The following is a 60,948-nucleotide window of genomic DNA, read 5'->3' on the forward strand; positions in this document are numbered from 1 at the left end:
ACAGCATTATGTCATGATGTACAGTTGATGGGATGATCTGATTGGACAAAAAGAAAATTGTGAATTGAACAAATAGCAAACTTACAATTCATAGAAAAAAATGTAGGAAATACAATGTACTACATTACTTGGTGACAGAGCATACCTTTGATATATATATATATATATTTGAAATAAGTAATATTAACAATTTGAAATAAAGAGAATTTAAAGTTTTCTAGGAATATTAGTAGTGCATCATATCTTAATTCCATGATTATCTTGGATAGTTATATCATTGATTAAGAATAGAAAATTGGAATAATGGAAATTTCTAGTTTCAGTGAATATCAATCATTGTCAATACTAAAAGTGCATCATCATGATCATACATCATCTGATTCACCTTGGATAATTATTCATTGCTATGGTTGGCTACATGTACCACCAGGGAGTGTTAAACCTCCTTTACTTTCCATGAGGGTCTGTCACGGTCCATCACTATTGGTTAGTGTCATATGCATGATGATGGAAGTTTTTACCAACCTAGACAAGCTTTACAGCCCTGGCATGGTTGTTGGTTAGAGTCAAATGACAGCTTGCTGTATAGTTATAATAGTCTGAATGTATCTACATGTATTTTAATAATCTTCTAAATTACTGTTCATTCTGAAACTGGCATTTTATAATAGTAGTCAAACATAATAAACAATACATGTACTTCAAAGTATCATTTTATTTTGTCTCGCCTTACACAAAAGTCATGAAAGTTGGTTGTATACAAGAAATTTGTATTACAGTCTTGGGGTGATGATGTAAGCTATTTTATAGAGCTTTACATTTTTAAAGTTAAAAGAGCTGGATGTTTCTTGTCTTGTATTCAGATGCTAGTAGCTAATATGTTATGATGTTTCACTTTGCCATTATATGTACATTGCACCTGACCCCATTTTCATGGTTCATTGACTGCATGTGAAATATACTGTTACTTAATCAGTGAAATGCTCTCTTATAATGTATATTTTTTATATGTAATTGGATACATTTTATTGTATACGAGTATCTTGAAAGATCTACTTGTCTATCAGGTTGGGTTGACCTGACCTTGACTTTATTTCATGGATAATTTAAGTGATCAAGGTTATTTCAGTTTAATACAATGTTAAGGTTAGGTTTGTTTCTCAGTTTATACTTCCTAATAAAATTGACACTGGAAATGGGGAATGTGCCAAAAAGACAACAACCCGACTACTGAGCAGACAATAGCCCATCGGCGGATCCAGGGGGGGGGGGGGTTCCGGGGGTGCGCACCCCCCCTTTATTTTTGCCGATCAATGCATTTGTATCGGGACATATGTTTTGCACCCCCCCCCCTATGCCCTGGGTGCCCTGGGTTAGCACCCCCCCCCTTCGAAAATTCCTGCATCCGCCCCTGTAGCCGATGGTCATCAATGTTTCTCATAAGCTATAAGCTACATTGTACATGTATCGGATCACTACTTTTAGTATAATTATGGAATAAATGTAAGGTGTACATGTTTGACATTTTTGAATGGCTGATTTCATCTGACAATGACACCATTTTCATGGTTTTTATGTTTAGTCTTTTTCTCTGTTTCTATGGTTACTATAAACGTTTAACCATAAATTTGGGGTATGGAAGAACTGTAAATTCAGAAATTCATGAAATTATCTGTCATATATCTGTCTGGCATGGTTATTTTGACTGGACTTCATTTTAATGGATTATTGATAATGTAAAGTTTATGTGATACTTATAGACTAGTAAAATCTTCTTATTACAGAATTTCAATAAAAAGATCATGAATAAGGCCACATTTAAAAGAATGTCTGTTTCCCATCCCAGGGGGCTTATTTTTGACCTGGGTGTGGGGAGAGGAAACAAACAATTTTTATTTTGGCCTAAGGAGATATGGTGAGAAGACTATCAACCATTTAAACCATGTAGACCAAGTGATTTACCTGTTAGTCACTATATAATAGGTCACTGCACACCCTTCAACAATGACCAAAAACTAAAACTTTATAATGAGCACCCTATAAAAGGTTCAGCCTGTAATGAGGCATCTGACACAGTTAATGTAAAATATTCAGACGAGAAACCCAACAGTGATGACAATTTGATTTATTATACCATACCCTCCCCCCCCCCCTTTTGAAGTTAAATGTATAATCCCTAAGTGTACTGATATGAATAGTATTTTACTGGAAATGTTTCGGAAAATAGATATTGATGCTAACGTAAATATTTTATCCAATAAAAAGACATGAAATAAGTCGGTGAACCAAAAAGTTCAAATCTAATTGAAAATTAAAGTGCCCATGAACTCACTGATCATGCACGAGTGATTCTATTCATAAAAAGTGTTCGTGTAACAACTAAGAAGAGTTTGTGTATCATCGAAAAAGAGTCCGTGTAACACCCGTTAATGTACTGTTTTTCTATAGCTCTGCACTGAAAGGGGGAGCAAAGTCGTTCAAAGGTCACTGTACGGCCTTTAACAATGAGCAAAATCCATACAGTATAGTTAGATATTTTAAAAAAACTCTGAAATGACAAATGTAAAATACACTCCAAAACCGCACGTCAAACTTTGAACAACAGAAAAATCTGATTCATTGGACATTCGTTACAATTTGACACGACCTCATGAATTGAGTCATGAATTATTATTAGTTATTAGTTTCCTGTCTATTCTGTCATTTATTGCATTTGATTTTTAATTTGTCCTCATTTAACACATATTTGTGTTTAAGTGTAAATACAAAAATTGAAAAAAGTATTTTGCATTAAATGTGCAATGAAGCCATGGATTCGTAATCTTCAAAAAATCGTTCTGAAACGGTTGATAAAATGTGGAATGTCTGATTATAAATATAACGATTATGTCCACTGCGCGGTTATAAAATGGGCTATATTTGGACATTTTGAGAAACAATAGTATGTTTGTCTATGATAGAAATTTGGGGGGCAAAACGACTTTTTTAATCAGTTGGATTTTCAATTTTGATTTAAAAAAAATTGTTTGATTTTCTTCTTTTCTTTAAAAATCTTATCAAGATTCTTTAGTTTGAACATATTTTATTGTTAAAAAATGACAAATGGATTAGACATGTTAGACAGAAGTTTTTAACTTAGTAACGTTTTCTCCAATACATATATCAATATAAATATGAATGATGATTACATATGTCTGACTTTTATTAACCAATTAATTTTTTTTAAGCATAAAGATCTCAAATTAAATTTTCCCAAAAAAAATACATTTCCCGAAAAAACAATCCATACATAATAAAATTGAGAATGGAAATGGGGAATGTGCCAAAGAGACAACAACCTGACCATAGAAAAAAAAACAACAGCAGGTCACCAACAGGTCTTCAATGTAGCGAAAAATTCCCGCACCCGGAGGCGTCCTTCAGCTGGCCCCTAAACAAATATATGCTAGTTCAGTGATAATGAACGCCATACTAATTTCCAAATTGTACACAAGAAACTAAAATTAAAATAATACAAGACTAACAAATGCCAGAGGCTCCTGACTTGGAACAGGCGCAAAAATGCGGCGGGGTTAAACATGTTTGTGAGATCTCTGTATTGACGTTTTGTCCTTTTCGGCGTTTTTGTGACTTTCCAACCTATATCTTCTGATTCTCATGTTATGTTTTTGGCGTGCGTCTTCTGTGGAAAAAAAAAGTGGTCAATAGCTTACCTCAAGATGTTGGTCATATTCAACTTTATTCTAGTACGGCATACGTTTTACCTCAGCGAACTCTCTGTCTTGGTGATGTATCAATCATTTGCTTCAGGTCGATCCATTTCGCATCTCGTCATGAATATGCGTGATATATTTGCCACTGGACATTAAGAGATCAATCAATTTATCAGTTTCATTTAGTTTCATATATATCTGGTAAAATTGTCATAAAAGCAAAAACGGACGGTATCTGTTCCTTCTTTTAACGCAATTTAACAAATAATTATTTAATATCGATATCCATCGTTTCAACTTACTAGTAATTTTGTCCTTACTGCAATAAACACAAGACTTATGCGTCAAAACTATTTTAGACATGGTAGCAAACACTGCAGCAAAACGCATCAGGATATTTTCATTCGTCAGAATATATTGCAAAAATAGTTTTGCTCTATCTCCACGTGATACACATGTATATGTTCTGCTTTATATATACACATGTTAGTCAGCAAATCTGGAACGTCATTCTTCCCTTTCAGTGTGTTTTCTATGATTTTTGTGTCAATTTCATCTTCGATGTTCTGGAAATAGGTAAGCAGTGTCGTTTTATAACATTCTGTAAAAATATAGATAAATTCAAAAGTCATATTTGCAACATACTTACTGAAAGGTAATACAGTCCTTAAACATAAATTCAAAATATAATACGACTATTATCTATATTTCATATTGATAAAATTTCAGTTGAGAAATATCTTGGTATGGAAATAATGCAAGGCAATCGACTTTTTAGTGTAAAAAAAATAAATTCCTATGTTATATGGGTGGGAAGTGCTTTATTAATTTAAAGATGTACTAAGGTGAGGTTTTGGAATTTGTTTTAGATTTTCGGACTCCTTGATGTTTTCCTACGATGCAGGGTAAATTATTTTTGCCCCAAAAGACCCTTTGTTTCATGCAAGATTTCAATAGCTCATAAGTGGTCATTCACCCAAAATTTAAGCCGATTCTTGATTTTTTTTTTTCGATTATAGACCCAAATAATACCAATGCAAATATAAGGTAAAAGTCTGAGTGCGTCTTTTCCCGACATTCTTTAAAACTCAAATATCTCGAAAAGGAGCTCCATAAGCTATCAATATTTTTAGCTTATTTTGTTTATTAACTCTCTTTTGACTTAAAGTATCAATTTTAAATCCTTGATTTTTTAAATTTCACCTAAGTACACTATTGACATCCTTAACGAATCGAATCAAATAAACGTACAAAGTAGTAATAGAAGAACACTTAATACAAACCTATGCATGTCCACTGTTCAATATGATCGACAAATGCTTAAAGTGAATCTATTTCCCTTGCTTTCTTCAAAGTTTGCTTTAATTTGTTCTCTTCAGAGCAGCCCAGCAGATATATCAAGTATTCCTTAATTAGATTTTCATCTGTCGTCTCAGATAATTTTCAAACGGTGCATTGGTCTATCATTGCATTTTCTACCAACAAGTTAATTATAACTTCGACTTTTAAGTCGCCAATCAAATTGGCTTTGCATATTTTAATAGCAAGGTTGAAGTCCAGATTCTTTGCTGTAACACGATAAACAAAAATAGGGGGAATGTATCAAATGCAAATAATACTGCTATTTTGGTAGTTTCTTTATATTTTAATGTCATAAGCTCAGATTACAATTGTTATAGCAGGTATTAAAATAAAATGGTAATGATGTCTCCTTAATTCAACCTAAAGTCAATTATGTGAACCATAACACAACTGCGTTCTTACTCATTTATATCGGGCAGATCCAAAACAAACAAATATCTAAACATGCAGACTTTTATTGATTATTCTTTAACGGACACCTCTGTATAATGTTATGGTGTTAGCTTTAGGGTGTACGGTTTAACAATATATGGTTTATGTTGTGATGGCATATGGTGTATGGTACATTGGGCACAGTGTATGATTTAGTTTGTTTCAGAAAAGATGTATTGAGTTTTGAGCAGACGCCCTTCTAGCGTACCCGATTTTAACTGTGTCTGTGATATGAAGATTGATGAATTAAATCACTTTGATTTTTTGGCTTTGTCAAGTGCTTGTTCGGATATTATATTATGTAATTTTGTATATACTAATTTTTTTTTTTTTTCTCAGTAAGGTTAGAAAATTTCGCATAATAGATAACTGCAATTAAAAAATGCTGTTGATTTATCCTTTACTATTGGCAAAAAATTATCAATCATTTGAACTTTTATCTTGAATATTTGCCCAGGTTTAAGTGTCTTCTTTACATCAGGCATGGATGTCAGACTTTGCAAAAATGTCCTATATTTCTCTTCTTGGTCATCCTTGTCCAGTATTTTGCATGTTAATTTTGAACCTGATAGTAACATAAACTCAACACAACCGGGTCTGGTGCCAGTGATTCTATGGTCATCATTTTGTCATTGGTTATTTAAATCAGCTGCAGATTGCTGTCATAAAGCGATTTGAGTCTGGTTATCTGTATCTAACTTGAGAGTTCTTCCGAATACAGAAATATCGCTCTCTTTAGAAATAGAAATGTGCACGTTCGTAAAAACGTTATTATTGTACATGTTGTTTGATCCTTTGTTATAATTTTATTGGGATTTTTTAAATTAAAAATAAATGACTTTTTTATAGAATTGAATAAAAGCATGCAACTTGAATTTCAGTGCATGTCTATTTTTCTTAGAAATAATCTGTATTAGGCAAAGTTGATCTTAGATGCATTTGAGTATTTTTTTTATATCCGTATTGTTTTTTGGTTTTCAAAGGTACTAGGATTATAATTTTGTAAGCTAGACGCGCGTTTCGTCTGCATAAGACTCACCAGTGACGCTCATATCAAAATATTGATAAAGCCAAACAAGTACAAAGTTAAAGAGCATTGAGGATCCAGAATTCCAAAAAATTGTGCCAAATACGGGTAAGGTAATCTATGCCTGGGATAAGAAAATCCTTAGTTTTCGAAAAATTCAAAGTTTGGTAAACAGGAAATTTATAAAAATTACCACATTATAGATATTCATGTCAACACTGAAACTCTTCAAACATTTATCGTTTTTATACACACTTGGTATTTTCGTAGGGGTTGTGGATGTCATTTTTAATGTAAATCAAGTCCAAAAAAATATTCCTGCACGTATTACGTGATAATAAGAAAAACAGAAAGTCGTTTACATCAGCACTGATAAAAATTGATTCCCTGTAACATGTGTAAATCATGTAAATATCAACGAATATTCTACTAAGAGTATTATTCCCAGCGGACGCACATTCATGATATGCAATTTTAAGAAAAAAATATATGAGTTTCAAATTATTAGCGTTAGATAAACTCTAATCAAAATATTTGGTAATTTAATATAAGTTGAAATAACATATCATGTGTCCTTTTAATTCTACATATTTTAACATTGTTGCTTACAATGAATTTATTGAACAAAAAGGTTCCAAGTGGTAAAGTTCAAATTATTCCTTTTAAAGTTTCAAAAAAGTTTCATTATGTTGGTTGACTGTTGTGGAAAATCATTGTCGTGGACAATCATGCAATATTCTATGTAGCGTTTTGTGAACTGTGTCGTCGTGTGACATTATAACGGTTAAAAGACAACCATCACTTACTTATTACGATGAACAAATGCCAATGCAAACTATGAACACAAACACAGTAAACATATTTATGTTCTATATAATAAGCACTAGGGATATTTTATGGGGTTATATACTTGAATGAGTCATCCCTCCTCCTTATCTCCTTGACCGAACTTACAAACATATGGATATCGTAAAACAATGTCTGCGTTTGCTTCATTATTTTGATTACGTGTTTACCTTGCATTCCGACTTGAAGTTGTTTCTTTATACTTTGCATCCCTGTCAATATCCTTTGATGTCCAAATTTGTTCAGTATATAACAGAACTTACAAGTCCAACTATCATCGCGTCTACTTTGCAATGTAGCTAAAAAAAATTCGGACTTGTTCGAGCCTGGAGTTTGCGTTTTCCATTTCGTCATATTCATCGAGATCAATTAAATGCCTATCAAAAAAATAGCCCAAAATAGTCGTGACCTCAAGTTCTTGTTCTACAAGACGCTGACTATATGTTCTATTGAAATCATCCACCATCAACTCTCTGTATTTAGGTAAATCCGGAATATGTTTGAATTCTATTAAAATATATTTCGATGGAATATTTTGTTAAGCAATGTTATTATTTGAAAATTAATTTAATAAAAAAAGAACGTGAATTGTCATTAACAGCTTTTTTGACAGTTTAGTAATGCTATTTTGCTTTTAGCCTGATTTCTTTTATAAATAACAAACAGTGGATTTTCAAATGACGATTATACCATTGTTCGGAAAAATTATCAACGCAGAACTGTTCATATTTATAAGTAGATATTTCCCTGTAATATAAGCTGTGATAATAATGATTGCGTGTTATTCTTGAGGATTAAGACGAACAACAAAAATACAATTATTCTTTAAACCTTTCGTCATATTAATATTTAGATTTCGCTAGTGTTTCTGAACAGATGGATTCACAGTGAGATTTGGACTTCTTAGATTAAATAGTGTTTTATCATGTCTTTTCTTATATTTATATTTTACTGTATTTGTATTTGATTGGGCGTGTGTTTTGTTGTACTGTAACTTCAAACATCTTTTTTGTTTGAGTCTTTGACAGATGTGTTTGTATGCTTTCGAATTATTTGGCCATTTAGGTTTGAGTGTGTGACGTCTGTTTTCAACTTTTGTTGGCTCCTGGCTCCTATTCATTGTCAAGTTAACTTGTCTATTTGGGTAACTCAAATTATTTTGCAGTTTTTTCAACTAAAATAATCGTATTATCAAACCATGTAAATCGTTTTCAGTGATGAAGTTATTTTCAATAAAATATATCATAAACGATTCAAGTTCACTTCCATTCCTGCGTAAAACATATCTTAAAACTACATTAATTTTTCTTCTGGGATCGTCAATCATGCCAACGCATAGTGTTTCTTCAATGTTAAGGAACTGATATAGGTATAATTGCATTTTATGAACTCTGTTCTCTAATCTTCTCATCAACGAGGTAAAGTTTGTTCTTAGACTGTAAGCCAAATTCGAATCTACAAAAAAATAGCTCTGTTTCATATATAAGGGTCTTTCCTTGATATTGTCACACACTAACTGCTATTGCTTAAATCTTTGTCGAACATAATTATTTTAAATTGTGCAATTGTTAAATACCCATTTCTCGACAGTCGAATACCTTTCGTTCCCGCGTCTGTCACGAACTGAACAAAGAAATTACACGACGGGTGCCCTTTACGGTGCAGGAATTGCTTACCCTTCCGGAGCACCTGATTTCACTCCCGGTTTTTAGTGGAGTTCGTGTTGTTCCTTATTTTGTATTTATAACTGCTGATGTAAATGTCCCTTGGTTTTGTGAGTCTTTGTTTACTCCTTGGTTTTGATTGTTATTGTCTAACATCTATCAACTTATACGTCACGTTTGTGCATGAATACAATATACAGACGTCCATAACAGAAGAGTGATTGTGACACATACAAACTGTTCATATCGACACTAGCGATCCTAATTTTTTACGGTCGACCGATACGATTTTTTATGTCTCTACTTACTAGATGCATGAATTATTCGGTCTTAAAACTTTAGATAGAAAGAAAGATAGTCATATGATGTGTTAAAAGAGAGGCAAATTATACCAAACTCACAAATAAACTGTCAAAAAAAGACAAACAACAGTACACAAAACAGAGTGATCTCTGGTGCTCCGGAAATGCAATTAGATTTTGCCTTACATGCTGCACCCGTCTTGTTGCTCAAGTTAGTACAAACCCGTTGATACGTTTAATTAAGTAGATCAAATTTGGGGAAAAGGGATTGAAGATACGACAATATGAACTTATCCATTTCATCTGTGAAACGGATATTCAATAATGCCTTAGGTCAACCATTCATCATTTGTTCATGACAGCGTCTGTAAAATTACGAAAGGACGATTTCGCATCGCCGCTTGGACTTCTTGGTTGATTAGCTTTCTTGTGCGTAGCAAGCAAGGAAAGAATAATAGGACATACAAACCCCGGAAACAGATGCTCAGTATGCAGTTGAACATAGATTAATTTATAATGGAATGATGTTAGGGATTTTGAGAGATCGCACTTAAAACTAGAAAATCAATTTATCGCCGTTATGTATGCCCATTCTTAACATTTAACTATATTTTTCTGTGAATATATGGATATGAATATCGCACATGAATAGATTACGAAAGTAGTTTCGGAAACATGGTTTATCGAAATGTAAACTTAGAGAAAAATTCTAATTGACCAATCCAATTCAAGTATTTATCGATATGCAAATCGGAATTTTTTTTATTGAAATTTAAATATTTCTTTTTTGATGAATGCCATGAAATCTTTGTGTTTGACGCAAAGTGTCATCGAACGAAGATTAAATCCAACCTTCCGGAATATCGTTTCAGGTGTCGATCATGACACAATACGTAAAAGAGGGTCAAAAGATACCAAATGGACAGTCAAACTCATAAATCGAAAATAAACTGACAACGCCATGGCTAAAAATGAAAAAAAACAAACAGACAAACAATAGTGCACATGACACAACATAGAAAACTAAAGAATAAACAACACGAACCCCACCAAAAACTAGGGGTGATCTCAGGTGCTCCGGAAGGGTAAGCAGATCCTGCTCCACATGTGGAACCCGTCGTGTTGCGTATGTGATAATAAGTCCGGTAAATAGTCTAATTCGGTAGGTCACATTCATGAAAGGGAAGGGGATTGTAGTTACGACGTAAGGAACATATCCGATATCCTTTGTGAAACAGTTCTTCCATAACGGTCAACCAACTCGTGATGACGTCCGTAAAATTAACGAAGGGACGATTTCAATTTCACCATTTGGAACTTTTGGTTTAATAGCTTCCTTGTGAGCAGTATTGATGATATTTGGCGAGAAGTCATACAATTTTCCTGATGTCGAACCTGATGTCAAAATAAATCCCTATGACGTGTGTATCTGTATGAACTGTGCCATTAGACAGCACTACCACGTGTTAACTCCATATGAATTTGTTCTCTTCACAATATACTTACATGTATATTCAACGCACAAAAACTAATTCAAACCCATACAATTTGTATACCGAGCAAACAAAATAATAATAAAAATAAAATATTATATTAGGAGTACAAAATATACATTGAGCTCATAAAATATTGATATGGGTTAATGTCATATGTACCAAAGATTAGAATACTGCCATAGATCTGGAACCCACCATATATTTGAGTTCTACAGATATATTGAGTGCACCAAATAGTACGTTATCACAAGAAATGTATATTGCGTCTGCAAAGAATCCTAACTGGGCTTCGTCAAAAATTGTCTACCTTGTTTATAAAGATACTTTCATCTTTCATGAAACATTAGTGAACTAGTGAATTAAAACCATATCAATCAACAAAGGGAGTGAAAAACAACGGTCATATTTGTTAACTTGGTATAAACATTTTACGAAATTTTTAAAATAAAAAGTGAATAAACCTTGTGTTATAGCTAGCTTAACCTCTTAAGGTGTTACAACTAGTGAAAGGGGACTGAATATTAACCTTTGTATTAAAACATATTAAATAGTAGAATAACTTATTATTAGATTGTATAGTATATTGAGCATACCAAATATACATTAAGTGGTACATTATCGCACGATATGTATTTTGTGTCTGCATAGATCCCTAACAGGGCTTCTTAAAAATCAGTTTACCTTGTATATAACATATCTTACAGAGTGAGAATATGAAATCTTATCAGTCAAAGGAACGAGTGAAAACAACTATTATTTTCTTAACATGGTACAAACATCTTCCTAAAAAAATAAGGACACACTGTGTTTGCTTCAAAACGTTTCTGCATTTCAACATATAGACGAAATAACACGACATATAAAAGGACGATTAAAAAGTAAACAAAAACAAGTAAACATACACCTAACAAATAAGTCTGATCTATGATACGACGTAGGTGCCTATATAACATAGACGTTCGAGGTGTTAATAAAAGAGAGGCGAAAAATATGAGAAGGAAATATATAAGTTGAAAATAAACTGACAATACCATGGCAACAAAAAAGACAGACAAACATTAGTATACAAAACAAAACACAACACCGAAAACTAATGACTTAGCCTACCCAAAAATGATCTCAGAAAAAAATGAAGAGAGTGACAAAATAGCTTTTAATAGAACAACATACACAGATGGCCAAAGAACACTATTATTTCGTAATGCTTTTCTTGAATACCAAAAATTAAACAAAAAGCGCACCTGCTCCATCTTAAAATATTTCTACGGTGTCATGATGTTAAAAACATATTGTATAACTTAAAACATCAAGATAGCATAAAAGCAATTCCAAACCTTCCAAAATTCAATCATTCTTTTTGTAACTTAGAAATATTTAAAGGTGGTTCAAAATAGAATAAAATAAAACAAACAAGAATAAAATGTTGATATATATAGAGTTTTAAATGTAAAATTTAAACAATACTTAAACATGTTAAAGTATAAAACTTCATGATAAAAAAAATACAAGGAGATTGTTGAATGATTTTTATTAAGATTTATAAGTAATAATTAATATGAATTGCAACATTCTAATTCAGTAAACAATTGCAATAAATGTAAGATGACACATGTATGTGCGTGTTTAAATGTGTTGAATGGTCAATCATTACCTGTGCAATATGGTTATTGAACATTGACCCTGTTTTGACTGAATTATTTTTTAGGACAAATCATGAAACTTTCTTGAACTTTATTATAAAACAATGGAAATATTAGCAAAACTCACCTTTACGGTAACCTATAGTTCTTTTACCACATGGTTTTTTTTTATATATAACTTAAAATCCTTCTGCTCTCAAGATCATTACACGTGGTATCTTTTAATCATTTTGATCATCTCACCGACTTTAATATGAATTTCGTCGACTTAAAATGTTATTGAGCCTATATATAACGTCGAAGATAACGTTCGAATTTATCATCGTTTAAACTAAACAAGGAAGCACACTTATTTAAAATGACCTTGTTTCTTTACATTCAAACAGCTAAGGTAAGTGGGGTTAATAAACAAGGTTTTCAGGAAAATGGCCATTGTTGTATAATATATCGTTTTTGTTGTATGTTACATTTTAGTGTTGTGTTTCCGTTGTGTCGTAGTTCTCCTCTTATATTTGATGTGGTTCCCCTTATTTTTTTATTTTTTTTCTCTCAATCTATTTATAAATTATTAACAGTGGTATACTACTGTTGCCTTTATTTGTGTGACATGTATCGATAAACGTAGATGTCACAAAGATTTCGCCATATTTTTCACAGTTGAATAACTTGAAATAAGGTAATAAAATAGTATGTTTTTGCCTCTCAAAGTGTGTTCATGACATACCAATCAACTTCTGTCAGTAATCATTATATTTATGAGATTTTAAGGTCAAAATAAAAAGTATATCAGTTTTGCATTGTCAGTCATAAACATCAAAATGAACGAAATGCATAGCGAATACACAGATATTAATACATACAGTAAAATTTTAATTTTACTTTGAAACAGGTTTTTCTGAATATCAATAACTGCAAACAGATATAGAGAAGCATACTTATATAGAACTGGTATAGTTAGATAATGTTGTGGTGCATTTTTAAATTCGGTGGTTGGCATTGTCTGCAAATGAGCATGATGCCAACTTTTAGCTACAAAAGGAAAAAATATGTTTTAGGCAAATACATACATCTTCATGTAGATCGGCATCTGTTTCAAAAATGAATTGCGTCCCAAGAACTACATTGACAATTTTTTGCAAATATAACACAAATATTTGACAGCATTTCTTTGATAAAAAAAAGTAAAATCACAAAAATACTGAGCTCCGAGGAAAATTCAAAATGGAAAGTCCCAAATCAAATGATAAAACACATCTATGTTTGAACTGAGGTCTCCAAAAAGCTAGTTCTATTACTAACTCTGCTAAAATAATTTGCCATATCAAATATGAAATCAACATCTGTATGATCTTAATATCGATTCCAATGTAAATAAAATGCACATCTGTACATACTAGTAATTGAACAACATAATCAAATGTTTTTTTCCCTTATTCTACACGAATAAAGATATATATTCCTAAAAGAACAAAAAAATACATCGAAGCTTCATGTCCTATACAAATGCATTTCGTATATTTGTAAATATATTATATTATTCGATAAAAAGATTTTTTCCTGAACTTTCTTTCCGGAACATATGGTGTTGATTTGACGCAATGAGGATATCGAAGAAAATCAAGTTCATTTAAATATCCGTAAAAATACAAGATATCTGTCTGGTTTTCACATAGTGTGACTGCTATCCTTGGTCCTATAAACGAGATTGAAAAAAAAACTATGAGTAAACTTGCTGTATATATATATATCTTAGTGTTAATATATTATAGATACCAAAACAACAACTTTAACAAAAGATACATATAAAAAATAACCATCAAATATTTGAATTTTTTCTAAGATTTTATTTTACCATAAGTGTTTACAACGTACAATAAAATTGAGTATGAAAAGGGGGAATGTCTCAAAGAGACACCCGCCTCAAGGGCAGAAAACAGTTGAATGCCACCAATGTGTGTTCAACACAGCAAAAACAATCATACACCCGGAGGCGGGACTCAGTCGGTCACTAAAAAAATGTGTATATGTAATATTGGTTTGTTGTATGAGTATTTTTTCGTTTTAATTATAATGAGTTTTATATTGGATTATGAACTACAGATGCATTCTGATTGAGTATTAACATGTTTAAAGTCTATGTAAATACACGAGTTTTCCAGGGATTGAAATATTAAATATCAAATTGTATACGTTCAAGACCATATGAGTCGGTTGAATACAATGTTCTTCTTCTGTTGCAACGTGGTCACCTTGAGTGCACGTGATTTAATTTTCGATTTAAAGCTACCACATATATCATGTACGGATAACTGTTGTGTTTCAGACGTTTAAAATCATGGACATGAAATTTAAACCAATACCACTGAATGAAAAGATACATTCATCATGACCTTAAATGTTGTTTTCTTAAGTACTCTGATGAATCATAGAAAAACTTAACTATACAGTACATACCTCTTATTTGAATTCACTATCCATATATATATTTGGCTTATCTTTTAAACCAAGAGATTCGTAGACTGCCCTTGAACTGCAAAGTGTGTATATATTTATATAGGAACAACATTTTTTCCAAGTTAAAATATTTTGATTTATAAAAAGATAATTCAATGTTCAACTTGAAAGAATATAATTTTTGTATAAACTCATCATAGATACCAGAATTGATTTTTGTATTTTCGCCCGACTCGTGTTTCGTCTACAAAAGGGAACTTGACTACACTATTGCGTTTACATCACAACGAATGTAAATGACAATTAAAAAAAACGGCAAAATTGATCTGAGATATTAAAACAAAATTTGTTGTACATTGCATTCAATCTGAAAACAAAAAATAACATGGACACGTGACCTCTATTGATTTTTTTTTTCAAAACATACTTACGCATCTGTTGTATCTTTTGGTTGATCTGAAATGTAGGTAAAATATTTGTTATAAACATACCCTGTGTTTTGATAATGGTCTTTATATAATAAATATGTATCTCAAGGTGTGTATAAAAAAAACAGTGAAAATCTATTTAAGAATCTGATGTTTTTTAAAAGAGGGACGATAGATACCAAAGGGACAGTCACTGACACGGTTTAGAAAATGAAAATTAGCGGGGTTTTACATCTCATCAATGAGAAAACAATGTTTTACCTTCAGAAAATAATATTGATATATATTCTTATTGATACAATCAGAAAAATACAAACTGAGAAAAAAATTCAAGGATTGAAAATGAATATCTTGAATATAGAGGGAAACAAGGAAAACACAAAAACCTTTAAAGTCGAAATAGCTTCAGTAGAGAATAACTATAACTATTGAATTATTATCATACATTTCATGTCGTCCATAGTCTAACTTTACACGAGTATTTATTTTTTTAAAAACAAATGTTATGAAGTTAAATTGGATTCTCCCATAATTACACCTTATATTAGAATGGCATATTTTGATTGTTTAGTAGCCATTGTATTTTTCGCATATTCTAACATTTTTACCCAATTTCAAACGAATTTGCTTGTTTTTTTACCATTTCTGGTGAATATGCCTCAAATTCCCCTCCATTCCGTGGTATTTACAATTTTGAGAATTGCTTTTTTAGCCTCTTCCCGCAAAAATGATGATGGAATGACAATGACGTTTACACATACTAGTAAAAACCACGACAAAAGACAGCGCTTACGTTTAAAAGTACATGTATTATTTCTGTGGTACTATGAGATTGTCTTATAAGTATTCTCAAAAGTATGCAAAGTCAAGTCTATGGATAACAGCTTACTAGTTTTAAATACAAAAAAACGCCTTCACATGTACACAGAGCTTCAATCAAAATGATCTATTCGGTGTAATTTAAATACAGATATATCATGTTAAGTAAATAAACTCATAGATACCAGGACTAAATTTAGTATATACGTTCGAATCCAAAAAAGTTAAAAAGGCCAAATAAAGTACGAAGTTGAAGAACATTGAGAACCAAAATTCCTAAAAGTTTTGCCAAATACAGCTAAGGTAATCTATGCCTGAGGTAGAAAAGCCTTAGTATTTCAAAAAATTCAAAAATTTGTAAACAGTAAATTTATAAATATAACCAGTTCAATGATAATTCATGTCAGCACAAAAAGTGCTGACTACTGGGCTTGTGATACCCTCGGGGAAATAAATCTCCACCAGCGGTGGCATCGACCCGGTGGTTGTAAATAAACTCATCATAGATACCACGACTAAATTTAGTATATACGCCAGACGCGCGTTTCGTCTACAAAAAGACTCATCAGTGACGTTCGAATCCAAAAAAGTTAAAAAAAAGGCCAAATAAAGTACGAAGTTGAAGAGCATTGAGAACCAAAATTCCTAAAAGTTTTGCCAAATACAGCTAAGGTAATCTATGCCTAAGATAGAAAAGCCTTAGCACTTCAAAAAATTCAAAAAATTGTAAACAGTAAATTTATAAATATAACCAGTTCAATGACAATTCATGTCAGCACAAAAAGGGCTGACTACTGGGCTTGTGATACCCTCGGGGAAATAAATCTCCACCAGCAGTGGCATCGACCCAGTGGTTGTAAATAAACTCATCATAGATAACAGAACTAAATTTAGTATATACGCCAGACGCGCGTTTCGTCTACAAAAGACTCGTCAGTGATGCTCGAATCCAAAAAAGTTAAAAAGGCCAAATAAAGTACGAAGTTGAAGAGCATTGAGAACCAAAATTTCTAAAAGTTTTGCCAAATACAGCTAAGGTAATCTATGCCTGAGGTAGAATAGCCTTAGTATTTCAAAAAATTCGAAAATTTGTAAACAGTAAATTTATAAATATAACCATATCAATGACAATTACATATGTATGAACACAACAAACAGACACAATAGGTAAAAATGTCAAAAATAGGGTTAAAGCAGTCAACATTGTGTTATCATCTTCATTACTCTAAAAAAAAAATGTAGCAAAGAAGCACAAAAAGGCATACATCATATTAAACAAACTCATTCATTGCTTTTTTTATATAATTATACGATTTTATTTCTCTATGTAAAATTCACCCATAAATGATTGAAATATTTTACGTACAAGGAACGAATCATTACCCTGACATACTCATGGTTAGATTAACATTAACTATGACATAAAATCGCGCGTTTAACTTTTACGTCACACAGGTAGATATAGAATAATTTTGTCGTTCAAAGTATGAACAGAATATAGTCTGTTGTTCTTTTAGGCATGTCCTCTGCATAAACTACACACATTAAAACACTATTACCAATATTGTAACAATATTACCTGTCTTAATCCTTGTAGAATCTGAAACTACGTCATATATCTGGGTGTCAGAACGATGCTGTGAGGAAACTGTTTTATTTCTTAAAAGAAATGATTTCATTTAATCAGAACTATTATCATACATTACGTACGTACATGGACAATTATCAACAAACTTCCCCGTCGAGAAATGAATTTTCTAAATGCGTATATGATAACATTTATTCGTTCAGTGTATTTTCACTTGTGTTATTACGTCTTTTGATTGAGTTCAGCCATGTCAATTGATATTTTATAGTTTGTCTTTCTATGTTATGATGTTACTTTATTGTTTCAGATAAGGGTGGAGATTTGGTATCATTAACACGTTTCAACCCGCTGCAATTGCTTGCACCTGTCATAAGGCCGGAATCTGTTGTTCAGTAATTGTCGTTTGTTGATGTGGTTCATAAGAGTTTCTCATTTTTCGTTTTTATATAGATAAGACCGTTGGTTTTCCAGTTGGGATGGTTTTACATTAGTAATGATTGGGGCCCTCTATAGCTTGGTGTTGGGTACATGTATGAGCCAAGACTCCATGTTGACGATCGTACCTTTACCTATAATGGTTTACTTTTATAAATTGGGACTTTGATAGAGAGTTGGCACTCATACCACATCTTCTTTTTCTTTTTTTTTTAATGAAATTTTATATTCAATTATAATTAATTTCACTCCATCAATTTTCCTCTTGAAATAGAAGTTACTTGATGGAAAAAAACTAGAACTTATCAAAGAGCCAATTCATAACACGAAAGAGAACGAAAAATACTAATAACAAAACAATAAAATTACGTCAAGAGCATACAATCCTTCCCATCTAATATCAACTATTTAATCCAAGAATTCTATAAAATCGAATCTGAAATTCCCTTTTTATAACATAGATTTTTGAACATTTTATATTGTTTTATCCTAAATGAGTAAAGTTACGTAAATACATTGGCATCGATGGAACAAGCAGCACAGAACACACAAAAAACAACAATGTGATGCTTTAGTGTATCCACTTTATTTTGTTTTGGAGAGGTGCAATCAAATGTTCACATTCATGTGGGAAAAAATGAAATATATGGAAATGCTGTTCTGCCTAAATGCGATCGTTGTCCTTTAACAGAACTTTATTTAAGAATTCATGACCAATAAGAAGAATTTTAGTTTAAACAAATCTTATTTACTCAAAGTAAAATAGATTGGAGACAAGTAAACCATACTTATGAAATCCGCTCCGAATAACAATAAATTTCAATACAATGTTAATATGAGCATGCAATAATTCAAAATGTACAATACTTTACGAGTCTATCAATAGAAAAAGATGTAACAGTAATAACGTAAAAATGGGTAATAAGATGATGATGACGTGGATGTACCGCAAAAACACTTTTTCTACATAACAAGAAATCTCTCAGAATATGAGCAACACGACGGATACCACATGTGGAGCAAGGTCTGCTTTCTCTTCGGGAGCACCTGAGATCACCCACAGTTTTGTATGGGGTTCATGTTGATTAGTCTAAAGTTTTCTATGTTGGGTCTTGGATACTATCATTTGTCTGTTTGTCTTTTTATTTTTTAGCCATGGCGTTGTCAGTTTATTTTAGATTTATGAGTTTGGTATATTTCGCCCTTCATTTAGTAGTAGGCAGACCATGAGAAAAAAATCTGTAAAGTCGATATCAATAATAAGATATGACGAGTAATGCTATGATGAGAAAAAGATTGCAAACTCTTATATCTATTAGCTGTATCTATCTTAAACATTTCGAACATTTTGTTAATAAAAAAAAGGAAATTCAATGTAAGCTGTTATATCTCAGTTATGCGATTCTTAGTTTTCTAGAGTGAGGCGAAATAAACCAAAGTGACATTGAAACTCGTAAGTTGATAAGAAATTGACAACCACATGGCTAAATAACTAAAGACAAACAGATAAACAGTAGTGCATCAAAGATAACATAGGAAACTACAAATTAAACTACATGGGGTTGAGGCTAGTGTCAAATGGTACTCGTCAATATCGAAGTTGAAGCAAAAAAAAATAACTATATTTACATTCATCAGGAACGCTTGCAGCCAAACATTTGAAAGCTAACGATATATAAAACGGAAACAGACGAAGATATGAAAAAATACCTAAAATATTATTTTTTTATTCTTATTAATTCAATGTACTAGTAAACATGTATTTACCATTTACCTTTTAGTCTTGATGATTGATTTTCGTTTGAACCAAAACAAACCTGAAATATTTTTCAAAATTAAAATGGTCTTCAAATGTGTGAATATACTCGTATGAATTCTTTCTCTCTTTCACCTTACTTATAGTTACACTAACGACATAATAGATCTTTTGTAGACGAAAATCAAAGTACACAACTATAAACCTGGTATCAAATTGTTAACACCAAAGTTACATTTATATCTCACGGATGAATTGTAAATACTTGTATATTCTTTGCAATCACTATGTAGAAACAATATAATGATTTATCATATATCGAGTTAAAAACGTTTAATTTTAATTGTTTAGTACGAGAGAGATAATTACTGAAAAGGTATTGTTAACCCCGGCTTCGCCTCAGGTGACAATGTTTTCTCGGGGTGAACAAATCTGCTCTATTACCCTCTCAACTTTTTATTATTTTATATAATGATCATTGTCCACCATTTCCCTCTGAAAATGCTTGTACCATAGTTATATTGCTTGATATAGTCTAGTGATTAGTTTTGTCAAATTTATGGACTTCCCACTTTTTGATTTTAACTTGAAGCTCGGTATATTTGGTAATATCTTTTTTTTTTATGATACAGCTATTGAATAAAGAGATGACACTCTATTAGCTTTTTTTACCTTATAAGACTAGTCTGGTGATATCAGAAGTATACATTGGAAATAAACAGATACTTTCTGTTACTTAATAAAAACTTTTATGTGACTTAAATCAAAATGTCTTTATCATGAATTGAAACGGTGTTTTGTCGTTACAACTTTGCCATGATTAATTTAAAGTTTTTTTGTTTGTCATCAGGAAAGCAAAGAGATTAGAAAACATAAACAACCAAACTGTTTGTGCTGATATATCTATCGTCAGTGAACAAAACAGTAGACGAACATAGCATACTTCTATTATAAAACAATAATGATATTTACCGACTATGAGCCAAGCTACAATGGTAAGGATAGTGGAAGATGTTCCCAAAGCCACAATTGGAATCGCTGCGGACTGGATAGCATTTGGTGTATTTTCTACAAATCATAAGTCAAAACGTCTTAAATAAATCAATTAAAGAAATGCAATTCTACCATTTAAACAGAATGATTTTTTACGTCCTGTGTATCAAGGATAAACCGAGATCAAATTTTTCTTTCTTTTTTTGTAAGATAAACCACGCTTCTAGGGTAATGAACGTATCAGGAATCTTTGATCTAATCGTTCTTTTAGTAATGTACTCTATAAATGTAACTATCGGTAAATGTACAATACCATAACAAAACAAATCCGAGATTAATTTCTTTGTATTCTTGTTGAGTGAATCTGGTTTAAAAGAAACATGTTTTATTTTTACAAAATAGCAGTTGAATGGAATATGTACTGATGTATTAAATGGATTGGCTGTACGTGTTCTTTCATGAAATTAGCTGTCGCTACAACTGATATACTCAAAACGTGAGACTAGTAAACACCGTCTCCGTCGTATTATGATATTACGATTGAATCTAATTTTGAAGGATGATTAAGAATTTTAAAATGTAAAAATGAAATCAAGGATGTCAGCGGTTTCTTTACATTACACGAATTAACTGTGCAAAGATTTTAAAATTACATGCTGTACAATATTTTTTTAATACAAGGCCCAATAACTTTTACCTTTACTAGTAGTCTGTACTGTGATAGCTATTGATGGCAGACTTTTGTTGAAACTGTTAACCGCTGAAATCCTAACATCATAATAAGTTGACGTTTGTAAACCAGCCAAAATGTATAGTAGTTCTTGGTTGCCTGTTTCCTTTGTAATCATTTCTTTGTAAATCCAGGTTGATGCAATGGACAGTTTATATTCTATATAATACATTATATGCAATTCTTTATCATCCACATGGTTCCACTGTATTGTGAAGCTTGTTTCTCCAACAGACACGACAGTAATATTTGTAGGGGTTTGTGGAATATCTAAATACAAAAAAAAATAACTATCTAATAACCTACAAATATTTCGAAAAATTTATCAAGTACACAAAGTTTATTTGGTTCAATGTCTAAATTAGTTATAAATTTTGACCAATTATATCAGAAAGTTTATTTGGACATTTGTTATTGCCTGATCTTATTATAATATGCATGTCAGGCCTAACTGGACACGTATCGTTTTCAAGCTTATCTTTTAGTAAAACTTACGTCCTATTTCTAGAAGCAGATTATGCTCAACTAAGTTTCCTATGCCATTTGACAACAGCAGTTTGTAAACAGCTGCATCTTCAAATCTCAACTCATTGATAAGCAAAGTCAGTCTGTACCCATCAAGTTGTACCTCTTTACCATGGAAAACGTCATAAACTATCATCATGTTTTCAGTCATACTGTATTTAGCTGACTGCTTCAGAAGGTTTGTGTTTTTATACCATCTGATTGCGGTATATTTGGGTTCACTATATACATAAAGATTGACATAAATACTTCTTCCGAAAATCCCATTTATTTTCTGGACATTGCCATTTGCGAACACTGGCTGCGCTTTAAATTGAAAAAAAGAAAATTCTGATTAACAACGTTTAACACATTACAAGTATTCATTTCGATTTTTTGCGGATTTCTTTTAAAATTGTACTTTTATCATATCATGTCATCTTCGAGTATCATAATTGAACGCTATACAATTGACATGTCGTTCTAAATACATCAATTGTATAAAGGGTGTTTTCGGTCTATACATTTATTGTACATGTTGGCCTTTGTGACCGAAATCAGTGTGTTTAAGTTATTGATCATGACAGGCTTATAGAGCAAGTGCATTTATTGCACACAATTTCAATTAAAACGATTTTATTCGTTGGGGGTAACTAAAAAAAATGATTTTAAGTTATATAATACAGAAGATATAAAAACAAAAGTTATTGCCTGAATCAACACTATTTCAACTAGGAACGTTCCCGGATTTCTACATTCTTTTTTTAAATCAAACAAAATATTGGCTTACCATTTATTTTAACAAATCCATTTCCTGATTGTTTTTCTTGTCCATTTGTGCCCACAATTCCATTTCCAACTGCACAAGTATACATACCACTATCCTGGTAGGCTAGTTTTGTTGAAATTTCAGGAAGTGATAAAATTCCACTTTGGCTAATTGTGAGCTCTCGAATCATAACATCATAAAACGACATATGGTGACACTTGAAATATGTGTATTCACTAGGGTTGCCTTGGATACTGCAATGTACATTCCTGACCTTATCTGTTTGCAGGAACGTTTTATTTTCTACACTTGCTATCGGTGCATCTAAATACAAATGATTTTTTAAATTGTATTACTAAAACCAAATTTGATTATATTACTTTGACAGAATGATCGAAGCATGTTACGGATTCGGCTATACTTTTTGGACCTTTTGGATTATAGCTTTTCATCTTTTATATAAGCTTTGGATTTCAAATATTTTGGCCACGAGCATCAGTGAAGAGACATGATTTGTCGAAATGTACATCTGGTGCAGGAAAGTTGGTACCGTTAATGTTATTACTACCACTGGGTCGATGCCTCTGCTGGTGGACTGTTAGTCCCTAAGGGTATCACCAGCCCAGTAGACAGTACTTCGGTACTGGCATGAAGATACGGATATTTTGTGTTATTGTTTCTGTTTATGTGAAAAAATGTTTACTATTACGAATATTTTTGATCAGACGATCGTTGTTTGAAGTTGAATTTCATAGCAATAACTTGTTATACTCTTTATAAAAATAAATGGTATACTAAATCCATTATATATATAGTAACCAACAATTATGTTGTACTTTGAGTAGGGATATTACTGAATTTGAATCTACTTACATTTAATATTGAGTAGTGTGTTCGATGATACATTAGTGCTTATTATATTACTGGCTTTACATGTTATCATTTGTCTGTTATAGGTTCTATCAACATTGTAGTTTAACGTAGATATTACTGTAAACGTTTCTGTGGACAAATTAAAGGTCTTCGTTTCTGAAGAGTTAATTGTTACATCCATATAAGTCTGTCCTATAAACCACGTAAAATTAGCTGCAGGTCTGCTACCATGAGAAATACACGAAACGTTAAGTGGCAAGGTCTCTTCTGTACCAAGAAATTTCTGTGTGAATATTGGAGAAAGCGGCTTTACTGAAAATATACGCATTTCATATGTTTTACCTCCCGAATAAGTAATGTTTTTGTGATCCAGAAATGGTTTCATGTTTGTTCAAAATAAATATGCATTAAGTTATAAAGTTTAAATTCAAGTGAGTTTATAGGATGTTACACGAGAAGGTATGTCCGAGTTGTAATGTCAAACTTACAGTATAGTGTCAAACTTGTATAACATGATTGTTTCTCATTTATAAGTTATAACATATATCAGAATTTAAATGCGTCAATTGTTGAAAGCTATATCCTAATGTCAAGGCATTGTTAACCTAATTATTTTATTTAGATGCTGACTCTGTTGTACGTTCACTGTACCAACGCATCATGTTAATATATATACCACATGTTTCAGAATTATGGAATTGTTTACACTTTTCAATTATACATGCCATATGTTATTTCAATTAAAGTCTCTGAAAAACACATAATGTACAATCAGAGTCTAAGGATATTTGCATAATTTTTATGTATTTTATGATTTAAAAGATACGTTTCACCTTCTGTTACAGTTACAATAACAAACGCTGAAATATTCAAGGGTTTTTCGAAAACTATCAATTTGAGGTTAATATCTTACAGAGAAGGTACAGCTTTGTTGATTCCATAAGCGGAAAATATGAAATTATTTCGTATCCAGCATGACATGTAATTATCCTTTGATCGTACGATCTACTGAGTTTTGGTAGTGTGTGTTGAAGAGACTGTTTGCCAGTAGCAACTGTACTTCCTGATATTAACAGTTTCAGATCTGGTTGTGGTTGTCCTCCTATAGCTGTGCATGTTATTATCAGATCAATTCCTTCTGTACCTTGCAGTTTGTAATCCGGTAACATATTATCTATATTTAAACTAACGGGTTCCACTGAAAAAAATAATTACTTGCTTAACTTTATTAGTCATTTTTATTATGGCTTAAACATTCTTTATGTGCATATCTATATTAGGAGCTTTTAGTTTAGTTGTTGTAATTGATCCATTTCGGTCATGTTTGTTTGTTGTAAATTGTTTTGTTATAAACTAGGCTGTTAGCTTTTTCAATAATTGTGTTTCATATTTTTCATGTCGGAGACTTTTATAGCCGACTTTACGTTATGGTTTTTTTTTCATTGCTGAATAATGTACGGATGCCTACAATTGCTTCCGTTCTCTTCATTTTCACAAGTTTATTTAAACTGACATCATTAATTTTAAATAAGATGTTAACTTAAATTAAAATTACTGTTTTAACGTTGTTGTGTGAAATTGTAAGAAAAAACTTGTTAATGGATGACATTTGGTCCGCCGGAATAAATTTCAAGGAAATAAATTCCACCGCAATTTGTATGACGGAAAATATGTTCCTTCACTGTCAAAGTTTTTCAGAATTAATATATTTACCAAATGTGAAATAAATTCCAGAACAAAAATCATAGCTAAAAATATTTTGTTCCACTATTTAATGCTTAAAAAAATTAAATAAGTTCCTCTAATACAAGTTTCGAACAAACATATTCCATAGATATCAATGAGTAGGTTCCGCTCGAACCCTGTTCATAAAATATAAGCACCTTTGCAGCATATTGCACAATTACACGTTTTCTTGTTATACCTAAATCACAATTAATGCAAGCGTGATGCTGAACTGTGCTTGGATTGATGTACATTTGTAATTGTAGGTATGACTGTAACCCTATGATAAGGTTAAGAAGTAAAAGCGATGGTAATGTATCTTAGTTTGTATTTGCTTTATGTTTCCAATTTTTTGTCATAGGTGTTCTAGTCATGAAAGTACTAATAAGTCATGGAACAGTCTCAAACGAGTTAGTCTTATATTTCTACATGTCTTTTGATATGATTTATCAGTCACTTTTTCCTTTTCAAATTAGTACAGGTTTTCAACATTACTTTTTTTCTGAGTGATTCTACTCTTTTCTGGCTCATAAATGTCATTCCTGTTATCAATTTTTTTTCTATACTCCACAGGATCCATATTGGATGTTTACACTTTTTATTCTTTACAATATCAATATAGTACATGTTTTATAATGAACTTGACTTTAAACTCACTGAGGAAAAACGGTATTCACATAAGATTCTCATAAACCTCAAACTCATTTCATCAGGTAAGTAAACTAATCTCACAAACCCGGAACTTATTTTACAAACTCAGAAAAGAAAGGTAAAATGTGGAACTTGTTTTATAGAAGTGAAACAAATTATACAGATATTATCTGTGAAAAAAAGATTTTCCAAAGCAGATTTCCTGTGGTACTAATTCCACTGGAATGTTTTTCACAGGAACACATTTCGTAAGGGGTTGAAAATCTTCAATTCTTCTCTGAACAAATCGGTTTTTAATTTGTTAAAATGTTCAGCCTTATTGCCAATACAAGGTATAATAATCCTTAGAATGAAAAATTCTTCCTTTCTATTCTAAATCTCTCTAGCGATAGTATTCCCTAAAGGAATTTGCCAGGTTCAAAATTAAATATAGGCTTTCATTATAACGAGTTACATGTAGCAGTGCATCAATTGCATTAGTATTAGGTATTGCGATACAACATGTCTTACCGATAACAGTCAGCTGCGTGTTGTATACATTTGAAGTACCAGAGAGAGAACACTGATAATTTCCCTCGTCACTTTTTCTTATGTCAGATATATTCAGATGATATTCTCCAACTGTATGATTACCAGTAATTTTTAATCTCTTTAAAAGGTTCAATGATAAAGATGGATTAGTTATATTATTTTCTGTATAGATAACGGAAGAATGCCTCCAAGATATTCTGCTCCTGTCAGTAGCTGTATATGGACATCTTAGTTGTACACTTGCACCTTTGAGAGCTGATAAAGCATATGCTGATGCTGAAACATATATAGTGTATTATATTTATCGATGAAATATTTTATGCGTTTCCCTCAGTTTTTGTTTGTTTCCCGGATTTGTTTTTTTTTCTATCGATTTATGAGTTTTAAACATTGTTATACTACTGTTTATTTAACGGATCAAATTATAGAAATATTTCATGATAACATTCCTTCAGAAATAAAAAGGAAATGAAACAAAAATTATCAGCATTTAGAATAGGCTATTTAATAGAATAAAGCCATTCAAAAGTTAGATGATAATGAATTTAACCCAAAGTCAGAAATTGAAACAAACTCACCTGGAGTTGCCAATATGAAAATAACATTTGTCAAATGGAAATAATAAAATACTGTTTGGGTAATCTTCCTTGTTGAGGCCATCTTTTCAATGTGTTTATTCGTGTAAAAAATAATAAAAAAAATATATAATGTATGCAGGAAGTAAATTGGGATTTAACATATGATCGATTTATTTTGGGATAAATACGTCTTTAGACTGTCTATGTCATAGAGACATATCTGTCTACATAGATAAGACCAATTTCATTGTGCAAGATGCACATTTGTACAATTATTTCACTTCAGTAAATCTCGATAACATTTTTTTTCTGTTGCTACCAAAATACTCAGTTCAAATATCTTCCGATGACTAAAATGTGATATTACCAGAACCAATTAATCATAGAGTATTAATCAACAGTTTTCATTGAAATGCTGACACATCAGATTTCCAAAAACTAGAGTAGTGTTAACACATTTTTTTCCAATTTAAGACGGTTTGACCCTCTTGTATTTTTAAATTATATTCATTAAACTTACATGTATATCTTATTGAAAAATCTATGATGACGGTAAACGACTAGTGTCATGTAGTGTGTTAAAATATGTTACCCCAGCTTTGATCGAACGGAATTATTGTATACCCCTGACGATAAGTACGTATGTTTCCTCGTCCGATGCAATCTTTGTCGCGGATTTTCATATGAAATGTTAATAAAAAAAATCTGAAATTCCATTTAATACTCAACGTTATTATCTTGCACTCTCTAGTTTGTTTTCAGATTCAAAATTCCTTCTGTTTTTGTTTTATGTACCATCATGTAACGGTAATGAGCATGTATGAAATGATTGTCGCACGTTTCAATCAGCGAAATACAAATAACATGGTCCAGAAATTTGTTATCGAGCTTCATAAGAACTTGGCATACATTATAATAATCAGATTCATCATTCATCAATTTGCTGTGTGACGAATATATTCTAACGCATTCTGAAACTTCCGTCGTATAAATCTCGTGAACTTCAAATGCGAGCTTCCTAAACTATGTCAGCATGATTTATTTGAGAATTTTATGCTGTGTCACTCTTATGAAATTCATCGTTTAAGAACTTCCGGCTAACAAACTAGCCATTGTATTTTCTAGGAAACTACAAAAAAGATCTACATGAAGTTCGTGATCAGGTTTTCTCCTAAAATGTCTGTGAAGCAAACACTTTTCGTTTATTGGAAAAATATAGTGTAATGGGATATGAAGCGTTCATACCAAAGATAGAATCATTTATGTTTATATAAGATAAATAACTAACTCGATCGAAATTTAAACTTTGATTTTATTTTGAAAAGCAAGGGATATTGTGAGGGATATTGTTTGGGTTGTTTTATACATATCACTTGAATTTAAAAATCATTTACCTTTATTGAATTTAATTAAATTGTCAACGGTAAAAGTTCATTAAAATCTGATAACAATAGAACACATGAAAGTTCTTGAAAGAACAGACAAATGCACAAATTAACAATCTGCATTCATTTTACCTCACACCGTGTGCGGCAGTAGACACAATTAGTATATATCTTTGTAAGTTCTTTTATTAAACAATAGGCCAAGAGATATACCGAATATACTTTTCAGTTACTCGCCTTGAGATAACATAATATCCAGATTATTTTTTATCGCTGATATAAAAAGTATATCGAAAGTGGAAATCACAAGGAACTGTTTAAACAGAAAAATATTTTCCTTCACTACAATACACTGATTAGGGACATTTATGACAAAACTTTCAAACACCTAGCCTTAAACTTAGTTCCTTTTGAAATTTGGATATCAAATTACGTTGTTTCAATTTTGGCGTATACATGGTATAAATAATCGAAATATTAAATCAAAAATACTCTAGCCTCTGAAACGACGAATCCTGTCTAAAGGATTTTAAAATTGTAGGTAACTAGATATAGAAATGTTGTCTTAGGGTATCAATTTCGGATGGGCATGGATATAGATTGATCTTTTAAGTCGATTGACTTAGATATATCATGTAAAGAGTTTTCAACCAATATGCAATAAACAGTTTGAACCTGTAGATTAACATCATTGTTATGTGGGCCTATATATAAATATTGAAGAAAGAAGAAAACATAAACTCCTTGAGTATGCACATCTATAGCGTTAAATAATATCAAAAATACAAGGCTTGTTTATGTTAACGCCATACGCGCGTTTCGTCTAAATGATAAATGATAATGGAGTTGTAAAAGACACAACGACCCGACCAAAGTGCTAAACAAAGTCCACAGCAGTTAATGGGTCTTCAACACAGGGGAAAATACTGCATTCGGACGATAAATTCAGCTGGTTCCTGTGCTACGTAACACTTTATTCCGAAAAATTACATTTTTAAATGCCCATTAAGTTAATGGGGTTCTTTTTTCTTAATGAGATAATGATGCAAAGTGGAATAGAGAATCGAAAAATCAAAACTTTGAGCAGACAAAAAATCATCAATATAAGCATGTAATTTTCATATTACTTCCAACGAGTATTTGACATTCAAAAAACAGTTGATTCTACTATTTCAAAGAACTTATTTCAACAATTTATTACCAGGTATTTGATTCAACTAAGCGTACTAGTAAGTCGAATAGGCAGTTTATTAGAGGAACAATGGTTTGAAGACGGAATAAATCCATATCTGTAAGGTGTTTTGTGCAGCTTTAGAAGCCGGTGAATAGTTGGAACTATTATTGTTTTTGATTCTACTTGTTAACAAATAGCTTTAAGTGAATGTTTGATATAGATATAAAATGGAGTCCGTTGAAATGTAGGTGAATTAATTATTTTCTTTTCTGAACCTTAGTGTAAAGGTTATGTCAAACAATAATGATATCATTGACAGCCATATCAGTCCGGACGAAAACAAATTCCTTGGCGAGTTCTTATAGCCTACGTTTGATAGGAGAAATAGTATTTTATTGTTGTTTTAAGGAGTAAAACGTTCTTGCAAATGTTTAATACGAATGTCAACTATACTGTTTAAGAATTTTAAAAAAAATATATGGATTTTTTTTTGTCGGGTTTTTCTTGTATTATCGATTTTGCAGTACGTAAGGAGTCGTGGATGTTGTTACTCATTGCAACTAATAATTGACAGGTTCTTTTTTTAGGTTCTTTGCCGAAGAATAATCTCAACTCTCGCTAATCGCCGATGTTTAGGTCTCCTTTGATAGTATGTGTACTAGTGCCATAAATGAATTCGAAAATACGGCAATTTAATGACGACGGTTTATTGTCACTGATATTAAATCCTTGTAACATTCGCTTTCATTAAATACATATTTCCGGGTAGATATTATTGTAAAGATATGTAAAATTGGACTTAATATACTAGATGCTCTAAAGAGCCCGTGTCGCTCAACTGTATTTACTGATGCTTTGGAAATCATGTAAAATAAGGTCAAAATCATAATTGATAGTATAAATAAAGGCAACAGTAGTATACCGCTGTTCAAAACTCGTAAATCGATGGACAACAAACTAAAACTGATATAAGATATCATTAGATAATGTAATAATATCTACGATAATAGCAAAATACTGAAAAATTTCAAAAAAAATACTAACTTAGGGTCAGCAACCCAACAACTGGTTGCTGGATTTGTCTGAAAATTTCAGGACAGATATTTCTAAACCTGATGAAAATGTTTGCCACCAGCCATATTTATTCTTAATGCCTCAGTTTCAGAGATAAAAACCAAAAACTGCATTTTACCCTATGTACTATTTTTAGCCATGTCTGCCATTTTGGTTCGCGAGCAGGGTCATCTGACAGAATTTTCATAAACTAGATACTCTTAGAATGTATGATGATTGTGGACAAGTTTGATCACAGTTTGTCTAAGTAGTTTCAGGAGAAGATATTTGTAAAAGATTATATAATTAAAGAAAAATTTGTAAAATTGACTATAAAGGGCAATTACTTCTGAAGGGATCAACTGACCATTTTTGGTCATGTGACTTATTTGTAGATCTTACTTTGCTGAATATTATTGCTGTTTACAGTTTATCTCTATCTATAATATCATTCAGGATAATAACCAAAAACGCCAAAATGTCCATAAAATTACGAATAAAGGATAGCACCCAAACAACCGGTTGTCCAATTTATCTGCAATTTCAGGGCAGATAGATCTTGTTCACAGTTTACCGCTATCAATAATAATATTCAAGATAATAACCAAAAACGACAAAATTTCCTTAAAATTACCAATTTAGGGGCAGCAACCCAACTACGGCAGATAGATCTTGACCTGATAAACAATTTTACCCTGTCAGATTTGGCTTTGGTTTCAGAGATATAGGCCAAATCTACATTTTATCCCATTGTTCTATTTTTAGCCATGGCGGACATCTTGGCTAGTTGGCCGGGTCACCAGACAAATTTAATATTCAATACCCCAATGATGATTGTGGCCAAGTTTGGTTTAATTTGGCCCAGTAGTTTCAGAGAAGAAGATTTTTGTAAAAGTTAACGACGACGGACGACGATGGACGACGACGGACGCCTGATGCAAAGCAATGAGAAAAGCTTACTAGGCCCTTCGGGCTGAATGATCTAAAAAGGACTTCCTTCTTCTGCATAAAATTATTATTAAAAACACTTTCAGTTATAACTCCTTTCACATTGTTTCATACAAACCACCAGAGTTTAAATATATTTTATTCGGAAACAGTGTAAACAGTCATATGTTTTGCAATCAGCATAAAATGCATTGCAATTTCTTAACTCATTCAGAGTTTTATTTATTTCCAAATAAGAAATGAACAATATTTATAAACATGTGTGAAACAATAGAAAAATAAACATAAAACACCAACGAAATCATACCTATACATATTGCAATTGTTTGTCCTCGGAAGGGTTAACTATATCACTGGGAAACAGTAAACTGTAAAATCAAAACAATAGAAACAACCTATGTGCCATTTTAGCTTTATTAGTTTAACTCAATCTATGTTTATAACTTACAGTGAAAATACTCAATTGATGAAAAATATGTAAACTGATATAAGCAGTGATACAAATCCAGCCCAAGCAAGTACTGCAAAATATTACCATAGTTTAGTCAACATATCGAACAGTACTATGATACAATATCAACCTTCAATACGTTAACTCGCAATAGATGCAAGGCTTAAATATATGAACACAGTTTCATTTCCACAACACTTGCCATCATCTCAACAAAAACAAAGATCAGCAAGAAATATGAATAAATGTGCGGATAAAAGATTAATTAAAGTATAGATTTTGCAATAAACCTGTTTAGATGAACACGATAGACTACTGCCTTGAAAACATTATACTTCTACGTGTGGTTGTTGTTACAATATCTTAAATATGTATTACATTTTTCATTTCTTGCTGCATTTTGAAATAGTTCGTTCAGAAAGATCACATGCCAAAATATTAGTCATGACTATCATATCTGTTTCTTATTTGATGAATGGCTATTATCTATTTCGAATTTATTAAACCATAAAACAAATTTTTGACTCTTCACTTTGAATAATCCACGAAGCGGATTATGTTAAATGTGAAGAGTAAAAAATTAGTGTTATGGTTCAATAAAATCAAATAAATTATTGCCATTCATTATAAATACATTTCTTTCAAAAATAAGGCTCGAAGAACTTTTTATATCATTTATATTAACAATAACAACGTACACCCATGTTGGCGTATGAATACACAACGTCAGAATGGGCGTGTCGCAATCAAAATTGACAACAGTGAAAATAAAGCTAATAATTTTAACCAATCAGAAGACAGTAAATACACCAAATTTATTTATTAACATTTCAAATCTTTATTTTGGATGTTTTTCTTACTGCTGTATTTTTCAATCTTATGAAAGATACCTTATATCGGTGTATACTCGAAGTAAGTAACAAATGTAGACTCACAATAAATAAATAAAATCATCTAAAATGTATTTAAATTTGCATATTTGTTTTGTAATTTTTCCAAAAAATAGTAATGAATTGTAATAACTAAACATTCTTTGTTGCTGTTATAATGTATTAACCCTTACAAGAACTCAACGTCTAATAATTTCTATTTACATTATAAACGATACATCAATTTAAAACATTAAGTTATTTAATTGTTTAGAGATAACTCCAACTTGTCTTTTTATATCTGATCAATTTTGTTTTGCCTTAGCACAATTATGATAAAACCTTTGCACGTTTGCATTAGGCATATGTCTGTATGGCTGAATAGGAACACATATTTTGTTTATTTTCACCTTTTCTAAACAAATCACATAAAAGCAACATTAGTATACCAGTGTTCAAAAGTCAACAATCAATTAAGAGAATCATATACAATGCGTACAAATATGAGCAAGAATAAGTACACACTTGTACCATATTTACTCATCAACATGTAATAATAATTCTTAATAATAATAAACAAAAAGTACCAGGTTTAAATTTGATACGCCAGACGAAAAAAGAAGTGATTAAACCAAACATCAGTATGTTGTCCAATGCAGACGCAAAGATCATCGGTCAGTATTGTATAAAAAGATAAGTACTTAGACTAAACTTCAGTTTGATAGCAAAAAAATGTAAAAGATTCACATTATTCACGCCACACAAGCTACACAGATATAAAATTTGTAATCAATGAGAGTGGCTGGAATGGTAGCGAAAGCTGACCAAAACTAAATTTAGGGAAAATAGAATGTTCATTTTTAAGTCATTGACCTTGTGCAGAGGACTACAAACTTCCCAATAGAGCAAGATAACAAATTACGTTAAAAACTCCATTCATTTTACATCATTTAAATTCTATGACTTGTCACTTTTTCTAGACAAGTAATATGGCACAAAAAGCAGAAGTAAAATTAAGAGACATGGTACCATTGCCTAACAAAAATTTGCTAGATGTTGATGACCCTTTGAGAGTTTCAACGTGAAAAATTAGTTCAACAAAAACTAAAAATTAATCTAGTATTGGTTATATCTAATATCAAAGGAGTGTCCCTTTTATCTACCTCAAATTTACTCTTTAAAAGTACAATGATATTTCTAGCCCTAAAATGCTGTCACATATTGATAAACCGGATGATCAATTATTTATAAATTCATATCTGTTGTTGGTAAAATACTCATGACAACCAAAGAGAAGTGTACTTGTACAGTTAATATCTACAACAACTAAGTACTAAACTAACATTCATTCAAAATCTTATAAACATGTAAAATTATTAATATGCAGCTGCACTATAAAAAAAAAATAATGCAAAGAAAGATCACTCTAACTTAATCTTTAAACTTGGAATTAAAATAAACGATTAAGATCTTGACATCAAAAATTGTATCGAAAACGCCTGGTACAGATGATTGTAGCTGTAGACGCAAATTGAAATTAATAAGAATCTACAAAACAATACAATCCACTCTTTGCTGTCAGTGCAAATTTCATTTACTCCGACTGTTAAGACAAATAACATTATCTGTATATGGTTCCATTACATTGAGTTTATAAGAGTTGTTTGTTTGATTTGAAAATAAAATTTCGGACTTGATATAATCATATTGTTCACTGCAAATAGCTTCATAAACATTGAAAAAAATCAGATACTCATATGGCTTTACTGTTATTTATTTTCCTCTAATGTATCAATGTTCTTATTGATCTGGTTTTCTTGTCCGATAGGTCGTTCATCGATTACCTGTACTTCCCAGTGACTTTCACTGCTTATTTTTAAGTTTTTAGGATTTGATGGCTCTCTATTTCCCCTGAATACATAATGATTTTTTTGAAGAACCATTTTCTGGCAAACAGTTGTCAAAAATCTATTATAATCAAGTGAATATGTGAATTTTGATGTTGTTTTAAATTTTTGCACCTTCATGGTTCATTTAAGAATGTGAAACAATTTATTATTTTGTATATCTATTTTTTTTTTAAATCGATCTATGATAAAATAAAATTGCTAGATTAACCACTTTCAATAAAAGATACAATACTTTATATCAGTTTAACTGGCAGTTCAAAAACTTTTAGAAATATTTTTAAATATTTTTAAAAAGTCATATGCTATTACTTTTACTACGACCCTAAATAAATTAATATAAAAATCGTTCAATATTACCTGAATCAGTAAAACTTTCAAGTTTGTGTCTGAAATGTCAAGCAAAAAAAAATTTAAACCCATTTTCAAATTACCAGTTTCAGATCATATATAGAAATGAATTGCCTATAAAAAAAGTTACGATTATTTTTGATAGTGATGAATTTTGTTTCGAATTTAGTTAAGTACATTTCGGTGAGTTGTTTTACGAATACATGATTTTGATAAGTATCTAGGTAAACCCAATCTTGATTTTAAAACATCTTAGTAAAATGAATTTTAAAAATGCGATATTAGTACATAGAATACCCATATATCTGTCAAAAGGGCAACGGGAACATACACAAAAACAAATAAATGATATAAATATACCAGAAACTTTATTATATGAATGCACTTAAAGATTATATCACTTTTAGTTACAATTTGATTTTTTGTTTAAATCACTGGATATTTTAAACATGGTTAACGCTGGTGATAGACTGCTAGTCCTCTGTGTCGTTTTATAGTTTTTTCTCATTCTTTTCAAAACTGCAAACTGATAGTGTAATAACTTTAAAGGTAAATACAAAATCATTTATCATTGTCTGTTAATTTAATACATGTAAACAAAATATTTAAGAATTTGTAGTGAAAATAAGTCAGTATGCATTGGGTTAGTTCAATTTACCTTTTGTCAGGAATATTCCTGCCATTTTTTCGTTTCTCGGTTGATCTTATTACAAAATCACCTAAATCAAATTGTCATACATATGTTAGTATATCGATGAGTATGAATGAGAGTAATGATAATGAATAACAATGACGAATAAAAAGAAGAACATGATTGTTGAATTGTATTTGCAGTATCACTGAACATTCATCTTTACCTGTGATTCAATAAAATAATATTAGGGAGACTTTAAGCTCCGAAAATGGTGCGACCATTATTAGACAAATGTGAAATAGTAATTACAGGAGTAATGTATCTGTTTGTATGTGCCTTTCCGAAGACCAGAGCCTGTAATTCAGAGATTATCGTTTGTTTATGTGCTACATATTTGTTTTTCGTTCATTTTTTTGTACATAAAGTAGGTCGTTAGTTTTCTCATTTGAATTGTTTTACTTTTTCATTTTGGAGCCTTTTAAAGCTGACTATGGGCTTTGCTCATTGTAGAAGGCCCTACCGTACGTTGACTTATAATTGTTAATTTCTGTGTCTTAGGTCTCTTGTGGAGAGTTGTTTTTTTGGCAATCGTACAACAACATTTTTGTTTATAGGTACAGCAAACCGTTCTCTGCATTTTATAGTATACTGCATAGGTATCAGTTTAAATAAAGACAACAGTAGTAGATACTAGTACTAGCACAATAACAAATCTAGGCCACAAACCAAAACCGATTGAGCTACGAATCGAAAGATTCAACGAAGTATCAATTCATTTAAGGCTTGTTTGCATTCGACGAGACTGCGAAATCAAATGTCCAAAAAATTGCCCTAACTTCCCGAAAAGAGATCACTCCACGGTGGATTCGTTTACTCCGTTTCTAAACAGTCAAATATATACAATGTATTATTCAAAGAATTTTTGTAAGATAGTAATTTTTTCTTGTATATTCTGAAACCAGAACACCAATAAACGGGTCAACAATAAATCCAATATGTATGTCCTGTTATAGAGGTCAACCGGAATGATGGTTCGAAAATTTTTAACAGCCACTGGAAAATAAGGGTGTATTAAATAGAGACGGAAGTTTTATGCTTGTTACTTGTCACCTACTGACCATCGGATCTAAAAATCATAAAATCTATACTTTGACCGGACGTGGCTGCGTACATGTTCATCCCTCCCATCCAAATGAATATCCAATTTCAGGTCAGAATAAAACCAAAGTGATCATATCTCTATTCCCAAGTTATCTATTAGGATATGATTGTGTTATGTACATATCTTTCAGAGAGATTTTAATTGATATTGCCTTCATTTTAATAGCCTATGTACATTTTGTAGTAAGTTCCCCTAATGACAAATTAAAGCAACAGTAGCATAATGCTCTTCAATAGTCATAAATCAATAAAGCGAAAACAAATCCAAAAATGAGGGAAACACTTCATCTTTTACATGAATAAGAGTTAAACAAAGGGAGGATACACCCATTAATCTGTTTTAAATACAAACGCAAAATTGTATCTTTTGAATAGACAAAGCATAATTATGTAGACTAATTCATACAAAAAACCTCTGTATAACAAGATATCTGATATTTTTTTATGTTTTTGACATCATATTGGGTTTCTTTTATATTTGGAGGATATGTTTTTCGATTGAAAATATTTTTACCATGATAGTTAATAATCTTAACTTACCATTCGAATCTTCTATAACAAAAGTATATGCGGGTGTATCATCTGTTGGTCTGCCTAGAATACATGTTCACGATGAGAAGATTTTTTATCAAAATTTGTGCTCTTTCCAAGTCTTAAACGAAACCTGAATATGTTTTCGGTGCTGTGTACCTTTATTTGTTTATTTAAAACAATTATTATTCCTTGAAGACATAGAGTACAAATAGCACTCATTTCGTCAATATTATTTAAATTAGCTTTATTTGGCAAAACCACTTTGAATTTCGGGTCTTTTATTTTCTTCATCTTCGCACTTTATTAGACATTTTTTACCTTTTCCATTCAAGCGTAGGTGATGAGTCTTTTGTATATGAAATTGCACGGCTGGTGTGCACAATTTATAGCTTAGTATCTATGATCACTTTATCTATCATCACCATATATGAAGTTGAAAAATTAATTAAATTTGAAAATACGTTTTATATTGTTTTATATGGAGTCTCTATGATCAACATATTTAGTCTCTATGACAAATGTTGAACAAACATTGCTTACATTTTAGAGAACTTGATATGCCCTTTAATAAATTTTCGGTTTCTAATTGCTCGTGTTTTATTTCGTTTTCTAATTTTCACCGTGATGTTTTCTGTATTTTTATGAATATATAATATTGTACCTAGGTATCTTTTCCCTCTTTGAACGCAATTTAACAAAGAAATATTTAAATATCGATATTCATCTTTTCAACTTACTAGTAATTTTGTCCTTACTGCAGTAAACACAAGACTTATGCGTCAAAACTATTTTAGACATGGTAGCAAACACTGCAGCAAAACGCATCAGGATATTTTCATTCGTCAGAATATATTGCAAAAATAGTTTTGCTCTATCTCCGCGTGATATATGATCTGCTTTGTCTATACACACGTTAGTCAGCAAATCTGGAACGTCATTCTCCCCTTTCAGTGTTTTTTCCATGATTTTTGTGTCTATTTCATCTTCGACGTTCTGGAAATAGGTAAGCAGTGTCGTTCTATAACATTCTGTAAAAATATAGATAAATCATATTTGCAACATTCTCACTGAAAGGTAAAACAGTTCTCAATCATAAATTCAAAATATTATACGCCTATTATCAAGATTCTGTTTGTAATATTGTTTGTAACACAGTAATTCAACATTATTTGTAATATCTTCACATATATTTCAATATGTGCATTCCTGCAAATTGATAAAAATTTCAGTTGAAATTGGTATTAAAATAATGCTAGGCAATCGACGTTTTACTGTAAAAAAATAATTTCCTATGTTCTATGGGTGGGAAGTGCTTTATTAATTTAAAGATATAATTAAGTGAGGTTTTGGAATTTGTGTTAGTTTTTCGGACTCCTTGATTTTTCCTACGATACAGGGTAAAATATTTTTGCCCCATAAGACCCATTTTTTTTTCAAATTAGACTTCAATAGGTCATAAATTGTTATTTACCAAAATTAAAGTAGATTCTTGATGTTTTTTCTTTCGATTTGAGACCCAAATAGTACCGATGCAAATATAAGGTAAAAGTTCGAGTCAGCCTTTTCACGACGTTTTTTAAAACTCAAATATCTCGAAAATGAGCTCCATAACCTATCAATATTTTTAGATTGTTTTGTTCTTTGAATAATGCTCTTTTGAATTAAATTATCAATTTTAAATCCTTGATTTTTTAAATTTCACTTAATTTCATTATTTACATCCTTAACGAATCGAATCAAATAAACGTACAAAGTATTAATAGAAGAACCCTTAATACATACCTATGCATTTCCACTGTTCAATATGATCGACAAATGCTTGAAGTGTTTCTATTTCCCTTGCTTTCGTCAAAATTTGCTTTAATTTGTCCTCTTCAGAGCAGCTCAGAAGATATATCAAGTATTCCTTTATAAGATTTTTATCTGACGTCTCAGATAATTGTGAAACAGCGCATTGGTCTATCATTGCATTCTCTACCAATAGTTTAATTATAACTTCGACTTTTAAGTCTCTAATCAAATTGGCTTTGCATATTTTAATAGCAAGGTTGAATTCCAGATTCTTTGCTGTAACACGATATAAAAAATTAAGGAGGAAGGTATCAAATGCAAATTATACTGCTATTTTGGTAGTTTCTATATATTGATGTCATAATCTCAGATTTCAATTGTTACATAAATTTAACATAAAAACGTGATGATGTGTCTTTTCTTAATTCAACCTTAAGTCAATTATGTGAACCATAACAAAACTTCAATCCTGCTAATTTATATTGGGCAGATCCAAAACAAACAAATATCCTAATATGCAGACTTTTATTGATTATTCTTTAATGGACACTCCTTTATAATGTTATGATGTTAGCTTTAGGATGTATGGTTTAACAATATCTGGTTTATGTTGTGATGGCATATATATGGTGTATGGTACATTGGGCACTGTGTAGGATTTAATTTGTTTCAGAAAAGATGTATTGAGTTTTAAGCAGACGCTCTTCTAGCGTACCCGATTTTAACTGTGTCTGTGATATGAAAATAGTTTAATTAAATCACCTTGATTTTTTGGCTTTGTCAAGTGCTTGTTCAGATATTATGTAATTTTGTATATGCTGGGTTTTTTTAATATTACTCGGTAAGGTTAGAAAATTTCGCATGAGGGATTGCTGCAATGAAAAAATGCTGTTGATTTACCCTTTTCTGCAGGTACTATTGGCAAAGAACTGTCAAACATTTGGACCTTTATCTTGAATATTTGTCCAGGTTTAAGTGTCTTCTTTACATCGGGCATGGATGTTAGACTTTGCAAAAATGTCCTACATTTCTCTTCTTGGTCATCCTTGTCCAGTATTGTACATGCTAATTTGGAACCTGATAGTAACATAAACTCAACACAACCGGGTCTGGTGCCAGTGATTCTATGGTCATCATTTTGCCATTGGTTATTCAAATCAGCTGCAGATTGCTGTCTTAAAGCGATTTGAGTCTGGTTATCCGTATCTAACTTGAGAGTTCTTCCGAATACAGGAATATCGCTCTCTGCAGAAAAAGAAATGTGCACGTTCGTAAAAACATTATTATTGTATGAACTTTGTTATAGCTTTACTGGGACTTTTTTAATTTAAAATAAACGACTTTTTTTAAAGAATTGAATAAGCGCATGTAACTTGATTTTACTTAAATTTCAGTGCATGTCTTTTTTTCATTAAAAACAAACTGTATTTGGGAAAGTTGGTATAAAAGTGATACCTTAGTCCTAACATCCACGTAATCCAACATCAATCCGAATTCCAATAGCAAACAATCTTATTCGAAAGACTCCGTATACATACTACAAGTATTTTATTAAAATTATCTTACAAAATATTGATCACATGATGCTAATATTACTAGACTTGCAATTGCTTTACATCAATCCAATTCTCATCTCATCACTGTTGCTTAAACAATTGGATGTATCAGACAGAAACATTTCTCAAGAAAATGAGTAAATTGACATTATCTAAGAAATCTGCCGATAAAATCCCAGAAAAGAAGGAGGACACTGCCGGCTTATCCCAGGCATTTGAAAAAAATGCATTTGAAGATGATGTTTTGAATTTCGCACTTAAAGTTACAGAAATTAAACTTAATGTAGAAGTGGAAAACAAGGTGAAGTAGACCAAACTAGCGATGATTTCGCTGGTGTAATCTCATCAGCGGTAAACGATTTACGTAAAATTTGGAAACATGACTAGCAGCGGCAAAAGCAAGAGAAGGTATGGTCTACTTAACAATGACAACATTCCGCCCTTCTTTAGAATAACTTTATCGTGCAGACCGGACCTTAAACGGAGACGTTGTCAATGAGCTGCAGAAAAAATGGGACGACAAGAAAGACGAGAAAAAACAATCCATGTTTAAGGAATCTATTGAATTCCTTGACAAAAAACTGAATGGAATAAACAATAAAATGAAGAGCATTATGGCAGATGCCAAGGATATAATAGGTGTGGCTAGTGAAAGTGCAGGCCATGCACGCACTGAGTTGAATAAACGGTTCCTTGAAATGAAGGACGCGCAACAAAAGGCACTATTTGAGTTTCAAACGTACATTAGAAGCTGAAGCATTGACTATTCTATCAATTGGTAGATCAGCACGCTTTTTTATGGCTAGACGACGCTTTAATAAGCGTAGTAAAGATAACAAACACAAACGCCGACTGAACAACAAAGTTGCTATGCAACATTGTAAGCGTACATATAACTTAACACAGGCTAAATAAAATATGTGATAAATTTATCTCAAAGACGTTTGAGCGACGCACAATGTCTCCTTTTATCAAAAGGATTAAAATTTATTTCTGCACCGTCAAATAAAATGTCAAAATCGGATTTAATGAAAGATTTAAATGAAATGTGCAGGAAAATGAGGTGTCGTTATTTATACCACAACACTCATGACACAATTCATACATTCAGATTGAAAACATACCACAAACCACAACTGTGCTGCAATACGCAAGAAAATGATATTGATCAAACCAAACTTGAATTATCCTCACTGCAAGTTCGAGATTTTAGAGATAACCTAACTAGTGCCGAGAAACGCAGTATTTCATCTTTATATGATGACAAATCAATTATCTTTAACAAATCTGACAAGAGCAACAATGTTGTCATAACAGATAAAACGAATTATTGATCTGAAGCATATCGCCAACTTGATTCGCCACACTATATAAAATTACAATCCTTCGACTTTGCAATCCTTTGATACAATCTCAATAATTATATTATAGGTATGCATAGACGGGGTGCTCTAGACCAAATCACATTTGATTATTTATTAAAGAGCAATCAACAAAATTACGGACCAGGGCATAAGCACAAATTAGATCCAATGGTTCTAAATAAAATAACAAATAACATGTTTGATTCTATTGGAATAATTAACCCCCCCCCCCCCCTGGTAGATCCATTATTTCACAAATTGGGACGTTCACTGAATCCATTGGAAGAGTAGTTGACAGTCAGCTTGTATCTATTGTCCAATCCTATTCTACATATTAAAAAGACAATAAGGATCTTATTCTAAAATTGGAGAATTTGAGACCTTCCTCTGAATGTCTACTATGTAGCTTCGATATAAGTCAAATGTTTACAAATTGTCCTATTGATAAAATAATGCCCGCAGTAAAAAACGCCTTTGATAACTTTGACAAATCACAATTCAAAATTAAATCTTTACCGACAGACGATTTGATTTATCTCCTTGAATCAATACTGCGAAACAATGTTTTTGAATTCAATAATATCCTATGGAAGCAACAGATAGGTGCAGCTATTGGAGTTATTCCTTCCCTACAAGTTTGCAACATTCTAATGTATCAAATTCTTAACGACAAATTGTCTAAATTTAAGTTTAGAAAACAAATATTCTACATCGGAAGATATATGGATGATGGCATTATCATTTTGGGTGGAACTTATAGTCAATTGACAGAATTATTTGAGGTGGCAATAGCCATCATAAATATTTAAAATTCACTCACGAAATATCAGAAAAAGAAATAATATTTCTTGACCTTAAAATATACATGGGTTCTCGATTTCAGTGGGATAAAATATAAGATGCAAAAATTTATTGCAAGCCTACAAATACATTCCTATATCTCCATAGGGGAAGCTACCATAAACCACACGCGTTTTCAGGTTTCATTAAAGGTCAATTCGTTATATTAGAAATACTAACAATGATAACGATTTACAACATGCACTTTCACAGTTCAAATTGAACTTGATGGCGAGAGGTTATCAAGAAACTGAGATAAGGCAATCTGTAAATAAAGCATTACAAATTGTTAGGAAAGATTTATTGAATAAATCAATACGTGGAAATGCAAATGGTATTTCACTGGTTTTAACAACAAAATATAATCCTTGTATTAGGAGGATTAAAAAGGCACCATTTAAATCATGATACGGATTGCATAGAGATTTTTAAGAACTAGCCAATATTAGCATATAAAAGACATAAAAAATTTAGCAGATGTGCTAACTTCATCTAAAATAAGAAATTAACCCATTTATTGGAAATCCCTGAAGAGGCGGGCCAATAAATATATGGGAAGAAATTATAGAATCACACTTTATTTTAAACAATATAGTAATCCAATTATAAATACTTAGCCGCCGAAAATTTAAATTAATGTAGGATTGATTTAAGCAGTTCTACATTTTATTATATGAATAAGGGCGAATAGCCCATAGAGTATTTTTACTCTTGCATAAATAAATAATCATTATATTAAGGACATTTAATTGATGGTAATTCGTGAATGTTGAATGTCATGTTATTTTTTAACAACTTAAATGCATTTGAGTATTTCTATATATCCATATTGTTCATTAATTGGTTATCAAAGGTACCAGGATTATAATTTAGTACGCCAGATGCGCGTTTCGTCTACATAAGACTCGCCAGTGACGCTCATATCAAAATATTTATGAAGCCAATCAAGTACAAAGTTGGAGAGCATTGGGGACAAACTATAAACACAAACACTAATATTTAAATTCTATATGATAAAACTAGAGATGTTTTATGAGGTTATATACTTGAATGAATCATCCCCCTCCTCACCTCCTTGCGCGAACTTTTAAAAATACGGTTATCGTAAAACAATGTCTGCGTTTTCTACATTATTTTGATCAAGTGTTTACCTTGCATTCCGATGTGACGTTGATTCTTAATGCTTTGCATTCCTGCCAGTATCCTTTGATGTCCAAATTTGTCAAGTATATAACAGAACTTGCTTGTCCAACTACCATCTCGTCTATTATGCAAAATAGCTAAAAGAATTCGGACTTGTTCGATCCGAGAGTTTGCCTTTTCTATTTCTTCATATTCATCGAGATCAATTAAATGCCTTTCAAACAAATAGTCCAAGATAGTCGTGACCTCAAGTTCTCGTTCTACAAAAAACTGAATATCTGGTCTATTGAAATCCTCCGCCGTCAACTCTCTGTATTCAGGGTAATCCGGAATATGTATAAATTCTATTAAAATATATTTGGATGGAATATTTTGTTAAGCAATGTTATTTTTTGATAATTAGTTCAGTAAAAAAAACGTAAATTGTCATTAACAGATTTTTTAACGGTTAAGTAATGCTATTTTGTTTTAGCCTGATTATTACGGACGATGTTTTTTTTAATAATTGACAAACAGTGGATTATTAAACGGTGTTAAATCATTGTTCGGATGAATTATTATCATAGAACTGTTCATTTTTATTGTCCAAATAAGTACTTTTCAGTTAAATAAACTTTTAAACGTTTATTATATTTTTGGATTTACCAATATAAATGTCTCCAGCACAGAGACATTCATTGTCGACATCTGCAACAATTGCAACAAAATTAGCACCGCTAATTTGTTTTGTTCTCAATAAATTTATATTTTGAACAGCCGCATACTACTGTTGCCTTTATTTCAGTGACAATTAAATACGAAATACTAAAATCAGAAATAAGACACTGTTACCGATTAGTTCAAAATATTTATACAATTAATGCTAGACCTTCTATCAAACGTAGAATATTTAGGAATTTAAGAATTTGACAAACAGTTATTTATTAAAAAGGACAAGGAATAAAAAAAAAAAAGAAACTGAAACATGCGGGGTTTTTTTTTTATTGGGTTTTATTTTATATATGATGGTTTTGCTGAATATATTACCGATAAAAAAAATAAAGGTAGTTATTAATTTGCTTCGCACCTCTTCAGCACAAACATCAGTTTTACTAAAAAGGATCGGTTGTTATTTTTGAGGATAAAGATCGCCAACAAAAATACAATTTTTCTTTAAACTTTACTTCATCTTCCAATATTCAGATTTTGCTAGTGTTTCTGAGCAGATGGATTCGGTCGCCTCAGGTTTTAAAGTGTTTTATCATGTCTTCCCTCATATTTTGTTTATCTTACTGAATTTGTATTTGATTGGGATTGCGTTTTGTTGTACTGTAACTACAAACATCTTTTTTTTTTGCGTCTCTGACATATGTGTTTATATGCTGTTTCGAATTATTTAGTCATTTAGGTTTGCATGTGTGACGTTTGCTCATGACTCATATTTATTGTCAAGTTTTTACTCATTGTGTCTATTTGGATTGTTCAACTAATTTTGTCAATATTACGGAAATATAAACAACTGTAATACAAGTCGCAGATTAAGCCCTTTATAAAACCCGGTCTAAACCAACGACGTTATTTTATATTATAACACCTTATTTAAGAATGCCAGATTTTGATTGGTTGATAGCCAGTGTATTTATCGCATATTCTAACATTTTTTTCCTCAATTCTAACGAATTTGCCTTTTTTTCACAATTGCCGGTGAATATGCCTCAAATACCATGGTAGTTGCCATTTTGTATATTCTTTTTTTTAATCTCGCGAGCATCATCCCGCAAAAAACATACGGATATGACGCTACATAAAGAAAGCGAATTAACGCGTATAACAACATGTATAATTCCCGCTGTTCTGTGATAATATCCACTATCCTCAAAATTATGCATAAACAAGTTTATGAATTACAGCTTACTTTTATCTGTACAGAGAGTTTCAATACAAATCTATTCGGTGTAATTAAACAAATATATCATGTAATGGAGGGGTATTTGCAAACAAATCCAGTCTTTGGACCAAAATCTCTCGCCTAACGGCTCGAAAATATTTCACAGTCCCTGGACTAGTGCTTTTTCGCAAAAACCCCTCCATAACATTATATATCTGTTCACAATGCCTGTACCAAGTCGGGAATATGACTGGTATTTTCCATTCGTTCCCATGGTCGATATAGTCCAGTATTTTACAGGTTTATAAGAGTATCTAACTAACAAAAATAGTATATAATCAAACCTTGTAAATCGTTTTCTGTGATGTAGTTATTTTCAATAAGATATCTCATAAACGATTCACGTTTAGTTTCATTCCTGCGTAAAACATATCTCAGAATCATATTAATTTTTCCTCTGGGGTCTTCTATCATGCCAACACGTAGTATTTCATCAATTGTTAGGATCTGATTTAAGTATGTTTCAATTTCACGAACCCGATTTTCTAATTGTCTCATCAAGGAGGTGAAGTTTGCTCTTAGACTGTATGCCAAATTAGAATCTAGAAAGAAATAGATAAAGTCTGGTTACTATATCAAGATCTTGGAACTCTAACCTTTCGTAATTTAGAGTTTTGCCATTTCATATCGCAAATAACTATTTTATCTTTGTATTCTTTGCGCCGTGTTTGGAAATTTTAAAATTGAATCAGCGTCTGCGATGTCCGCTTAAATTGTATAAACTTTCAAGATCTTGAAAGTGTCTCAATTTGATTATATTGACATGATTCATTTGACATCGTGCTAATACCAAAGAAGGATATCTGTTATCCGAAATATCTAATATTTTTTTTTATTTTTTAGTTATTTAATGGTGATCCTGTACCCTTTTTGACTCTTTATATATTATATTTTGAAGTGTATAGAATCATATTACATGATCCACCGCCCTGTAAGATTAATCGTTGACTATTTATTCAGTCTTTTAATATGATTTATATATATATATAAGTCTATGTATATAAATTGCTTCGCAAATCAACCAAACAATGTTAGAGAATATTTGATTCTTAACTTCCTCCATATATATATATGGAATGAATGAATCTGATTATGAGAGTGATGAAGGAGACATATGCATCCCAAAATTTAAAAGAAAAGTACATGGAATCCCCCTAAAAGCAAAAACGACAATTTGGAATCATTCATTACATCAGTTAAAGCTGAGGTCAGATCTTCAATCAGTGGTAAACAAGTCAGAAATATTTCAAAGTCAGAAAGTCAAGCCATGATTAACTTAAAAGACCGTGACGAAATTGTTATCAAACAAGCTGACAAAGGAAGTGCCGTTGTAGTGATGAACAAGGCAGACTACATCGAAGAAGGAAATCGTCAACTCTCAAACGCCAAATTTTATAAAGAACTAACATGTGATTCAACAAAAGAAGTCAGCAAAAAAATTAATGACGCCCTCTCAGAAATGAAAAAAGATAACCAAATGGATGACGATACGTACGATTATCTACGCCCAGACGAAACGTGCACAGCCGATCGATTTTACTTACTTCCAAAACTTCACAAAGAAGGGATTCCAGGGAGACCTATAGTATCAGCTAACGGCCATCCCACCGAAAAAGTTTCAGAATTTGTTGATTACCATCTCAGACCACATGTTAAACAACTACCATCTCATATTCAAGATACGACTAACTATTTGAAGAAAATGAATTCCTTAAGTCCTTTACCCAACAACCCAATTTTGGTTTCAATGGATGTGTGTTCTTTATACACAAATATTCCAAAAGATGAAGGAATAGCCGCGTGCGAAAAAGTATGGAATACTCGAAAGGATAAACATCCCCAAACTGACTGTCTAGTTCAATTGCTCAAGCTAGTTCTTGAAAATAACAACTTTATTTTCAACGACAAGCACTTTTTACAGATTGACGGAACTAGTATGGGAACAAAAATGGCAAATGATCTCGAAGAACGCATCCTTGTGAGTGTGCCATACAAACCTTTGTCATGGCTCCGTTTTATTGATGATATTGACATGAAATGGAACGATACTGCAGAACATTTGCAAGATTTCTAAGATCATTGTAATCAGTTCCATCACTCAATAAAATTTACATCTGAATTTTCAAGCGAGAAAATTGCTTTTCTCGACACCACCACATTTGTAAAAAACGGGGTCATGACAACTAACCTCCACACAAAGAAAACTGATAAACACCAGTTCCTTTCTCCAAAAAGTTGTCACCCGAAACACTGCTCCAGGAGTATACCTTACAGTCAAACCATCAGACTTAAGCGAATTTGCTCCTCTGAATCCAAACTTAACTATCGTTTGGGACAACTTAAAACACAGCTGAAATCAAGAGGATATAAAACCAAAAACATCACAGACGCTTTTGATAAAGCTAAAGAAAAAGATCGAGCTAGCCTCATGGAATACAAAGATAAGGCGACCCATGCAGATAGAATTCCGTTTGTTGTAACCTTCCGTCCCGATTTGACAAATATTTCATCTTCTATCCGAAAACACTGGCGTCTAATCGAAAATGACTCTTCCTTAAAAGAATTTTTTCCATCACCTCCTGTTACATGTGTTGCCTATCGCAGACCAAAAAATCTCAAAGACATACTTGTGACATCAAAAGTAAAGAAACAAGAAACTTCTAAATTTGGGTGTTACAAACATTGCGGTAGAAGGAACTGTAAGTGGTGTAAAGCCGCCAACACTGACCACTCTTTCAGCAGTAACAAAGCAGCGATACAACATCTATGTTACATCTAATTGCAAAACGGAAAATAGTATTTATATTCTTACTTGTGGAACTTGCAAGCTGCAGTATGTTGGTGAAACAGAAACCACATTCAACATCAGACTAAACAATCAACGGTCGTTCTATACAAAGGGAAGAAACTGTCCAATTACGAGACACCTCTTAAGAACAGGACATACTTTTGAAAATATCACCTTTCAAATAATTGAGGTAAACCAAAATTGGGACTCCGAAATGAGAAAAAAAGGAGAAAGGTTCTGGATGCATCAGCTACGTACTCTTGAACCTGATGGACTAAATGAGAGGGATGAAAAACAGTTCTACCCGAAACCAAAGGAATAACTCATCAATTTTACTTTTATTTAAATAAAACAACTATTTGTTTTAATTTTAGAAAAAATGTTTATGTACAATAAACGGCAAAAATTTGTTTTATACAGATCATCAATCAATATGTTAAACTTTTGTGAAGCTCAAGCTACAAAGATATCTTTTGTCATGCATCCGATTTCACCTAGATAGATGCACGCGCCCGATGAAGCTAATTTGTTTAGCGAAATATTGCGTGAATAATATATAAAATATAACACCTAATTTTATAACACGCATTATAAGTGTGTTAAAGTTACATTCTTAGACACTTATATATATACATAACATCACTGAAGATTACTGAAGAGACATATATTATCTAGATCTGGTGTACTAACGAAATATTGACACCGAATGTTTGTGGCACAACATCGTAGCCACTAGTTAACAATGTTTTTTTTCTGTGACGTATTAAATTTATATTCAGATCCATTTTTTTACATCTTGTGATCAATTTTATTTGGCAATCGTCAATGGCAGTCAGCAGGGTTAAAGAACATCAGTTGTTCGACCTGTTAGTCAAATGCGTTTTGTTTAAATATACTTTTTCACGTTTTTGGTCTTTTGGAAAATGTTGTTTGTGCTGTTTTTAGATCCTTCTACAACGAAATTTGTTTGACATGCACACGTATAAAAATTGCGGTTTTTATCCAACGAAATCATAGGTTCGAAAACTACGTTCATATATATATATATATATATGCAAAATTGTTTTATCCACATATTTCGAGCAATTGTGCGTTTAGGGGCAGTATTCGATTATATTCATAGTTTCATAACGAGTTAGAATTGGATTTTCGGTTGATATCAGGTCAAGTTATTTAATTGATAATAAACGAGCCCATGACAACTCGACCAACTAGGCTACATTAAAAATATAGCTTTCCTTAGTCGACTTATGCTTTTGATTGTCGACATAATAAAGGGTTGTAACACACAGTGCATGATGTTAAATGGCAAGAAGGGTTGTGTTTTTTTATCAGTTCAGTAATGATTTGATTTTCATTAATGTTAGTATTGAAATAAAGATTTTGTCATATCAAATTTATTTTTCATTTTATATACGCCTAAATATGTTAGAACTTTATGACCGACGTTCTCCGTTTTGTAATCTGGTTTCATACAGAGTTAACACCATAACATATTTTTTCTTAATTTAAGCCCAACAATTTTAGATCTGCAAAGTGTTGGCAAGTTTGTGTTCTTCTCTCAGCAGGATTCGAACACCTATTGGTTGCACTTTGTATTTAAAAAAACAGCTGTTTCTCAAACTACGCCTCTTTTTGGGGAGATACATAATATTCACAGAGAATGTGTTTTGTTGATATACTTGTTCGTAGATATTATGTCTATGTTTCATCTGATAGAGACATAAATTGATACTGTTACCAGTATAATAACCTACTCATGCGGCGAAAATGAATTGTGGAGCAGGCAGAAAGAAAAGATTGGAGTAGAACAAAATATGGGTATATCTTTAAACTCTAACGAGTTCAAGGCATATACATGTTGAAACTGTGCAGCACATCCCCATGTTTTGACCTTTGAATTAAATAATAGTGCTTATCAACTTTCTATTCTAGGATATAATTTTTCACGAAACGTCATAGTAAAAGTGTAACAGTTTCATCCGTCAAGGAAGTTCCTATTGGAAATTACATTGTCTTTATTTACAGAAATGTTACTTATATCTTTGAGTCTGGCAATATATCTAAATAAGTTTGTTTCTTTACAGTATATACCTCTCATTACTCTTTCTTTTTCTTCAGGCACATCTGGATCTGCAACAAGCAATCAAACTTTGATAGACTTATCATAGTTATTATTTACGAACATTCAGATAATACTTTCCTGTTAGGGACTTTCCGTTTTGAATGTTCCCTGGAGTTCAGTGTTTTTGTGATTTTACCATTTTCATATTTTTATTTCTTTTCAAAGCTATACATATTTCTAGCAAGGAATTTAGTAGATTATTTACAATCATGCATTAACCATTTTGTTTTGTGAGATTGATTTATAAAGACGTTATTGAAAATCTAATTGCATATTCATGTATTTGATTTTGAATTTTAAAATAAGAACGGATTTAAAAGTAGATTGTCAAATTAAATACTATCAGTCTGTTTTGTAAATCAAAGCAACATATACGATTTAAGGGAAGGAATAAACAAACAGTGTCCCAATCAAATGTCTCAATCTGAATACTGTCAGAGATCATACTCTCACATGATTATATTTAACAGTACTTACGTTTTTTCCCTCCTTCTGCCATTTTCCAAACTTCTACAATTTCTAGCTTGTATAAAAAAGCAGCAAGTATATCAGCTGTTTTCATATTCTAGAAATATATATTATAAAAAAAAGAACCAAATTGGAAACAGCTAATAATAATATGATGATTAAGAAACTTTAAAACACTGATACAATCTGGTTTCAAACGTTTCGATTTTATTGTAGCGTTCCATATGAAAAATAAAACTGAAAAGCACTTAGAATTTTTTGAATGTTATTTTTCCTTGGTAAATAGTCTTCTCCCTATCGGCTTGGTTTGCTCATCAAGACTTATATAAAGCCCTACTTTATCTGTGCTTTGGATTGATCAGTTTTAATTGTAAACATAAAAACATTAACTTTATGCCAAAATGGGGGCTTTAATGCCTTTTTTTTGTGACAATCGTTTTGTAAAAATACGTCAAAGATAGTGTTATCCTTTTACAACTAAAATCATAAAGTTTGTTTTGCTCTTTTTGGACTTCCTGATATTCCAACAACGCATATTTTGACAATAGGATGAGCTTAACTATTTATAAATTGATGGGAAGTTTAATGATTTATTCTTCTGCTGCTTGATACTATCCAATTTGACATTAAAAAGAGAATATTGACGTTCTATTTGGAGCACCCTTTGAAATCCAAAGCCTTTGTAGTAGGAATCTTAAAATAATATTTAGCTAAGAATTTATGTTTGCTTTTTGAAATAATGAAATAAACGATTGCGATCATTACCCTTCATGCAAGAAATTAGACCTTAATATGCACATAATTGTGTATGTCCTTTTATTATTTAAAAAGTTTAAAGCTTATATATCGATGCTTAAATGTTTTACCAGATCAATATACTACTGATGTTTATTTGAAAATTCACTCATCCGTTATCAACAGGATAAATTGAAATGTTACTTTATAGACGTTGTTAATGCGGGGTTCACACATTGCCGATTATTGCTCCCGTTTGAGATCAGACAGCAATACGATATGAAAAGTGAAAAAGTCGGATTGGTATCCTCAATTATCTGGAATGTCCTAGCATTGTCTGAACGCATTCGTTTTAGTTCGTAACAGATTCCTACGGATCGGGAAGGGTCCGAATAGTTCGGCAAAGCATCCCGACAGTTAGGTGCGTCCCGTAACATTCGGGGCAACTCAGCCGATTTTGTCTAATCGGATTACAATCGTGGCTATGTCGTGACAGATTCTGCTGTATCGGGTTGAATTCCGAACAATGTCTTGTGTATTCTGGACGGTGTCCTGTGGAACGGGAATGATCCGGAGTATTTTTTCATAGCTGTTTTTCTGCCGATTGAGTCCAGATTGCATCCAGATCTTGTCGATTGCGAACCGTTTTTTGCCGAAACCGTTCCGAAACAGTCCCGTTATTAATACGAAATTCGTCAACGATACCCACGTCAGAGTCCCGACAACTACAGAATACAATACGACTAAGACCAGACAAAGCCGTTTGCAATGCGATAGAGCGGACCGTGATAGGATTACGTTCCGACAGTACCTGATCATCCCGAATATGCCGACAGTTTTCGAACAAATAACTTCCGTCAGCGTCGGTTCACAGTCTGGTCACTGTCTGATCTCAGTCGGATTACATTCGGTAGAGTCGGGACGCAGTCGTGACAGACTCGGTCGAATTTTACCTGGCGAAAAATACAAATCGGATTAGAAGCGGATTCAGAACGGGATTATCGGGACTTATTCGCTTAGAAACGGTTGAATATCGGTGCTTCCTGAACACTATCTGATTGTTGTCGTGATCAAATTATTTTTTTTACAAATTTTAATTTAAGTTTGAATTTCCATCCACGATTCACAGGATCTTGATCAGACTTTTAATAAATTTTAATCGGGAATGGTCCTGTCAAGAACGGTAGTAAAAATCGTGAATGTGTGACCCCAGCTTAAGTGCCAGTCTTTGTAAGAATCAGGCAATTTAGGTAAAAATTAAAAACATGGTTAGAAAAAACCCACCGAGCTAATCATGCTATTCAATTCTAACCATCATCCTGAGTTAAAAAGTATTAGTCTTTCGTGTGTATGTGTCTGGTAATATCAAATAACTTCGTTAGAAAATTAGTTAGAATGATAGCAAATTACAGAAAAATTAGGGAGTTATCTCCCCTTATTTGTTAATTTCTAGTGCATTTCAACCAAATTGTATCTTCTATGACCAGAACAGAAAATGGAAATGAATGTTATTTTTGTGCATAACTACATATTATGAACTGAAATCAATGACAAATTGGGTGGGGTTTTTTGGTCATGTTTTCACCACTGCCTGATTCTTAGCCAGACTGGCACTTAAGTGGTATAATTAAAATAGTAATAAGTATATAAATAGCTATTAAAGGTAACAGGATTATAATTTAATACGCCAGACGCTCAGATCAAACAGTCAAAACGCCAAACAAATACAAAGATGGAAAGCATTGGGGACCCAAAATTCCAAAAATTGTGCCAAATACGGCCAAGGTAATCTACTCCTGGGGGTAAGAAAATCCTCAGTTTAGCATATATAAACCAAGAAATTTGACGTCATCAATTTGCTTTACATTTTACCAATATAGTTTCTTGATTCTTTATATTCCTTTGTTAATATTTATTGTGGTATTTTAAAATTCTATTCAGAATAAGTACATTTATTTGGGATTTTCATTTAAACTACAATAACAAAAACGATTGTTGTTTAATGAACCCGTTGAAACAAATATAACATACAGTAAACTAACAAAAATAAACCAGTAGTTACATATTACAACGCTGTTGGATAGTTCAACAGACATTATATATAGAGAGAACAGCGATTCGGGCTAAATTTATTTACAACTTTAGTATCTTTTGTGATTTTTTAATAGTTGAGCGTACGTTGATGTAAGCGGAGTAAAAAGTATTTCGGAATATTTAAACATTCGTTATTTATTCCTACTATTTGTATAAAATTGAGCATAGAAATAGTGAATGTGTCTAAGAGACAACAAGACAAAAACAATCCAAAGAGCAGAAAACAGCCGATGGCCACCAAAGGATCCTCAACAGAGTGAGAAAATACCGGACCTCCAAGCGTGCTTCAGTTGGCCCAGACATAAAACTGGTTTTGAAATAAATGTTTTTATTTCCAATGTAAAGACTCCATAAGTAATTCAATATTAATGTGAAAAATATGCAATCTTTAGTGACATGACAACAGTATAGTAACTATGTCCGTTCTTAATAAATCTGTTACACGGTTTTGCTAGCCTTTTGGGTGAATATCGATATTTTTGTGCTTTGTAAATAATATTATTATAAAGATTGGAAGTGACATAATTGAACCTGTAAGATATCTGCACGTTGATTTATATTTACGAATGATGTTCGTGTACCGATGATAAAGTAAAGTAAATTTTTTGACTAGCTTGTGATATAGAAAACCCGGGTGTAATAATTTTTCTGTAATGACTAGATTTCTTAAGTTAAAATTCATTACGTTGTTACAATCACGAGCGAATCGAACAAGTTGAAATTTAATAAAAACCATAGGATAGTGACAAGGGAACACCACTATCTAAAATGAATGATTAAAAATAGAAAATGAAAAATCTTCTTTTTTATCATATAAAGTTTGGTATTGAGCCTCCCGTAAATGATACAGATCGCAGTGTTTATTACAGTATTAACTTTATTTTAAGTTAGTTCAACAGGATAAATCTCTTCAGTGTACATGCTCCAGACCAGATGAGTATTTAAATTGTAAGATTATTCCCATACGATCTAGTACGAGCTGGACCATACATATATTTAGACCATATGGGTTTATTTTAGACAAACATTTATCAAAAAACTTTTATTGAGTATTACAAATAAATATACTAGTCAACAAAAGAAACGATACACGTCTTTAGAATAAAATTTATCCAAAATTATAAAATATAAAATAAAATGAGATACACTATTTTAAAAAGCTTTCATTTGCAATGTATGCACATGTGATAATGAAAATCAAAACTTGTCGGAAAGTAACTTAATTCTGTGTAAACGAACATAGGGTGCAAATTAGTTTTGCGGAAAGTTGATTAAAAAAACGACACACAATTTTCTAAGTACTAAATAAAATTTCAAATTTGTGTAAAAATATTCAATATGTTAATCAAGTTATGTTCATGTTGTAAAAAATGGGTTGAAATATTGTTTTTTCAAATTTTTACCGTCTATGTTTAAATACCTAAAATTGTATTACATCATAATGTACTAATAGGTTAGTTCACTCCCCGATTATGGTCGCTTTGTAAATTAAATAGTTAATCATTTTAACTATGTCATACTGTCATCTAAATTATACGCATCTTTGTCAATATAATGAAAGATGATGCAACGGTCATGCAAGTGAAAGGTAAAACTAGCTATAAAACCAGGTTCAATCCACTATTTGAAAGGTAAAACTAGCTATAAAACCAGGTTCAATCCACTATTTGAAAGGTAAAGCTAGCTATGAAACCAGGTTCAGTTCACTATTTTTCTGCATAAGAAAATGCCTATACCAAGTCAGGATCATGTCAGTTGTTATCTTTTTGTTTGATCTGTTTGAGCTTTTGATGTTCCCATTTAATTAGGAACTTTTCTTTTTTGAATTTTCCTCGGAGTTCAGCTTTTTGTGATTTTACTTTTTACCGAAAAAAAATGAAACACTCAAGATTTCTTCCTTAATCAGTGCTTTTCTCATACTCAAAGAGCTACTCTGTTTAACGTCTTTTAGATATGTTCTACCTGAGAAAAACGCAGGCCCTTAATCCGTCAGACAGTAGGACCGTACTTTAAAATATCCTTCTGACATTTATAATTTGATTTCAACTGTACAATGTATACCTGCTCTAAAGATTTTTTAAAACAAAATCTAAAATATTTCATAATAGATGCACCATCTCATACATATTTATGTGAACAACTACATTGTTGTACTTCAAATAAGTTACGCTTCGCATGCTAAACAGGAACATGTTTTATAAAGTCTAAGTTAAAAAGACTTACTTAAAAGATCATTACAGAAGCTTTATTGACAAATTTTACCTTTACATCATCACAACAATTTTAAAATATTTTTTTTCTTAATGAAAAGAGAGTTAAGAACTGTTGGTATAATAGTAGTTTCAATGTGTTTGAAATGTGAATTCAAACTACATTTTAAAGATTACTTAGCACCGATAAACTACTATAAATAAGAAACTTCGATAATGAAAAGCCTCGTTATGTTGATATTTCAAAAGACTCTTTTCATTGTTCTTACAACAGATAGATTATGATAATATAATAGTGTGAATGTAAATCACAATTTAAAGAAAAGTATTAACAAAATACTAAACTCTTTATTTAAGTTCTATAAATGTATAAAGTCAACACAACCTTTTATTATTTACTATTATTATTATTATTTACAGTGCTTATATAGCGCTTATCTAAATAAACATTTACTTTAAGCGCTTTACAATGCATAAAAAACAATGAAACAAGTACATATAAACAAATTTAAAAATCAAATAAAAATAGAAACCGTAAAAAAAACAAATACGACTAAATATATGAAAATTAAAACTACATTCAACCTTTCAATATTAAACGCTTGACGTTATCAATCAACAGAAGTAATAGAAACAAACTTTCAGATTTCTGCATTGAAAATAGCATTTGAAATTTGAAAGTTTAAATTTTTTTTAATACTTTAAAAAGGGCATTTCCGTATTTCTACTCTCATTTTCCATCTTCTTCTTCTTCTTCTTCTTCTTCTTCTTCTTTTCTTCTTCTTCTTCTTCTTCTTCTTCTTCTTCTATTTAAGCAAAATGACTTGGCAAACGAAGTGTTGGTACATTTTTCCGACCTATACTACATGTCAAAGATCTTGGGGAATAATTCAATTACTTTTGTTAATTATATAAAATTATCATAAATATGAAGCACAATTGTGATTTTGACAATTAAACAGTATCAAAGCAAAGCGATATAAAAAGCTTTTACCTAAGACGACTAGACATACACGCATACATGTGCATATAATTTGAAGTTAATTATTTTAATGACGGTTAACATGGTTAACACAAATAGTAATTGCCTAATATTTCGTCATTGAATTTTAAAACATGCCATTTAATGAAATATAATACGTAAATGTTTCATCATTATAATTCATTTCTGTAATATACATTAACGACTTAATTGATCAATACAAACGCAATAATTTGTTACTTTGATGCCGATTTTACAAAAGTTGAAACTTCCCACCTTCTGAATACGTACGTCATCATTATATAATACGTCACCATTCTATAATTGATGTTGAATAATTATTTACCAAATGCATCTGAAAACCTTTTTTGTATTTGTAAAAACTGCACGATGGTGCTGTACGTAGACAAAAACTGCTAAACCTTCTTTATCTTATGTATTGTATAGGAATTCGTTAAACATAAGTTAGTTGCCCGTGTTGTACTTATGTTTTATTCTTACACAAAATGTTAATGATACTGACACTGGAAACAGTGATTTGTCTATCCATTTTTCCATCTCAAACTCTGCATTCGCTTAAGTATTATCGTTATAGTATATACGTTACTACAAGGTAAGCAGGATCGGTTAACCCTTCCGGAGCACCTGAGATCATCCCCAGTTTTGGTGGGGTTCGTGTTGCTTTGTCTTTAGTTGTCTATGTTGTGTCATGTGTACTATTATTTGTCAGTTTGTCTTTTTCATTTTTAGCCATAGCGTTGTCAGTTTATTTTCGATTTATGAGTTTCTTTTTCCCCTCTTTTACCGGCTATTGATGAACTTGTTAATATATAAGAGAAAGTTAAAAATTAACTAAAAGCAACAAGCAATAAATTACAAGCGTTTGAAAAGCTTCAAATACGTCATCATGAACATTCACAGCCAAATATATGAAATTCAAGGATATTTAGAAACAGACATCCTTGCAAAGAGCAACGTTTTTATATTATCAAAACGGACATTAAAAATATTTAAATACATTATCTGAGGGAGTTGAAACCTCAGTTGTTTTTGATAATTTAAGTACTTATAAATGGATATTCCAAGTAAAATAACAGGTATATCTAATCAATGAAAATATAGCTACAATTCGGTTTTTTTAATTGGAGTAAAAGCTGAAACTGCCGAGTTCATCAAGGTTAATTGTCGGCTTGACTTTTTATTTTTTTAATTTATTTTTCTAAGTGATGTTTTGCAAACTTTTGATTTTCCTTTGAACTTTCTCTCCAATTTAAAACACACTACATATAGAATAATCTCCATTAGGTAAGGTTGAGATCAAAGTGTAGAACAAACACATAGTTTATTTGCGTTTTGGTATAAAATAAAGGAAACAGTACTGGTATATCGCTGTTCGAAATTCATAAATCGATTACGAAAAAAACAAATTCGGGTTACAAACTAAAACTGAGTGAAACGCGTCAAATGTAAGAGGAGAATAACGACACAATATCAATATTTCAAAAGTTCAAAGTAGGAAAAAGCCACTACTGCAGAATACAAATACCGGTAGCCATAAACTGATCACAAAACATAAACTATGTGGCTTTGCGAATAATTGTTCTAATTATATAAGGCGTTTGTTTGATACTCTTAAGTCTTGATACGCACTATTAAAAGATATTGAACAGATAGATCATGTTATGAAAGGGTATATTTACGAAACATACCAGTCAAGGGACTGTGAAATTTCCCGAGCCGCAAGTCACAAGCCTGGTATTTTTCTCAAATCCGACTCCATAAAATGCCATGTCTTTTTAATTACACCGAATAAATTTATATTGAAACTCTGTACAGGTGAAAGGAAACCTTTAGTAACTTGTTAGTTGTAATCTATAAACATGTTTCTACATAAATTTGAGGATATCATAGTACCGCGGGCCATAAAACGATGTCTTTATGGAAAGCCATATCTGAAAACTTTTGGCGCGAAAAGGCTCACGAGGGTCATAAAGGAATATCTCAAATGTCAAACACAACGGCAAAGAGGGAAATAAGAGGCATATTCAACGGCAGTGGTGAAAACAGACAAATTCGTTTGAAATGAGGGGAAAAGAGTACCAATATGCGAAAAATACACTGGCTTTCAACCAATCAAAATTCGACATTATTATATAAGGTGTAATAATACAGAAAATAACAACAAACAATGGAATGATATTGAAGAAAAAGCAATTTATTTTTAAAAACCTGCTGTATAAAACTTAACACTTACCACTTCTTTATTGCGATGAATAGGACCGTATTAATCCATCGTTTTACTTGTAACTTTTTCTCGAATATTTCATATTTTCTTGCCTGTTACAATATTACGTAAATGTAATTAATGTGTATAAAACAGTATCAATTCGACTGCTTCTATTTAAAACAGACAAACCTTTTTATATTATTTAAAATTCTGCGTATCAAATTTATGGATTGTTGGTGCATGAAGCCATAGCCAATTACAGTCGATTTACTATTTCATAAGTAAAATTTTAGATTTTAATTACGATGAGATTAAATACTTTTTTTCTTAACTCTTTTTGAGTAGGGAATGACATTTTATATATTCCTTCCTTGTCACCTGAGTTTAACCTATGTTTTTTAGGGATAAACGTGTATAGAATGTGATGTATTCCGTTGATATTTTATGATTTATTTCCTTTAATATCATATAATTGCAATTAATACCGCAATAGCGATTAATCAATATTGTGAAACACGAGAATATTTTTCTTACTATTGTTGCATATAAAATTATTATTATGAGTATGTATCATATGAGCTATATTGCTTTTGGAATGGCGTATAGTATTTTTATTGACACATCCCCCGTTTCCATTCTCAATTTTATCTACTCATAAAAAATCACTTCAAAAGGTATATAGGATAGGAATTTTAAGTATTAAAGTCATAAGAAACCTCAAATTAAAAAAAATATACATACGGTTTTTTTTATAACTAAATGGATAGTTTTCATTATACAACTTATGTACATATACTTTTTTCTGAGGACAATTCTTTAATTTGTCCACATTTAGAAAAAGTATACTTATTTTTAATTGCTTGCTTCCAGGAAGCAATTCGCCGACACATTTTCCGTATGCATAGTGACCCGAGC

At 31.5% G+C, this 60,948-nt stretch overlaps 2 protein-coding genes across 2 annotated transcripts; both read right to left on the minus strand.

Moving 5' to 3' along the window:
- Positions 1 to 12,353: 12,353 nt before the first annotated feature.
- On the minus strand, positions 12,354 to 27,398 carry LOC143046547 (uncharacterized). The gene is made up of 13 exons (XM_076219704.1): positions 27,317 to 27,398; positions 26,718 to 27,014; positions 24,841 to 25,029; positions 23,832 to 24,143; positions 22,980 to 23,282; positions 22,181 to 22,516; positions 21,653 to 21,955; positions 20,935 to 21,030; positions 19,981 to 20,023; positions 17,763 to 17,842; positions 15,368 to 15,392; positions 14,937 to 15,012; positions 12,354 to 13,511 (listed from the first exon to the last, which is right to left on the minus strand). The coding sequence occupies exons 1-12, from the start codon at positions 27,396 to 27,398 to the stop codon at positions 14,940 to 14,942; spliced, it is 2,139 nt and encodes a 712-aa protein (XP_076075819.1). The 3' UTR covers positions 12,354 to 13,511; positions 14,937 to 14,939.
- Positions 27,399 to 32,178: 4,780 nt separating this feature from the next.
- LOC143044944 (uncharacterized) lies at positions 32,179 to 60,158 on the minus strand. Its single transcript, XM_076217204.1, has 12 exons — positions 60,061 to 60,158; positions 51,795 to 51,882; positions 51,287 to 51,325; positions 46,689 to 46,946; positions 44,486 to 44,821; positions 40,475 to 40,819; positions 39,566 to 39,850; positions 38,521 to 38,811; positions 37,790 to 37,843; positions 36,113 to 36,173; positions 35,464 to 35,492; positions 32,179 to 35,107 (listed from the first exon to the last, which is right to left on the minus strand). Exons 2-12 carry the CDS (start codon positions 51,877 to 51,879, stop codon positions 35,073 to 35,075), a joined length of 1,818 nt encoding a protein of 605 aa, XP_076073319.1. The 5' UTR covers positions 51,880 to 51,882; positions 60,061 to 60,158; the 3' UTR covers positions 32,179 to 35,072.
- Positions 60,159 to 60,948: the final 790 nt, after the last annotated feature.

The sequence above is a fragment of the Mytilus galloprovincialis genome, chromosome 9 (genome assembly GCF_965363235.1).
Source record: "Mytilus galloprovincialis chromosome 9, xbMytGall1.hap1.1, whole genome shotgun sequence".
Lineage (NCBI taxonomy): Eukaryota > Metazoa > Mollusca > Bivalvia > Mytilida > Mytilidae > Mytilus > Mytilus galloprovincialis.

Excerpts from the sequence above, each read along its gene's own strand:
- LOC143046547 (XM_076219704.1), bottom strand. The coding sequence starts at position 27,398 with ATGGCCTCAACAAGGAAGATTACCCAAACAGTATTTTATTATTTCCAT. Across the intron at positions 22,517-22,979 it reads TGGATTTGTTAAAATAAATG|CGCAGCCAGTGTTCGCAAAT; the intron begins GTAAGCCAATAT and ends TTCAATTTAAAG. Across the intron at positions 15,013-15,367 it reads CCAAAAGATACAACAGATGC|TTCAAGGGCAGTCTACGAAT; the intron begins GTAAGTATGTTT and ends CACACTTTGCAG.
- LOC143044944 (XM_076217204.1), bottom strand. The coding sequence starts at position 51,879 with ATGAAAACAGCTGATATACTTGCTGCTTTTTTATACAAGCTAGAAATT. Across the intron at positions 44,822-46,688 it reads CACAGAAAACGATTTACAAG|AATTTATACATATTCCGGAT; the intron begins GTTTGATTATAT and ends ATATTTTAATAG. Across the intron at positions 37,844-38,520 it reads CAGTAAGGACAAAATTACTA|GCAGACCAACAGATGATACA; the intron begins GTAAGTTGAAAA and ends CATGTATTCTAG.